The 72089-nt window shown below is 36.8% G+C and overlaps 2 protein-coding genes across 3 annotated transcripts; both read left to right on the forward strand.

The window, feature by feature from the left end:
- The first annotated feature begins 5163 nt into the window (after positions 1–5163).
- Positions 5164–8487, forward strand: LOC113281562 (two-component response regulator ARR11-like). 2 transcript variants are annotated; one of them, XM_026530348.1, is made up of 5 exons: positions 5164–5680; positions 6087–6239; positions 6375–6746; positions 6902–6978; positions 7194–8487. In XM_026530348.1, the coding sequence occupies exons 1-5, from the start codon at positions 5506–5508 to the stop codon at positions 8259–8261; spliced, it is 1845 nt and encodes a 614-aa protein (XP_026386133.1). In that variant the 5' UTR covers positions 5164–5505; the 3' UTR covers positions 8262–8487. The 2 variants fall into 2 exon arrangements, with proteins under 2 accessions (XP_026386133.1, XP_026386135.1); XM_026530350.1 differs by lacking the exon at positions 5164–5680 and adding an exon at positions 5727–5921.
- Positions 8488–22137: 13650 nt separating this feature from the next.
- Positions 22138–26550, forward strand: LOC113281563 (serine/threonine protein phosphatase 2A 57 kDa regulatory subunit B' theta isoform-like). Its single transcript, XM_026530351.1, has 3 exons — positions 22138–22428; positions 22615–24218; positions 25746–26550. The coding sequence occupies exons 2-3, from the start codon at positions 23010–23012 to the stop codon at positions 26055–26057; spliced, it is 1521 nt and encodes a 506-aa protein (XP_026386136.1). The 5' UTR covers positions 22138–22428; positions 22615–23009; the 3' UTR covers positions 26058–26550.
- Positions 26551–72089: the final 45539 nt, after the last annotated feature.

A 72089-nucleotide genomic window follows, 5' to 3' on the forward strand; every position in this document is an offset into this window, starting at 1 on the left:
ATATGGGTTTGTGAGAGGAAATTCTCAAAACAAGTTATACAAGCAAACTTGTGATAAAAGAGTTTCTTAGAGAAGGAAAAAGGAATGTAGGGTTACGGAACCTTTATACACTTAAAGGATTCACGTACGCACAACTCTTACCTTAAAAAAGGAAGAATTGTCTATTTTAACCCTCTTTTATTGATAGGACAGAGAAGAGTCCTTCCAATATCAATTAGATATGAAAAGATGGAAGAATTCCAAAACTGTAAAAACAAATCAACAACAAAACCAAGAAGGAACACCTTTTCTAAAGCCTGTGAAGTGCCAACTGTTGTATCTTTTTACCCAGGCACGTGAGACAAGACACTTTACCAACACAATTACGTTGTGCAGGGGTAGACAACAATCTGTCCACCATACCTTTCTTAAAAGGAATTCCTAGTTATCTGTTTCTCACACTGTTCAGACCAAATCTTTTTCTTAATGGTCTAGACACATCCTTGGAAATTAACTTCTTTGAAGAGGGTTTAAGAAAACATACCTCAGTCGATTCCTGAACAAGTTTGAGCTTGTTAGCTAATCGATTTGCTCTTCGTTGAAGTTTGTTGACATATCTTATCTTATGTTTGTACTTGAAACATTTCGATAACTCATGTCCTCTGAGAGTACAATAAGAACATGTCAAAATGGAGGAAGGTTTATACATCACATCTGTGCAGGATGCTAGTCATATGGTGGAACCTGCAACATCAGGAAAAAAATTTCAGAGAGCAAAGATAAATCCATTTTATCCTCCAATGTGGTTGAAGTTTCTGATAGAAGAATATCGAGGTTGATGAACGTATTGCTACAGTTATCAAAATCGGTATTTTCACAGAAGAGTGCAACATTTGATTTTTCGTCTTCATTAGAATCATAATGGTCAGACATTTCATCAAGAGTTACAACAAGACCTTTGTTTCCAGTGTACTTTCTACGATTTGGACATTCATTTGCAAAATGACCAAAACCTTTACACCTGAAGCATTGTGGCATATCCTCGTCATCAGTATCATCAGTATCCTTGTTTTTAAGAGGAACATGATTATGGGGTTTAACTGATGACTTAGGTTTGTCTCTAGTGAACCGTTTACTTCTCTTCAAAAGAAGATCTCTAAACTGTCTTGTGATCAATGAGACTGACTTGTCAATATGTTCATCTGAAGAATCAGTCTCAGAAAGATCATCATCAGAGATGCCAACACTTTTGCTTTTATCAAGCAATTTAGTGTTCTTTTGTGCCTTGAAAGCAATATCCTTTCCCAATTTGGATATATGCTCATAATCAATGATCTTTAACTTCCCAACAAGAGTATTTCTGGAAAGCACATCAAGGTTATTTCCTTCAACGATGGCGTGTTTCTTAGAATCGTATCTAGATGGCAGAGATCTGAGAATCTTCATCACAATGTCCTTTTCAGGAATAGTCTTATCCAATGCAAAAGATGCATTAACAATTTCAGACACTTTGTGATTAAACTCATCAAATGAATCTTCATCTGCCATACGAAGGTTTTCCCAATCAAAATTTAGGTTTTGAAACCTAACTTCTTTTTCACAGGTATTCCCTTCAAATACGGTTTCTAAGAAATACCAAGCTTCTTTAGACCGAGTGCACATAGTCACATGGTGCTGAAGATCCGGCGTAATGGCATGGATGATTGCACTCAATCAGTCAGAATTTTGCTTCGCAGAAAGAATCTCGGCAGCATCATAATCACCAATATCCTTTGGAACAATTACAGTGCCTATTGTAACAACCGGAGGACTATATCCATTAACAACGTAAACCCATGATTGAAAATCACGCGCTTGAAGAAAGGCACGCATCGCAATTTTCCACCATAAGTAATTCGAGCCATCGAAGACTAGTGATACGTTTATTGAGATATCACTTTTGTCCATAGAGTCAGATCGCTACAAACACAGACTTATCAGGTCTTAAACGTGTTTGCCTGCTCTGATACCAATTGAAAAAGCGGGGGTCTAACAACCTCACCCAATATTTAGCTTAGCAATCTGTGTGGACTAACTCCAATATACTTTCAAGAGAATCAACTAGACAGTCAGACTCAATCTTAATAAAAAGTATATCAAAGAGTTATATCTCAATCTCTCGATTCAATCCGCAATCAAAAAAATAGGAATTGCGAGCCTAATTGAATACAAGAGAAATAACTTGAACAGTACCAACGACCAATGTTCAAGGATCAATCAATTTCAATCAACAACCAAAGGTTAGATTTACCAATAGATCGATTCAACGCACAACCTGTGATATCTCAATTATATAACAAAATATAATGCAGAAAAGAAATAACACAGAAACTAGAAGTTTTGTTAACGAGGAAACCGCAAATGTAGAAAATTCCTGGGACCTAGTCCAGATTTGAACACCACACTGTATTAAGCCGCTACAGACACTAGCCTACTACAAAGATAACTTCGGTCTGGAATGTAGTTGAACCCTAATCAATCTCACAATGATTCAAGGTACAGTCGCGTTCCTTACGTCTCTGATCCCAGCAGGATATTACACACTTGATTCCCTTAGCTTATCTCACCCACAACTAAGAGTTGCTACTATCCAAAGTCGAAGACTTGATAAACAAATCTGTATCACATAGAAAAAAGTCTATTGAATAGATAAATTTGTCTCCCACAGATATACCTACGAGTTTTTGTTCAGTGTTTTGCCAAATCAAGGTGAACAAGAACCAATTGATAACCCAGACTTATATACACGAACAACTTAGTATTATCAATCACCTCACAATAATCTTAATCGATTAACGAAACAAGATATTGTGGAATCACAAACGATGAGACGAAGGTGTTTGTGACTAATTTTCTATCTTGCCTATCGGAGATATAAATCTCAAGCCAATCTTACGATTGTATTCAATCACGATAGAAAACAACAAGATCAGATCACGCAACTACAGAGAAAATAGTTGGGCCTGGCTACACAATCCCAATGAAGTCTTTAAGTCGTTAACCTACAGGGTTTCGTGAAAAATCTAAGGTTAAAGGAGAATCGACTCTAGCTTATGCAACTAGTATCACACAGAAGGTGTGGGGATTAGGTTTCCCAGTTGCTAGAGTTCTCCTTTATATAGATTTCAAATGAGGGTTTGCAATCTAAGTTACCTTGGTAACAAAGCATTCAATATTCACCGTCAGATGAAAACTTGATTAGATTCAAGCTAATATCTTTCAACCGTTAGATCGAACTTGGCATGTTATACACAAATGAAATGTACCTTCATTTAGGTTTGAGTAACCGTACCTAAACGTGTACACCTAGTCAGTTCAACAATAGTTAACCAATGGTTAGCCATATGAGCACTTTCATATCAACCTTATTCATCTTCGCCATAACTAGTTCAAATGACTCAAATGAACTAGTTAGAGAGTTGTTCAATTTCTTAGATCTTATAAAAGTATACAAGACACAATTGAAGCAAAATCAATTTTGATTCACTCGAATCAATTCATGAACATTATAGCCACAGTTTGCAAAGATTACATTCCTTAATATATAAATGTTTAGTTCATGAACAAACCGATTTTAGAAAGTAACCTGCTTAGGTATGAAAACGGGTACGCATACTTAAGTGACCGGATTGAGATTGTTTTTAACTCCAAACTCCAGCAGAAATTCATGGACGTGAAACTTCCGCCAGTATGCGTACGGGTATGCATACTCACCTGGATTTCCAACAACCGCCGGTACGCGTACGAGTACGCATACTTTAGGTTCCCGGTTTTGGACTTTTACACAAATGTGAGAACACACTATGTTTATATCCAAACATGGTTACTTGTTCTAAACTCTCATTTCAATCATTGAAACTTTCTTAGTGGATGTTAAAGTAGTTGTTGTTCACAAACTATTTTCATCAAAGCGATTTTCAAGTTATTGAAATAATCAACATGACTTTCGTCACGAGTAAAGATGAACTTGGCCAAAGCGAAAGCTTACCAACACATATTTCGAGAAATAGATAAGCCAGATAAACTCGGCTCGAAATAACAAATGTGTATAATTGAAGTCTATATAACAATACGACTTTTGTCTCAAAATATGAGATATAATATATAGACTTTCGAGTGACAGATAATTTCAAGTCTCCACATATCTTTTGTTGTTGAAGTTCCACAAGTTACCTTGAGTAGTTCTTCGTTTTCATTCGATGAACGCCGTGGAGTCTAAAGCTCAACTACACTTACTATCCTATTCCGAGACTTAGCTATAAGTAGACTAGAAATCAAGACTTATAGTTTTGGAAACTAAACTTGACAAACAAGCTTGAGATAACAACGCTTGCGAGTTCGACCGAGCAATGCTCTAACACCCAATCTGGGATCGACTAAAACATTATTTATTTTAGGGCAAAAAAATAATAATTTACCTGGCATTTTTATCAGAATTATCTTAATCAATCAATTGTTTGGATGAAAAATATCTAAGATTTTCATAGCTACAAGTTCTCAGGGGTCGAAATAAGTCTTATCATAGTTGCTACCATTTATTCAAATCATGCATTATGACCAATCCTCTCATGCCTTGACGTTGCTGCACGAGTTATTTCTAGTAAAATTACAAAACCAAAAGGATATATTTTTTTTTGATGGTAACCAAAGGGACGTTAATTAGACTATTACACGATTAAAAAAATAGGGAGTGTCATTGGGGCAACTCCTACGATGTGGATATTAAAACATCCACATCTCAAGGAGAATCCTTATAAATAGGGATGATTTGAATTTTATGGAGGTTTATTCCACTATGGAGATCTAGATAGATATGCACGAATCAGGACCCTCTTTTTCTTATTTTTATTATTATATTAAAATACTAAATAAGATGAAAATTCTATCCCGTTAGTCAATGATCAGATAAGGAAGAAAAAAAATAAAATAGAAATTCTGCTATTTAGTAACCGGATGAGAAAAACAGAAACAGAAAAAATACATCCGATCATCCTATGACCCAGTGGACTATAGCTATCTCCACATATTTGAAGAGTCCCATCTAGATTTCAGTAACGTATGGATGTCATCCTATGATTGGATGGACCATATCTACCTAAGAGTTTCCATCTAGACTTCCCAAACACATGGATGTTATAATCATTCATGGTAACACTGTTTGGTTCATAAGACGTGGATGATCACTCACAAAGACAAGACAGGGATGATTTTTGGCTTCATGAGTTGCTCTTAAAAGGAGGATGCTGCCTGCAAGTGGGCGAAAGAGACTAACGTGCGCCGTAAGGACCGTTGACTAGTCTGCGCCAGTATTCTTTGCTCCCTCCACTTCACTCTCTGCTCTGTGTGTCCCTCTCAGTTATTCACAGAGTCTCTCTCTCTCTCTGCACCATAGTTCATGTATAACACTAACTGAAAGCAAACCCCTTGGTTTCCTTCCTCTTCTACTTACTCCCAACAACAACAACAACAAAAGACCCTGATTTTGGGATGGTTATGGATCAATATCATCATCACCACAGATCAATGGAGATTAACAACAATGGTTATGTTAGTTCCCCTCGATCAGATTCGTTTCCAATTGGTCTACGTGTTCTTGTTGTTGATGATGATCCTACTTGGTTAAAAATCCTTGAGAAGATGTTAAAAAGATGCTCTTACGAAGGTCGGTCTGTCCATTTCTCACACTATAAATCTCTAAATTTCTCCCTCACCCTTTTTTTTACTTAACTTAATTGAATACATTGATTTTACTTATTTTGTTGATTTCAGCAGTGATTGCTGCTAAATTAATGTTCTTGGTGAGTTTTAATTGTAGATTTTAGTATAACAAATTGGCAAGCAAGAATGAGGATTTTATGTTTCTACCCAATATATGTACACGCTCTTATTCTCTACTACATTTGGTATGATTAAAAACTGGCATATTGTAATTAGATGTGTATTTTAGCTTCTTTTAATGGTCTGGAAATGGTGAATTCCGGAATTTTATAGCTACTGTGTTGCTCTTAGAAGGATATTGTAGCATGATTGTGACCTTGTTTTGTATTTTGTTGCTTGGCGTGTTGCAGTGACGACTTGCTGTTTAGCAAGGGATGCGTTAGACTTGCTTCGTGAAAGGAAAGATGGATTCGATATTGTCATCAGCGATGTTAATATGCCTGACATGGATGGTTTCAAGCTCCTTGAACATGTTGGACTTGAGATGGATCTGCCTGTCATAAGTCAGTTCTCTATCATTTTTTAGCTTATTTAAAAGAAAATTTGTTCAGTGTTATTAAAATTCATTTTTTCTCTTTTTATCGAATGGATTGTTTACTTTAAAAGTTTTGACAAGAATCATCTTATGAATATCACAGTGATGTCTGTTGATGGGGAAACAAGCAGGGTAATGAAAGGTGTTCAACATGGAGCGTGTGATTATCTTCTTAAGCCTGTGCGAATGAAAGAACTTAAGAATATATGGCAGCATGTCCTCAGGAAGAAGATACATGAGGTCAGAGACATCGAAAGTTACGAAGGAAATGAGGAGATTCTGTTCCGAAACGGATCCGAAAGATTTGAAGAGGGGAACTTCCTGAGTTCAGGGAAGAAAAGGAAAGAGACGGAAAATAAAGAATGCGATGACCAAGAATACAGTGACTTTTCTTCTGTTAAGAAAGCTAGAGTTGTTTGGTCTGTAGATCTTCATCAGAAGTTTGTCAATGCCGTAAATCAGATTGGATTTGATAGTGAGTAGTACCTAACTTTTCTTTTGGCATTCTATGAACGGTATTACATTATCTTTAAAACTGGCCATTCTTGCTTCTGTTACTGTCATTTACTTTTATTACATGTCATCCCATAAGTTGGTGAAATCCATGGTTTGCTATTTTGTTTTCTGCAGAAGTGGGGCCGAAGAAAATACTTGACTTAATGAATGTTCCTTGGTTGACAAGAGAAAATGTTGCTAGCCATCTACAGGTAAATGTTTCTGCAACCATTCGGACTCGATAACATCAAATTATTACCTGTTAGCAAATTGCTTGGCCAAACTACGAGACTTTTCCTTATTTATTTGACTTATTCTGGCAGAATTTCCTCTCTATAAAATTCTCTTAGTTAATCATGAAAGCTTAAAACTGGCTTATGATCAGAGCATCTTGTAGTTGATCACTGACATAAAATTGGTTGTGTAGAAATATCGCCTCTACCTGAGCAGGTTGCAGAAGCCAAATGACCCAAAATCATCTTTTTGTGGGATAAAGCAGCCTGACTTTTCCCAGAAAGATCCTCCTACGACCTTTGCTCATAAGAGCTCGAGTCCTGTGCTCCAAAACACTGCAGCCAACGGCAGTTTCGGATACACTAGCAGCAATTTACTGGTCGAAGGTGCTGCCCTGGAAACCCATGAAGGCGATCTCAACGGTATTATTTCGTTCAAATCGGTAACAGAACCTATAAGCAGAAAAACTTTGAATGGTGATGTCCCTTCTCCCAGGAAGGCCAATAATTCTCAGATAGGCTTCACTCACTCTCTTGTGTTACCAGAGCAGCTAGATGTTAATAACATATCGTTTAAGGCCAATATTTCTCAGAAGCACTCCTGGAACAGGGAGGTTCCAATTATGCAAATGAAGCAACTCCCTAAACAAGAGCAAAAACTGTATGGTTACACACATCTTGCATTGCCTAGTCAGCCGAACAAGATCCAGTCTGAATCTCTACAGCCAAGTCCTTCCTCCATTAATCTTGGAACATCGGTTGGCGAAAGAGATAAAGCATGTCATTTGGAAATCAAGCCTTTGCATCTTGAAGATAAAAATGACGACTTCAAGCACGGATTTCCAACAGCACCACATATAAGTAACCCATTACAGGCTGATGCAGAGAATACAAGTCCTCAAGAATTTCGACCCATCCTCAGAATTAATACTGATTTGCCGTGCATGAAACTTCAAGGATACAATCAGCACTGCACAAACACGAATGCAAGCACATGGAAACCGGACCAAAGAAACCAGATTCAAGGAAACGAGTCGACTTCGTATTGTTCTCAGCATGAATCACATCTTGGCCTTCTTCAAGATTATTTATTTATTGAGGATGTTGAGCTAAACAACATTGTGTTTATGAACTACCATGATCCTGATATGTTTGCGGACGTTCCAGCTCACTTATTAGACAAAGTCAGGTTTACTAATGATTACCTCTGCGAATCGACATTAGAATATCCTATTATGGATCAAGGTTTATTTATAGCATGACAGAGGACAAGCATTTTTCTTGATACAGAGATTAGTAGTAATGAAAGAAAGGACATCTTCCTCACTGTGCTAGGTAAACTTCTTACTGATGAACCTCGTGCTGTTTCCATTAATGTTTGGGATATCATCTCTATAGAGAAAACGTGAGAACATGTACAATTGTCGAAAGCAGTGTACTATTTTTTGGTTTTGGTGATTATAAACATATCATAAGTACATATATACACGTCTACTGCTGCTCGATTCATAAACTTAAGCTAGAATTCTGAATTTCACATTGTGCTACATTAACTTGCATCATTAGTAGTTCACACGAATGTTGCTCAGAAGTCTCTCTAGCGTCCTGTAGTATTTGTCCATCTTTCCATCGTTGGTATAACGGAGTTCATCATACAGGTAAGATAAAAACACCCTACAAAAATCTAACTTGTATCAGAATCTGACTCTTCCCCCCACCTTATGATTGTGCAATAACAATTGCTTGCCTCTCTGCTTCCCCACTCACGGAAAACTAAGCGTGTTGCATCTACAGGAAAACTAAGCATGTTGCATCTACAATATCAAATGATAATAGTAATGATGTGCTATTAAATTAAAAACAAGTACAAGATCAATCGCAACCAATTCTTATATTGAGAGGAAGGAAGGTGAGACCTGCAATAAATTAGACGACCAGAGGCTTAAGAATATACTTGTTGAGTATACCTGGAGACCGCCTAGGTGTGAACATTGTTCTGTTTTTAGTGATACTAGTGGTGCTTGTGCCAACAAAACATCTATTCCTAAAGACATTGTTCTGCCTCAGCATACAGATAGAGAGTCTGAGCCTAAGAAGAAGATGAATGTTGGTTCTCAGAAGAAGGTACGTGAGAAGTGTTGTTGACAAGGAGGGTTGGGTGACATACTTCAAAAAGGACTAGAAATCCTCTTCTTGAGGATGCATGTAGCTCTAGTTCCGATTCTGGAGATAAGAATGTTTCTCATGACATTCTTTAGGATGATGTGGTTATATGCAGAGTGATGGGGGTGGTGGTGGTGTCAGAGAGGTTCTCAAGCCTGTTCTGAACCCTAAGCTTCATACAAAATAATATGTATGGAGTATGGTACTTCGGAAAACGTCTCTAACTCATAATTTAGACCTTAATGTGGATAATCTAATGAACTCTTCCGCTGGCCTATATATTGTTGTAATGTTACCTACAAGTGCATTACTAAAATCATTTCTATGAGAATGAAGTATATTCTTTAAAATTTTATTAGTCCTTGTCCATCTGCCTTCAATTCTGGAAGGTCTGGAGAATTCCGTATAATATCATGCTTGCTCATGAAATTGTCAGAAACTATCGTAGAAGTAATGGCAGTCTTAAATGCTCCATGGAGATTGACTTGCAGAAAGCTTGTGATACTAATTTTCTTGGGCGTGTATCATTCTGGAATTTGGTAGACCGATGTAGTTGCAGGAAATCCTACAACACACCCCTTGTATTATCATGACTATGATTTCTAGATCTAAACTTATTTGATATGAAAATAAAGATAAAGATAATGAAAATAGAAAATAAGACACAAGATTTACGTGGTTCGATCAATTTGATCTACATCCACGGGGTTAGGTTTCACTATGATCATTGAATTACATATGAATTACATTGAGACTCCATTAATAAGTATTTGGAGCTCTCTCTCTCTGGTTTTTGAGGAAGAATAAGAAGATAATAATAATAGTTACTTTTCTCTCTCCTACCTTTCTCTTTATATAGGATGCTACCTAGTGGATGACAACTCATATTTCCTTTTATTTCATATTTCCTTTTATTTCCTTTTATTTCCTATTCTCCGTGCGACATTATCGCACAGCCTTTTATGAATCTCGCACACTTACAAATACTTGTGCGATATTTGGATCCTACATCTTGCCTCTTTTTTCTTGAATATTGCTTGAAGAGCGATCTTCAGGAAAAAATTCGTTGTTGTAGTTGTTGGAGCGAGATACGTGTTGTTGGAGTAGTCTTTGATCTTTGTTGATGAAGGAACGAGCGAAAGAATACTGGATTTGAAAAGTACGTACTTGCCTCTATTCTTTTGTGAAGTTCCGGAATGTTGCGAAGTAAATAAGAAGTATCATCTTTTGAAGTATGCGAAGTATGAAGTATCCTTGAAGAAGTATAAGAAGCATGAAGTATCCTTAATGAAGTATAAGAAATATTCAATTCTCGAAATGTAAGAAGTATCCGTCCTTGAATGAGAATAATAAGTATTGCCTCTATTCATGCGAAATTATTACTCCATTTTTGGTGATTCTTGCCGAGAAGATAAAGAACATAAAATGTTTTCTTGGTATCCATAGTTGCCTCTGTTCTTTATCTATGAGGGTAGAATCTTTGAGAAAATGTTGAATGTGCGAATTGTTTCTTCATTCTCATCTTTCCTCTGTCTCATGTTTTGTGCTCATGCGATAGTATAATCTCTTCAAGTTGCTTATAATTGTGCGAAATAATTGAGTGAAATGATCATATCGTTCGGAATAATCACATTCTGCGAAATAATCACATTCTGCAAAATTCTGACACATTCTGAATAATCCTACGAAGTTCTGACACATTCTGCGAAATTCTGAATAATCCTGCGAAATTCTGACACATTCTGCGAAATTCTGAATAATCCTGCGAAATTCTGAAAAATTCTGCGAAATTCTGAATAATTCTGCGAAATTCTGAATAATTCTGCGAAATTCTGAGATATTATTGCGAAGTTCTGCAATATTATTCCGTACAGTTTTGTAAAGTACTTGTGCGAATATAATGCTTATGTGATGATTATGTTATGAAATGTGTATGCGATGTTTATGCTATGAAATGCTTATGCAATGCTATTATGATGCGAGTATGATGTTTGTATGATGAGAATGCTTATCTATTGCAATGTATAGCTAATGTTTGCGTTACTTAGCTCATTTTGCACGCTAAAATTGATGTAGCTTTAAATTGCCTCCATTCTCCATTTCTCTGGCTTTTTCTTTAGTGTATGCATTCCTCTTCATGTAGTTATTGTTCCTCACAAGTTCTTACTTGTGTTTCATCTTTCCTTTTTCCTGCACTATTAGTATCTCATAACAGTATGATCATAATATCAAGTCTGCGGCATTTTCACTGCCTCAGTTTCATTTCCATGTACATATTCGCAAGCTTGTTTGCTTACATATAATCATTCTCGCAAGCTTACTTGCTTACTCATTTTCTTATGTGGTCTTATTTTTCCTTCCTAGTTAAAGGTCTTATTTTGCCACCTCTTGTCATTGTGACAAAATCGCAGGACGTCTTTGCACTTTCATGCAAAAACCCATTGATCTTGCCTTAACTTTTTCTTTTGTATTATTGCCTCTTCAGGATTGTTGCGACAATATGACAAGCCTTAATACCCTTGCGAGTAAAAAGCCTCATGAAATTTGCGTCTTAAGACACTTATCAGCTCCCTAATGGAGGGTGCCGCCCTTATCTCCCCCCTGGTTGTCCCTTCAAGGAGACGTACTTCTACCATACAAGGTTAGCTCCTCCCATCCGGTCTTAACAACAACCAGTTGTTTTCGCAACCTCTTATCCCTTTTACCTATAGGGCTTATGGTTACGAGACTGCACCCTAAGTGGGGTTTTCTTCGGGTCGAGTGCAATATAAGCCAAGACTTGTCAAGAATGGAAAGGACGCTTCAAACGCCCCTGGCACTCTTGACTCAACCGTGTACCTCAGCGCCTTGATCAGATTCTGCACTCCTTGGGAGAGTCCTTATTACCTTAGTCGCCCAACCTAAGTCATATGCTTAGGCTGAGAATCCAAGGTGCCTCTCCCAGATGGGCTTCATTGACCCCAAATCTCCGTGACTCAGGTTCCAGGGGCAGTGTAACCTTTTCCCTGAGTCATGCTACAGGTACCCCCTTCTATGACGTACTTTAGGTCTTACATTTGCCTCTTGCGAAATTTTATTTGCGAACTAGGGTGTACGCCATAAAGGTTCGCTCCATTATAATCTTAGATTTTTATGGATCTTAGATTGTCTCTTGCGCGCGTTTCTTTGTTCTTTTATTCTTTCATTCATTCTTTCATTCTCATAATATCATATCATTTGAAACAAAGTAAATATTCAAGAGAAGTTCTAATACATTATAATTCTGAAATCTTTGTAATTGTGAAATCTTTGTAATTCTGCGATTGTTTCGCATTTTGTAAATCAAATCAAAAATCTTTTTATTCTCTGTAAAAGAAATATTCTAGAGAAACACATAAATTAAATTTCCTCAGTTTTCTGTAATTTTGAAATCTCGCAATCTTTGTAATTTTGAATTCTTTGTAATCTTGAAATCTTAGTAATCTTTATAATCTTTGAAATCTTTGTAATCGTGCGATTAAATCGCTTTTTTGTAAATCAAATCAAAAATCTTTTCATTCGTTCTTAGTATAAAGTAAAATGTTCAAGGAAGTGGTACTTATCTTTCATGTGAGTCGTTGCTGTTGTCAAAGAAGTGAATAAATGCCTTGAAATGTATGAATTTCGCGCATCAAAAAGAAGTGTGAGAAGTGAGACTTGAACCCTTGATCTGCTTCTTGGATTTTCTCACACAATACCAACAATTCTGTATAAATTTCGCATAATAAAAATAAACATGCGAGAAGCAAGAATTTATCCCGCGACCTGCTGCTTTCTTTCGTGCCTCCTGACCAACTGTGCTAACCCTCTCTTGCGAAATAATCAAAGACTGTGCGAAGTAATCAAATATCAACTCTGCGAAATGAACATTTGCGAAGCAAAAATTATTTGGTCGCAGGGAGAATCGAACCCATGTCCTTTAGTTTGCATACTCCTTCTCTAACCATCTGCGCTACTTGTTGCTTGCGAAAGAAACACACAACGTCGTACTTTATTCCATTTATTCGCCTTTAGGATTTCAAAAATGTGCGAAAAATTAAGCTTGATGAGGGATTCGAACTCGAGTCTTACAACTCACTCTAGCGAAGCTTGACCAACTGTGCTACCTCTTGTTAGCAAACTAATGAAACAATATTGCGAAATTATTCATTTCTTCGCTATCTGCAAAAAGAAGAAAACTATGCTCGCAGGGAAGTTCGAACTTGCGACCACGAACGTACATATTGTTATCTTGACCAACTGTTCAAGAATCTCTTTGCTAAATAAACGCACAATGTTTTTCTCTTATTCTTTTATTCTCCCATGCAAATCAGAAGAAAATGAAAAATATGTGTCTCTGCGAAATTCGAACCCGTGACCTATCGCTTACTCGCTCCAGCTCAAACCATCTGTGCAAATTTCTGTTTGTGATAGAAATTGCAGCATCTGCCTCTTATCTTTTCTTCGTCCTTCCTTAACTTCTTTCACATTTGCCTTCTTCTCCTGAACATGAAAATCTTCCACTGAAACTTCCATTTTCTCCTTAAATTTCACCACAACAACTAATTTTTTTCTCTCACTCTTTTCATGTCTTTGAATTGTTGATGATGTTTACTCCCTGAAAGTGTGATTTTTTCCAAAAAAAATTCCATTTTTGAACCTAAATTTTGTAGATCTAGAAAAATATGAACAGTAGCTAATCTTCATGAAAATTTCTTGAATCAACAAGTTACAGGAAGGATAAATCCTTTACTCGTCCCTGTTTCTAGCGCCATTATGTAGGTGCAGGAAATCCTACAACACACACCTTGTATTATCATGACTATGATTTCTAGATCTAAACTTATTTGATATGAAAATAAAGATAAAGATAATGAAAATAGAAAATAAGACACAAGATTTACGTGGTTCGATCAATTTGATCTACATCCACGGGGTTAGGTTTCACTATGATCATTGAATTACATATGAATTACATTGAGACTCCATTAATAAGTATTTGGAGCTCTCTCTCTCTCCCTCTGGTTTTTGAGGAAGAATAAGAAGATAATAATAATAGTTACTTTTCTCTCTCATACCTTTCTCTTTATATAGGATGCTACCTAGTGGATGACAGCTCATATTTCCTTTTATTTCCTATTCTCCGTGCGACATTATCGCACAGCCTTTTATGAATCTCGCACACTTACAAATACTTGTGCGATATTTGGATCCTACAACCGAGACTAACCCTAGGGTCAAAAGTTTCAAACATGTCAAAAATAAGAAGAAGGAAAATGTGAAATGAAGAAGAGCATGCATACCTTTAGCCACTCGTTATTCACTTATTCTCCATTCTGGAAGTAGAAACCAAGATCTTTGTCACATTCATAGCAGCAACATATTTAGAATGATCGCATTTCATTCTAGTCTCATAAGAATAACTCTTATACGTACTAAGCGTTTCATCCTAACCTCCAATTTCGTCTAGCCTGTCCAGGAAATATATAAGTGGAGATTCATAAGGGTCATCCTTAACGATCCTGACATTAAACGTAAACATGTTTTCACTCCAAGTTCTCCACGTTCGAAAAGTTTGTAAAGGAGTGCACAACTCCTTTGCAGATACACGTTCGTAAACATGTATCTGCACAGTATATCCCCATGAAACTGATACCGACCAATTCCGGTTCCAGTCGTAGCATACACTTTGTTGCAATGTTCTAGATGGATCCATGTTATATACTTATATGCATCCATCAACATCTTAATCGAATCCAACCATGTCTTGTCAGAAATAACGGTTCCACAAAATCATTTGATGTTGTGGATTTTGATGTGTATTTGACGACCCTAAGTTAACATGTCGAACTTACGAGCATGTGGTAAGGATCAATCCGACTCATAGAACATACCGGTTAGTTAAGTTACACTAAAGAGCTTATTCAAAGTGGCTTGATTGACTAGAAACGAGTAGAGAATTTATTCTACGAAGTGATTTTGGAGTTTAAGTGATTTTGAACTTATCTAGTTTAATATGGACTTGTTGAAACGTATTTTGAAGAAGATTCATGTTCACTAGTGAAGAAAGACCCCCTAATCATTCTCATCCTCATTGTACATTCATATTTTTCTTGTAGTTTTTGCATTATTCATATTTTCAGAAATTGAATCGACAACTTTGACTCAACTCTCCCTTAGGAACAAACCTGCTTATCATTGTGCTATTTATTAGTGGAAGAGAAGCAAGGAATATATCTTTTGTGAATTTGACACCTCATCCAGGAACTTCGTCGACAAGAGGTATGCGGAGACTAAAACTTATCTATCACTCAGAAGTCTATTCAATTTTATCTACTAATGAGACTAAGTCGTATAGCTATGTAAACTTTGTGTTATACACATTTGAAATTTCGAGTCGAGTTTATCTCGTTTATATATTTCTCGAAATACAAGTTTAAAGCTTAGAAAGCTTCATTATCCACTGGAAAAGTTTAGTAGTAAACAATTTATTTGTTGGAAGCTAAATAGTAAGTCAAGATGATCATGTGAAAATTACCTTGAACATTTACATGATTTGTGTGAGACAATCATTTGATGTTAACTTGGGAAGTTTCATATTGATTAATTAATCACTTGAAAATTACTTAAAGCTAGTGGTATGTGTAAGATTACCATTGTTGTCTTCTAAGGATGTTTCAATGATTGATTGAGAGTTTTAGAACTAGTACCAATGTATGGATACAACACAGTATGCGTACCTAGTATGCGAACTGTGAAGTATTAGTTCAAGTCTGGAACTCTTGTTTGCGAACGGGTTTACCTGTGATAGGTACGGAACTGTGGTTTGCGAACAATGTTTGCGAACAACAAGACTAGGTAAGTCTGGAACTGTGGTTCGCATACTCAGTTTGCGAACATAGTGGTTACGTTTTAAAATCGGTAAGTATGACAACTCATACTCATGAACTCAGGTTCTTTTGCGAACTAAAGTACCTGAAACTTTAATGAATTAAGGTATGCGAACTTTCTTTGCAAACCGTGGCATTGTGTTCATGAATTGGTTCTTGTATAAGTACTTTGTACAATTACAAACCAAACCGAATATGGTTCAAATTGTTCATGGATATTTCTATGAGATAGTGAACATTTGAACAACTCTCTCAAATCACATTTATATTCATTTGATTATCTCTCATGATTGATTGATCATCATATTTGATCTAGAAGTGTTAGATGAATATGGCTAAGCTAAAAGTGTTCATATGGATAACTTCGGTTAACTGATATTGAGCTAACTTGTTATACACGTTTAGGTACGGTTCACCCATATCTAAATATAGGTATACTCATTTGTGTGTGTCAGTCTAATACCATCTAACGGTGGAGATTGGTTTCTTACTAAGCACAGATTGAATCTTAAATCATGAGTTCATCTAACGGTGAATATTAATTGCTTTGTTACTAAGCTATCTTAGCTTTTATTGTAAGCAAACCTGATTTAAAAGGCTATATAAGGGAAAACTCTAGCATCATGGAAACCTAATCCCGACATTCTCGTGTGTCCTAGTTGCAAACTAGAGTCGATTCTCGATTAACCTAGGTTTACAGTTCTTTTGAAAACCATTATTAGGGTTAACAGCTTGAAGAATTCATTTGGGATTCGTGAAGCCAGGTCCAACTATTTTCTCTGTAGTTACGTATCCTGATCTTATTTTTTCTAACGTATTGAGTTTAATCTTCTCTGTGATTTTCTCGAGATTTATCTCCGATAGGTAAGATATAAAAAGTAATCACAACAGTTTCTTCGTCTCAGACTCTTGTGATTCTGCAATAACTTCTTTTGTTAATCAATTAGGTTATTGTGAGGTGACTAACATTTCTAGGTCGCTCTTCGGGAGTATAAGACCGGATTATTAGTTATCTTTCATGTTCACCTTGATCTGTATCTTAAGATGGAAACAATAAATATAATAGACTTATCTGTGGGAGACATATTTGTTTATAAGTCTTCGAATTTGAGTCGTAGAAACTTCTAGGCTGTAAAGGACGTCGGGCGTAAGGTCTTGCGAGATTCAAGAGGTGTAAGGAACGCGACTGTACCTTAATCAGTGAGAGACTTGGTTAGGGCTCAACTACATTCCAGTCCCAAGTTAAATTGTAGTAGGCTAGAGTCTGTAGCGGCTTAATACAATGTGGTGTTCAAGTCTAGACTAGGTCCCGAGGTTTTTCTGCATTTGTTGTTCCCTCGTTAACAAAATTTGTGGTGTCTGTGTTATTTATTTTCCGCATTATATTTCGTTATATAATTGAAATATTACAGGTTGTGCGTAGTTCAATCACAGTTGATAAATCGGACCTTGTTTGTTGGATTAGACTTGATTGACACTCATCCATTGGTCTTTAGTACCATCCAAGTTATTCTCATAACAATCAGGTTCACGGATTTCTATCTGTTTGATTTACTGATTGTGTTGAGAAAGAGATAAAAGCTCTTTAATATATATCCTGATTGAGATTCAGCAACTTGGTGCTCTCAGAATTATATTGGAGTTTAGTCCATACAAATTGCCAGACGAAATAGTTGGGTGTGGTTGTTGTACGCCCGCATTTTCAATAAGGGATCACCATGTCTTATGGTGTAACAACTAAAGAGTATATTGATCGCTTAAATGTTACACGATCGAGCTGCTGGTTAACAATCGACAAACTGTTTAACGAGAATCATTTCCTCCAATATTTAATTATGTAGTGTTTTTATTTTTTTGTAGCGTTTTCTTTATATCGTTTTAGTAGAGAATCCATAACAATTAGTTTTGTAACGACGCGAGTAGTGTGTTTTGGTATTATACTAGTTTGGGAAGTGTGTTTTGGTCTTCCCAATTTAAAACTTCGTTTTTTAGATCGTCTAAATGCGAAACTTGGAAATGAAGTTCTGTTTGGTTTCATTTTTTTTATTTTTATTTTGGCTTGAAACTCAAATTCTTGTTTTGTTGTAATAGACGATTAAAATGACAGGAAAACTAAAATATCGATTAAATAGACGACATAACGCGAAATAAAATAACTTAAAAATCCCGACATAACCCGAAACAACACAAAACATTTCGACTGTATTTATTTCATTTATCGGTGGAATATTTACCGATCAGGTGAAAGTTGATGGGGCCCAGACGTTTGACTGATTACCGGTCGCTGAAGGATCGGTGAAAAAAATACCTGTCTTTGTTCAGCTCTCTTATTTCTATTCAGTTCCCTTATCGGTGTACATTTATGATCCCTTTCCATATTCCCTTATTCCCCAATCAAATTCCCTATATATGGGGTAGGGAAAATCGGTTTTGGAGAAACCAACCCATAAAGAATTCCCAACTCCATAAGAGCAGTTCTTGTGGAATGAACAAACTCAGAGTTTGTTCATTTTACTCCCACTATGGAATGAACAAACATGAAAAATGGATGTTCAAATCAACAAATATGTTGCTTTGAACATTAAGTCGGAACATCCAGCGCGCGTTTGTGTTAAAGACGGGCGTCCTTGCTACCAACGCTGGCGTCTGAAGAAATAACGTCAGCGTGTGTACTTCCAACGCGTGTATTTAATTATAACTCCCGCATCCGTATCAAGAACGCCAGAGTCTGACCCAATGGCACTAACGACTCAATCTGAACGGCTGCAAAAACCTTTGATCCAACGACTACATTTTTTGAAATCTATAAATACTCCTCATTTCAACTCTAAATTCACACATTCTACACATTCTTCCCTCTCAAATCATCTACAAAAATGCCTCCCAGAGTTCGTTTTGTTAGATTCACTCAACAAGAGGATTTAGCTATTTGCAGAGCCTACGTTTTTCAAACACAAGATGTTTCCGCTGATGTTGCTATCGGTAGGAATGTATCACAAACGACGTTCTGGCAGAAAGCTTTTGAAATGTTCGCTGCTAAAACGATGAACATTAATAGGCGTGATTGTCACGGATTGACGCATCGTTTTAGTGTAATTAGTTGTAATGTATCGGAGCTCATCTCTCAGCTAATGGAGAATCACAAAAATAATCTCAACGGTGAAGCCGAACATGAAGTGGAACCCACAACTCAAGCGATGTGGAAAGCATCTCACCGCGGTCGTCCTTTCGACTTCCATGCGTGTTTCAACATTCTTAGGGTGCTCAACAAATACGATCCCTACATCGCCCTAGGAATTCCACCACCCGCCGAGAACTGACGCCGCCTATGTAATAGTTGTTTTAATCTGATGTATTTCTTTTATTCTCATGCATGGTGTGGTTGTTCAATACAATATGTTTTTATTTATGAAATTGATGGTGTAATGTTTAATCGAGGAAAAATTTAAATTACTTGATATTGATGGTTTTAGATAATCGTAATAACACAAAATAAACAACAAATTAAATAACATAATACCATAGTGAATCGATTTGTCCTACAACTTCAATCAGCTCACTCCACCAAAAAACACATGGGACATTCCCAGAAATGCCTTTCATATGTGTCTTCTTCAGAAAAAGTCCGCAAATGCATAAAAGTCCTGCAACCGGGCTTGAGCATGAACTGATTCTCTGTGGACAATGTTTGTATTCATGATCTCTTCATCCACAATGCTTGCAGTGTAGTAACTCCTTCTTCAAATTGGCTTTAAGTTTGAAGTTTTTGCAGAGTGTTGCAATCTTTTCTTCTTCTTCTTTTTTAATCCTCATAGCATCATCTAGCATATGTGGTTCCTCTAGACAATTGAGATCTTGACATTGCAAATACTTGAGCTTTTCCGGTTGTGATTCAATCACCATTCTGAGGCGTGAACAACCTTCCCTTTGAATACATCCAAGGACATTGCATAATAGTGTGGTTATCCATGAAACATAATGGACAAACCTCTTTTGCTTCGACACATAATATTTGCTTCGTTTTGCCTTTAGAAAACATGGTGGATGATGACAAAGAAATCAGTTGGTTTGGTTTAGAATAAAACCTAGTGATGTATTTATAATAAAAAATAGACGTTGGTAATTCAAACGGGCGCTCAAAGGAAAGTCGCGGGCGGTTTTACTACAAACGCCAACGGCTAAATTTCCATTTACAACGTCAAACTTTTCTTTCTCGACCTATAAATTGCATTCCTCCCATCTCCAAAATCACATCTTCTTCTTCTTCTTCCTAAATCTCTCCCCCTTTGCAGAAATGTCTGTTAGAAATCGTGGTTCCAAGTTTACTCAAGAAGAGGATATAACTCTATGAAAAGCATATTTCTTTCATAAGGTAATCACTGGTGTTGTTATTTCTCATGACAGTTCTTTTTAGGAGAACGTTTTTTCAATGTTCGTCTCACTTACGGGAAATCCAGGAAACCGAGATGCTCGTCGATTGCGTGCTCGTTTTCAATCTATTAGGCTTGCTGTCCAGCCATTTGTGGTTCTAGTAATGGAAATTGATCGAGAAAAGTTCAGCGGTGTAACTGAAGATGAAGTGATCCAAACAGTTCTTGATAATTGTGAGGAAGCTCACGGTAAACCTTTTCATTACGAAGCGTGTTTCAGAATTCTAAAAGATGGTCCATCTCAAGTACATCGTTGCTGCACTCGAATGCCGCCGTCGGAATTTACAATGGAAGAAGATGTTGCTCTTGTTCGATGTTGGTTACATCGTATGGTGAGACTAATGAACAATGACAATTTCTGGGAAAGAGTATTGGGACATTTTGTAGCATCGCGGAACCAAGCCATAAGAAACAGTAAGAGCCTAGAACTAAGAATTGCATGCATCACTAATGAAGTCAAATATTATACGAAGGTATTGTGGATGGTTCATCGTAGCAATTCTGGATTATCCAACGAAGAACTGGAAACCATCGCTCAGACCAAGTTTATCGAAGAAAGCGGGAGAGAGTTTAGACATTTTGAATGCTATGAATTTTACAGAGAGAATGTTGCTGGATTTGATGTAGTTTGGTGTTTTTGTTGTGGTTTATTAAAATGTAGTTTGATGTTATTTGCAAGTTTAAATTGTAATAAATTTCACTTAATCTGAAGTGGAAATCTATTTTAAAACATAAACATTTTCATTCATTGATATTACTGCCAATTCTTTTACAAGATATAAACTTAGACAATAATAAAAGTTTCAATAAAAATCAAGTACAAGTTTTGGCCTCCTGTTTATCATCATTTGACGTATTTTCCACTCAACGCGCTCTTTGACAGTTTCACCTTTGTTTTTGAATTTTTTGTTGTTAACTTTCAAAACTGGAGCTCTTCTTTGCCTTTTAGCGGAACATTTTCTTGGAGCAACTTCTAAAACTTGCACTTCCCTTTTACAATTTTCAATCTTTTTAAAACTCCCACATATCTTAGAAACAACATCTTCAAGTTTTGCATCGCAAAAAAAGTGTGATCGCCTTTTCAGCCATTTTAGAAGAGAAAATTCAAGTGAATTTTGGTGTGAGTGAATTGTTTGAAGATGGTGGTAATTTATAGAGGTAAAAAGTGAAATTCAAATTTTAAAAAAATACCCGTTGGTGTTAGAAGCAAAAACGCCGGCATTATATCTTAAGACGCCGCGTTGGTTCTTCTGACGCAAGCGTTTTTCTTTCCAACACCAGCGTTCGATCTACGGACGCTAGCGCTTATACCTGGATCACATGCCTATTAATCTAACACTCAATACTTTATCATAGTGGAAAACCTAGTTTGACCATTCATCTGGCTCAACAAACGAATGAGTTTGTTCATCCCCATATGAATTGCCGTAAGAAATGACGATTTCCCGATTTAAGGGTACAAATCCCTTATTGGAGATGGTCTAAGGATATCCTCTTCACTTCTATTAGCGTGGTGTGACGGTGTCAATTACGTTCGTTTCATTATATCTCCACGGACAACTAGTTTATAGAATAAATAAATTCCTAGCAAATGTACAATAATATCCATCTTTTCAGAGGTCCAGTTGTGGGTGTTGTTGTAATTCATCCATTTTTCTTTCTCTCTCCGAAGACCAAACCCCAGAGTAAGAGAGAGACATACAGAGGAGAGGACACTGATTTGTATCAGAAAAGAAATTCCAGAAGAAGAAATCCCCCCGAAACAAAAAAAACCTTTTCTTTTAATTACATGAATTCAAACCCAATTCAGAAGAAAAATATCTAATAAATTTGTTAGTAATTTAGTGTCAACTTAATTTTAGGCATATTTAGAAAAATAAATCAACAGAAAATTATTCATTTCAGCTGCTACTCAAGAATCTGTAATTGTTGATGAGCTTCATTCTTGTGTAAGTATTATACACTAATCTAAATCTTGGGGTTGAATTTAATTTAATATAATGAATTAATGTCTGTATAAATCTTAGAGGGTTCTTTCATTTATCTTTATTTAATGATTGGTTCTCAAAGTTTCAATTTTTATGAGTCTGTCTTTGGTAATTGTATACTACTGATCTGTTTATGTTTTGATCCAGCTTGGGTTTAATTTTTTGAGGAGGAGATTGGAAATTTTATACCTTTTGGTAAAAAGAAGACTAGAGTTTGGATTTGAGTTAGGGTTTTTGTTTATCTCTAAGTGCTGCTTTCTACATTGATTATTTAACTAAGAAAGTATAATATGGGTTACGGTTGTTGATGTTGGGTAAGGATCTTATTTGATGGAAGAGCAACCGAGGGGAAGTTTTTGGGGTGGACCAAAACTTCCTCACAATGCAATCATTGGTCTAAAATAACTCTTTTGATCCTCTGAGATAGATGATCAATCTGCGAATGTGTTTTCTTTGGGTTTGAAGGTGATTTCTTTGTATCGCTGAATTGTAAATTATACTAATAGAGGGGGAGGAAAATTGTTTCTTTCATCATCTTAGTTATGTTCAAACAGATACTAGGTAAGATACCAAGGAAGCCGTCCTCCAAGGCGGGTCAACCTGGTGGAACTTCTGTTCCATCTTCTAATGTGTCCACTAAAAGCAGTAGTGGTGGTGATATAGCAAGTGCTGCAAAATCAGGAAACCCTGCTGATTCAACTTTGGAACAAGGATTGAATCAAGGGAATACGGTGATGTCACAGATGGCTAATACAAGGAGTAATGGTAGTACTGGTGATTCGCCATCTGCTTCTCCTTTTGAAGCATTGCCTGGTTTAAGAGATGTGCCTAGCTCTGAGAGGCAAAATTTGTTCACACGGAAGCTGAAACCGTGCTGTGTTGTTTTTGATTTTATTGATCCGACAAAGAATTTGAAGGAAAAGGATATCAAGCGACAGACATTGCTGGAGCTTGTGGATTATGTCACTTCAGCAAATGGAAAGTTCGGTGAAACTGTTATGCAGGAGATTATGACGATGGTATCAATAAATTTGTTTAGAGTACCTACGACTCCACCTCGTGAAAATAAAATTGAAGCTTTTGATGTGGATGAAGAAGAGCCTCTAATGGATCCAGCTTGGCCACATTTGCAAATTGTGTATGAGTTCTTTCTAAGATTTGTTGCATCCCCGGAAACGGATGCAAAGTTGGCTAAAAGATATATTGATCACTATTTTATTCTTAGATTGCTAGACCTTTTCGATTCTGAAGATCCTAGGGAGAGGGAATACTTGAAAACAATTCTTCACCGCATTTATGGCAAATTTATGGTACATCGCCCGTTCATTAGGAAAGCTATCAACAACATCTTCTACCGGTTTATATTCGAAACAGAAAAGCACAATGGGATAGCTGAGCTCTTAGAGATATTGGGCAGCATAATTAATGGGTTCGCTTTGCCATTAAAAGAGGAACACAAATTCTTTCTTGTTAGGGTTCTAATTCCTCTGCACAAACCGAAATGTATACCTATGTACCATCAGCAGTTATCCTACTGCATCACTCAATTTGTAGAGAAGGACTGTAAGCTTGCCGATACTGTTATTCGGGGTTTATTAAAGTACTGGCCAGTAACGAATAGTTCGAAAGAGGTCATGTTTTTAGGAGAGCTGGAGGAGGTTTTGGAAGCGACTCAGCCCCCAGAATTCCAACGCTGTATGGTGCCTTTATTCTCCCAGGTTGCTCGTTGCTTGAGCAGTTTACACTTTCAGGTATAAATTTTTATCTAGCATTCACTCGCTGCTATCCCCATTTGTATGTTGTTCCCACGCCGAAAAGTATAATGTGTTATCTCAAAAATTCGTCCAATTTTATTAAGACTGAGACTCCTGTCATAGTGATGCTTATATGTTGGAAACACTAATTGACTGTGATCTAGTGCATATTGAGTATTTATAATGAAGTTATCACATGATTACATTTCCACTATTGTTTGATAGGATGCTTTCACATGTAGCTGTTTCTCTAGTGGAAAATATCTAGATTTGATTGGTTAATAGCGAAAGAAGGCTAGAAATAAGATTTATGGTACATATTAACTAGATATATGTCATCTAGAGTAGATTAAGAAATTACTTACAGTTGAAGATGAGTTACACTTACATTTCAGTTGTTATACGGTTGACAGTTGTGCTAATTTCAAATATTTGTTATTTTGCACTCTGACTTATGCTGGGGATAGAATATATGTCTTTTATTTTATTTATTTAATGAACGAATATGTCTTCATACTAAATGAAACGTAAGCGAAATTATATTTTTACTCCTGATGAGGCATAACATGTGTAGTATATTGATGAGTGCCATATTGTTTCTTCCCATCTTCAGTGTTGTACTTCCCAAGTCGGTTCATTTTTAATTTTGTTTTAGCTAATATATGTTGTTAATTAAGTAGAGTCAAGATCTACTGACTGTAAAAGGCAGTCTAGTACATATTGTTGGAAAAGGAAAACTCCCAGTAACTCTACTCAAGAGAGACAAAAGGAAAACTCCCAGTAAACTCTACTCAAGAGAGACGATTACCACGACTAAGAAAGTAGTGAAGTTTCAACAAACTAAATAAACTAAACAACATTCATAATCCTTAAATGGTAAGTGCTTCTTGATTTTTTTCATGTCAACACCTGCTGAAGCTTCTTCGGTCACCATAGACGTGTTCTTTGCTACAAGCTACTTGTTGTAAATAAGTGACAGCACTCGCGTAGTATCATGAGAATCTGATCCGTTCTAGTAATCAGGTTAATAGAAGTGTCACTTTGGCTTATATGGATCCAAGGGGTCTTATCGAATGAAGATTAATGAATAAGGTGATGTAACTTGGGATAGTTAAAGAGTTGCATGTTTTTGTCCTAGAATTCAGACAAAAGATGATGCATTAGTAGGCATTGAAACACCTGCAGACAATTTTGTAGGGGAATTCTTTTTTCCGTGAAAGAGAATAATGAATGTGGTAACTAAATAAAACTGACTATTACACTATGGCTTAATAACATGAGTGTAAATTGGGAAAAAATAGCAAATTATAACATACACGAAATTTTGAGTAGGTCTGCTTTGTATGATGCTTAATTGCTTATATGTCGTCTGTATTGTGTGCGTCTTTCTCATTTGGATTTCACATAAATGCTTCTGTACATATTATGTTTCACATCGTCTGCTGTATTTTAAGACTTGAATTCAATGCCTACAACTCACCAGTTGGCTAATCATAATCCATTATTCTGTTATCTTGTGCGCAGGTAGCAGAAAGGGCTTTGTTCTTATGGAACAATGGTCACATTGAGAACTTGATCAAACAAAACCTGAAAGTTGTACTGCCCATCATCTTCCCAGCCTTGGAGAGAAATGCTAGAAATCATTGGAATCAGGCAGTCCGAAGCCTGACCATAAATGTCCGCAAAATCTTCTCCGATGTTGATCACGAACTATTTGGCGAATGCTTGCGTAAATTTCAAGAAGATGAAGCAAAAGAGGTGGAGACTAGAACAAAGCGAGAAGGTGTGTGGAAGCACTTAGAAGAGATTGCCACATCAAAAACCGGAAGTAACTAGTTTATGCTTTCATTGCATAGAATTGTTCTTCTGTTATCTTTGGGCTAGAGACAGACGGATGCATCTTTTTTCTGTCTCAGCAGACTCAGTTTTGCAAACGCGTAAGGGTAACATTGCTTAGGTGGTGGAATACACATTGTCTGTTGTTCACTTGTTTGTGGGGATTTCTCGATTGTTATCGATTGTTTTGGGGTGTCAGGTCCTTAGTGTCACGAACACCATTCTACATGGAGAACACTGGACCTCGCCTCTGATTTTATACGAAGATTGTATATATGGAAGATCAAATGGAGTTTACAAGCTACCACACTTCACATTCATAAAGGAAGAGAGTTTAGTGGTTGTGGGTTACAAAGGAGCTTTGAACGAGACAGCTATGTATTTCCCTGATAACATAATTCACTTGTGGTTCAAATTTTGTTAAACTCCTCATTCTTCCATAAATTTATATGTGGACCTTCATTGTGATCAATCTTTGTTCCTCTGGGCAAAACCGTTGCTTTGGATGAATCTCCTGTTACTTGAAATTGTACTTCTTATTTTCATCAAAATGTTAATGCAAACAATTGATGCATTAAAGTCGATACTTGACTGAATGAATGCATGTTACACCAATTGCATTGCTGACTTGTACAACAAAAAAGCAGTGAAAAATCATCTCTTTCCACTCCTTTGGGAACGGTCAGTAGCATTCTCAGGCACAAAGCAAGCTGTGTTTTACCGTCCCAGTCACTATTCATGACCGTTTGAAGGATTTGAGATTGTTTGATATGATTTCCATCCCAAGCACCTGAATACAGTCATTTAATGTTCTTCCAAGGTTCATCCATGCTTCTATTCCGTCACTAGTTCTGGTATCCCATAACATAGTCCCATTTTTCACCAACAAATTAGCAGGACGTATCCAAATGGTTCTGCTTCACAGAAAGGAAATCTACACCCAACTAGTAATTTTATACGAGGGAGGATTCATGGACAATCTTATTTGTACACCATCCGTATAAGATTGTATCAATTTTTTCTTTAGAGTCTAAATGGCAAGGAATTTGAGCTAAATATTTGATGATATGTTCCTATTATTAAACTTTAAGTTCCTACAAAAAAATGAGCATAATTTTAATTTCGACCGTTAATTTTCAACGGTTGATATTCAAAGTGGTAGGTGGTGGTGTTATACGTTTCGGGTTGTGCTCATTTTTTATAGGAATCTAGAGTTTATTAACAGGAACGTATCTAAAGACTTAAAGGCCTAGACAAATAAAGCTCCCACATTGGACGGTGAGGAAACCCTCCTTTCTTATTGGCCGAAATAGGTCTTTTTTGAGCTTTGTGAAACGAGCGTTTTAGTGAGGACACTTGTCAATGTATGATTGTTTTAAAAGTTACAAACTTAAAAGGAAAACCTAACTTACCGTGTTTGGAATTTTATAGAAGTCCAAATTCAGTTTGGAAATCGGGTAACTACTATATTAGGACTCTTTTTTCCAAATTATATATATATATTTTGTAGGAAATACCATTAGGTCCTAGAAATAATATATTAGAGAGAGTTTGGTCCAGTTGACCTAGTCAACTGTCTGTTTGGTCCTTTTTCAAAATATATTTTATAGTTTGGTCCTAGAAATTATGGTTTGGTCCTACGATGACATCATGGATGATGTAATTGTCATTGTGTGGTGACAGAAATATCCTTTTGGGGACCACATATATAGAAAAAAACCTAGAAAATATCTTGTTTTCAGATTTACTTTCTCTCTCTTCCTGTTTTCAGATCTAGTTTCTCTCATTTCTCCATTTTTTTTCCTGCTAGTGATGAAGATGATGATGAACAATTCTCTCTTCTCTCTATTTTTTGCTCTGCTAGTGATGAAGAAGATGAACAATGATGATGATGATGAATACGATGAAGTTTTGAGTTTTTTTTTTTTTGATGTTTGCTTCTGTTTTGATGATGAAGACGGTGAGGTTGAAGATTCTGCTGCTATTTATGATGATGATGAACCTTTATCATCTTCACATGCTTGGGTAAGTTTCGAGTCTACAAAAGAAGATGAAGATGACGGAGTTCATTTCTGGAATGAACTCTGGTTTGTGATGAAGATTTTGATTTTTTTCGTCTATTGTTGCTGCTGATGATGGAGACGATGAAGATGATGAAGATGAGTTGCTGCTGCTGATGGAGAAGATGAAGATGACGGAGTTCATTTCTGGAATGAACTCTGGTTTGTGATGAAGATTTTGATGTTTTTTCGTCTGTTGTTGCTGTTGATGATGGAGACGATGAATATGAGTTGTTGCTGCTGATGAAGAAGATGAAGATGACAGAGTTCATTTATGGAATGAACTTTGTTTGTGATGAAGATTTTTGATGTTTTTTCGTCTGTTGTTGCTGCTGATGATGGAGACGATGAAGATGAGTTGCTGCTGCTGATGAAGAAGATGAAGATGACGGAGTTCATTTCTGGAATGAACTCTGGTTTGTGATGAAGATGACGGAGTTCATTTCTGGAATGAACTCTGTTTCTTCTTTCGCTGCTGTTGTTGAAGATTTAGGTTCATGTAAAGAATGGATTCTGTTTTTAGATTTTGAATTACTAGGTGTTCATGTAAAAAATGAACTCGTGTTGAAGATGAACTCTGTTTTTTTAGTAGGTGTTCGTGTAAAGAATGAACTCGTGTTGAAGATGAACTCGTGTGTGAATTACTAGGTGTTCATTTGAAGGAATGAACTCTGGAGTTCATCAGACAGAATGAACTCCGTACAAAAAATAAGTAGGAAATTTAGTTTAGTTTAATTAGGAGTTCATTTGAAGGAATGAACTCCGGAGTTCATCAGACAAAATGAACTGCTACAAAAAATAAGTAGGAATTAACACGGAAGGGTACTTTGGTCCATTTAATACTTTTAAATAATTATGGACCAAATGGAAAAGGTGATTTCTGAAAGGACCAAACTGACTTGGGACCACCTAAAAAGGGACCAAACGATATTTTTCCCATTTTTTTTTGATAAACATAAATTTTATAAAACTAACTTAAAGAACATACATTGTTTTGATTACATAGAATACCTAACCAGTTTTCCTTTCTATATTTCTCCCAACACCTAGAATCAACATGCACATCCGCATGTCTATTAAGGAATTTTGCTAAATTATCCGCTAGACTATTACATGATTTCCGTATATATACGAAAGAAGAACTAGTAAGAAATTTCTTGAGTTCTAAAACTTGAAACAAAAAATCTTTTGACCTCCAGTTTACCGCAAAAACGTTCTTCTTTAAGCTGCGTATCACATTCTGATTATCATTGAGGAAGACTGGTCTTTCCTTTCTACTGCTTTGTCCCTATCTTATTGCTTCCTAACATGCTCTGGATTCTGCCTCTTCAGCTTTTGAACACCAACCTATCCCTCCTGTGAACTCAACAATTAAACCTTTGTTATTCACTTCCACAATACCGTAAGAAAACTTGTTTGATTTGCTTTGGAAAGCAGTGTCAAAATAGACGTAAGAGACATCCTGCAAGCTGTCACAACTTTCATGGACACAACCTGGGTGAGATATATCACACACATAGGGAGTGCTTGATAGACGCATTTATGTGTCTAATATAGCTCATTTGTATATATTGTTAGTACTCGATATTGTACTTATTCGGTTATTTTATGTATTTGTAGGTGTTTTTGGAAGAATAAAGCTTTTGCGGCGAAATTGGCTAAAAAATGGTTTTTGCGCCCGTGGGAGAAAATTACTATACGGACTCTCATTTTGGATAAGGGGTAACCTAATTACTAAGGGGTGACCCATTTCCAGGCATCTACTAAAGGGAGACCGGAACTGGATAGGGGGAGGTCATCTTCAAAGTTTCAAAACTGGATTTTGGCGGGAAAAAAGGCAGCAGCGTCAACAGTTTTGGATCAAGGATTTGAGCGACCTAGCAGGCGATTCAATGGGAAAATTTGGTACCCACGGACTCTACAAGACATAAGGGACCTGTTAGAAGCGATTAGACCCATCTAATTGGGCTGGATAAGTCAGAAAATCCACACAAAGTCAAGACAGTGCACACGGTCCCTGTTTAGGGTTTTGAATTGGTTTGAAAGATTTGGGAGAGATTCTTGCGTGGGATATACTTCAAAACAGTTGAGTTCAAGTCAGAGAAGATTTTGGGAGCAATAGAATAGCTAACAGACGCATACAAAGATCGACAGATGGAATTATTGTTAAAACTGCACGTGAAGAATAAGAGATTTATTCTCGAATTTGATCGAGTTTCTAGGGAATCTGAAGGCTATATATAGTTGGGTTTTTGTCATAGAAGGGTTAGAAACCCTGAGGAGAGAATTAGGAGAGAGTTCAGAGCCGAGACGAAGAACAGAAATCATACCTGCTGCTGCTGCTGCTGCTCGAGGAGGAAGACGAAGAAGGAAGAACGGACTCGCAGAGTCAGTCGTTTTTCCACAGTGCTTACAACGAAATCAAACTGTCGTTTCTCTACATCATATCATTATTATCGTATATAAACATCATCATCTGTTTTGTAACAGCGACGCTGTAACACTTCTACAGCGTTGCGAATTTCTGTTTCATCTTATTTCTTCAATAAAAACACATATTCAGCCATGAGTGATTATTTTGTGTGTGTTTTTACCATGAAGAGCTAAACCCATTAGCCAAGGCGACAGAGGAAGCCATTGTTCCACATTAATTGGTATAATTCTAATTTTATTATTTATTTGCAATATTATTATTTGATTATTTGCATGGGATTGAATTGAAATATTAGTTCTTATTGAATAGTTGTGAATTAATTTGATGAAGCATGCTGGGTTTTAAATACTTTTGATGTTTTATACTCTTTGATTACAACTATTACTTCAAGAATATACTTGAGGCAAATATTAGAATTATTTTTAAAGATAAAATTGCATGAATATTATTTAGAGTTTACTATTTATTTGGTCAATGGTGGAATCCTAGTCTTGGTATTTTTCTCCAAAACTTTGAATTATTTTATTTAGTTGCCTGTTTAATTTAAATCTATAAAAATTGTTTTCTTCACAAGTCTGAAAAGACCCAGTTTTTACCACTACTACAATCACATTTGAAAACCATCAAATTTTTGGCGCCGCCGACGCGGACCTGTGTTTAGTTAGCATTTTTTTTTATTATTTTTGTTCTTCTTTACGTTTTTGGTTTTTTTTGTTTCCTTGCAGATTTTTGAAGATTGGAGCGAAAGACAATTTTGCCAAAGCTTGTGGTGATTTACTTAAAGTTTGGGAGCGAAAAGCAAAGCTAAGGACGAAAGAAGAAGAATTTTTTTTTTTTTTGATAAAAAAGAGAGACATTTTTATTTTTGTAATTTTTTTTTAGACTTTCTTTTCTTTTGTATTTTTTTTTATGGACTTTGGACATTAATTTTGGACATTTTTATTTTTATTTTTAAACCCTACGGAAGGGTATCCTTAAATATAAACTGTGCAGGGAAGGACGACGATTACGATATCGTCTCGGCCCCTCGGGTTCGCACACGCATAGGAGTCGTGGCCCGAGTCGACTTCAGCGGTTCTTCGCCCGTCTGGTACGGGAGGTAAAATTCTAAACACCCGCGAATCTCCTGCAAGCGGGTTACTGGACTCCTTAAGGTGAATATATGCTGAGGACTTGAATATGGACTGTTTTTAATTCCTAGTAAAGGGCAAGGACTGGACCATATAAGATAAGGGTTCGGATTTCATCACCGCTCCCTTCTTGCCCGCCTTAGGAAAACGAAACCTAAAGCGAACCTAAGCCTAAAATTTGGACTAGAAAGAGACCTATAGGGTATCGAGCTTAACAGGACAATCATTCGAAAAATATTGGTTACTCTTTTAAGCACACCTCGAAGTTCTTGACGGTTTCTGCGAGTTGAATGCGTGACTGCGCCGCATTGGATCGGTGAGGTTTTGGGTATCAAAGCTCCACTGAGCTTCCCTCGCCTCGATTCAACTTGCTTTAACTCGGATTGATTCCAGAGGGGTTTGCTCAAATTGTAACGAATTCCCTTTCGAAGGATTAGAAGCTGGTCTAGAAACAATCTAAGTGGAGCCATCATGCTTGTTGTTTGCTAGAAATCTTTAGGTTTGCTGTGGTAAAGTCGAGTCAGCCTGCTGTGTGATTGCTAGAACCTTCCTGTTAGGATTTTTATTTCTTTTTGAATTCTTTTTAGTGTATGCCCGATTTTGTTAATAGGGCTTGGAAAAGAGATACTCTAGGTCGATTGATTAGCGAAAAACCTAGTAGTTCTTCTGATTTAAGCAGGGAGCTCGAAGACTCTTCTTTGGAGAGCCCTGTTTTTGGAAACTTGTTTTGAGAATCTGTCTCTTGTGAGGAAGTACCCCTAGTACTTCTGTTGTGCCAGCGATGGCAACTTTGAAAGATTACATGTTCCCAACTAGGACCAACCGAGCTTCATGCATTAAATTGCCAGCCACTACGGCTAATTTCGAGATAAAACCTAGTATTCTTCAGATGATCCCTATATTCTTAGGAAAGATGATGAGAACCCTTATTTTCATATTAGGGACTTTGAGGAAATTTGTGGGACAATTAGAATAAAGACCTTACTGATGAAGTCTTGAAACTTAAAATGTTTCCTTTTCCTTGAGAGATAAAGCCAAGACCTGGCTGAACAACCTACCATCTGAATCCATTGAAACATGGCAGGAACTTATTGCTGCTTCTATATGAAATTCTACCCTAAGCATAAAACTGCAGCTGTTAGGCAGAAAATTAGTGCTAGTGTGCAACAAGAGGGAGAGTCTCTTTATAGGTTTTTAGAGCGATTCAATGATCTCCTATCACAGTGTCCTCACCATGGATTTGATAATATGAAACTCGTACAAATTATTTATGATGGTTTAGACTATTCGACCAAAGCCATGGTTGAGTCTATGTGCGCTGGTGAGTTCACTAGTAAAAATGCTGATGATGCTTTTACCTTCTTAGGAGCTATCGCTGAAAAATCCCAACAGTGGGAATCTTGTATTGAACCCCCTAAAAGACTCTTAGTCAATAGAAGAGCACCAATGTGGTAGATACAAGTTTTGGTTCAGATGCTAAGTTTGCTGCTTTATCTAGAGGTTAGAAGCTTTGGAAATGGGCCAGTCTAAAAATAGGTCCCTTGTTGAACCTAATAGAGCCTCTCAAGTCTCTAGTTGTGGAATAGAGCCCGATAATTCATTTTGGGAAGGTCAGGTTAGTGAAGAGCAAGCCCATGCTGTCTATAACAATGCTAGGTTTGAGAACCGTCAGAAGTTTGACCCATACTCAGAAACCTACAACCCTGGTTGGAGAAACCATCCTAATTTCTCTTGGTCTAAGGGCCAGAGTCAAGGCCAGTCTAGCAATTCTCAGCCTCCCCCAGGTTTTGGTTTTAAGAACTCTTCAGGTCAAACCCAGTTTCAGAACACTTCCGAGAAAAAGATCTCTACCTTAGAGGATACTCTCACTATGTTAGCAAATAACCATGAAATGCTAACAAAGAACCACATGAGCTTTCAACAAGAAACTAGGCAAGAATTGAAGAATAATTCCCAGAGTCTTGCCAAATTAGAACTTCAAGTAGGACAAATAGCTAAGTTCATAAGTGAGAGAGAAGATGGAAGGTTCCCTAGTCGTACTGATCCAACCCAAAAGGAGAAAATCGTACAATCATGTGAATGCTGTCACAACCCTTAGGAGTGGAAAGAAAGTTGACAACAAGGTTGCCATGCCTGATAGTGAACATGCTGTAGTTCACCCTGCTGAGCCAGAAAATGAGGAGACTGATAGAGTCTCCAAGGAGACCAATGAGGGTCCTGTTGAGCCCGGCTTTGTTCCCAGAGCCCCATTCCCAGCTGCTAGTTCCGACTAAGAGGGAGTCCAACTTTAATGATATATTGGAGGTTTTTAAGCAGGTTAATATCAACCTTCCATTATTAGATGCAATTAGGCAGATTCCCTCTTATGCCAAGTTCCTTAAGGACTTGTGTACGCGAAAGCGTAAGCTCAGTGTCCAGAAGAAAGCCTTCATAGCTAGTCATGTGAGTTCTATTATTCAGAATACCACTACTCCTAAGTATAAAGACCCAGGGTCCCCTACCATTGCTTGTACAATAGGTAAGTACCGTGTTGAGAAAGCTTTGCTTGACTTAGGAGCCAGTGTGAATTTACTTCCATATCATGTGTACCTTAAGCTAGGACTTGGTGAGATGAAACCTACCCAGATGACACTTCAGTTAGCTGATAGGTCCGTTAAAATTCCTCGTGGTGTGATCGAGGATGTTCTCATAGAGGTTGACAAGTTTATTTATCCAGTGGATTTTGTTATCCTAGATACCCAACCTGTCCCTGACCCAGAGAACCAAATACCAGTGATTTTAGGTCGCCCGTTTTTAGCTACATCCAATGCGATCATTAACTGTCGAAATGGTATTATGAATTTGTCTTTTGGTAATATGACTATTGAGCTGAATATTTTTAATATTAGTAAGCTACCCTCTGAACTAGATGACTCGAATATAGAAGAGGTGAACATGATAGGAACATTAGTCGAGGAGTCATTACCAAACACTTTGTTAGAAGATCCATTAGAAAAATGCCTAGCTCACTTTGGGATTGATTTTGATGATGATAATGTAATTAATGAGGTGAATGCTTTGTTAGATTCAACCCCTTTGTTAGATACTAGTAATGGATGGAAACCTAAGTTCGAACCACTACCAGTTTCTAAGTCTACCCTAGTTCCTTCTTTAGAAGAGCCTCCTAAGTTGGACCTAAAACCATTGCCAGATACCCTGAAGTATGTGTTTTTAGGCCCGTCTGAGACTTTACCTGTGATTGTTTCTTCCGACTTGGATATAGATCAGGAAAGTAGGCTAGTAACCGTCATTCAAAACAACAAGGAAGCTTTAGGGTGGACCATAGCAGACATTAAGGGTATAAGTCCTACTGTTTGTATGCATCAGATCTATTTAGAGGAAGACACCAAACCTTCTAGGGAGATGCAACGTCGACTAAACCCCAATATGAAAGAAGTAGTTCGAACTGAGGTTCTTAAGCTATTAGATGCAGGAATTATCTACCCTATTTCAGACAGTAAGTGGGTCAGCCCCGTTCAGGTTGTTCCCAAGAAATCTGGTATTACTGTAGTCCAGAATAATAACAATGAGTTAATCCCGACCCGAATGACCACGGGTTGGCGTGTTTGTATTGACTATAGGAAATTGAACAAGGTCACTAGGAAGGACCACTTTCCCCTTCCCTTCATCGACCAGATGCTAGAGAGATTAGCTGGACATAGTCACTACTGTTTTTAGATGGCTACTCTGGATATAATCAGATCGTTATTGCCCCAGAAGACCAGGAGAAAACCACTTTTACCTGTCCCTTTGGTACCTTTGCGTATAGACGCATGCCTTTCGGGCTATGTAATGCCCCTGCGACTTTTCAGCGTTGCATGATGAGCATATTTTCTGACATGGTAGAACGGTTCTTAGAGGTCTTTATGGATGATTTTTCAGTGTTTGGTTCGTCTTTCGATGAGTGCTTGCATCATTTGTCATTAGTTTTGACTAGGTGTAAGGAAAAGAATTTAGTGCTTAATTGGGAGAAATGTCACTTTATGGTTCGTTCAGGAATTGTTCTAGGGCATATTGTATCTTCAAAGGGTATAGAGGTGGATAAGCAAAAGTTGACCTTATTAAAACTTTACCGGTTCCAAAAACCGTAAGAGATATTAGGTCATTCTTAGGACATGCTGGTTTTTATCGTCGTTTCATTAAGGATTTTAGCTTGATGTCTAGACCTCTTTGCAATTTGCTTGCAAAAGATGTTAAGTTTGTTTTTGATGATGCTTGTTTAGAGGCTTTTGAGAAGCTTAAGTCATTACTCACTACCGCCCCCATAGTCCAGGCACCCAACTGGAACCTACCCTTTGAGATCATGTGTGATGCTTCAGATTATGCTATTGGTGTTGTGCTAGGTCAGCGAGAAAATAAGTTACTTCATGTGATTTACTATGCTAGCAAAACTCTGAATGATGCCCAGTTGAACTATACCACTACCGAGAAAGAACTATTAGCCATTGTGTTTGCCTTAGACAAGTTTAGACCCTATCTCTTAGGTTCTAAGATCATCATATATACTGATCATGCTGCTTTAAAATATCTTTTGTCTAAGAAGGATACTAAACCTAGATTGATTAGGTGGATTCTGTTGTTGCAAGAGTTTTCTCCAGACATTAGAGACAAAAAGGGTGCCGAAAATGTTGTAGCAGATCACTTGTCTAGGCTAGTTGTTAGTTCCCCAGATGATTCCCTTCCTATAAGGGATAGCTTTCCTGATGAACAATTGTTCTTTGTTACCCAATTACCTTGGTATGCGAATATAGTAAACTATCTTGTTACTGGTCGAATGCCCCAACATTGGGGTAAACAAGATCGTTCTAGATTTTTAGCTGAGGTTAAGCACTATTTTTGGGATGATCCTTATTTGTTTAAGTATTGCCCAGACCAGATTATTAGGAGATGTATACCTGAGAGTGACCAGTCCAGTATTATTTCCTTTTGTCATGATCATGCTTGTGTGGGTCACTTTAGTGCTAAGAAAACTGCTGCTAAGATATTGCAGTGTGGATTCTATTGGCCTTCGTTGTTTAAAGACTCCCACAGTTACTGCGTTACTTGTGAACGATGCCAGAAATTAGGAACCATTTCCCGTAGGAACATGATGCCCTTGAACCCTATTTTAATTGTTGAGGTCTTTGATGTGTGGGGTATTGACTTTATGGGTCCGTTTCCTAATTCTTTTGGTAACCTATACATCCTTGTCGCCGTAGACTATGTCTCTAAGTGGATTGAGGCGGTTGCGTGTAAAACCAATGACCATAGGGTTGTGATTGAGTTCTTGAAAAATAATATACTTACACGTTTTGGTACACCGCGAGCTATAATTAGTGATGGAGGGTCGCACTTTTGTAATGGGACTTTTAGACTTCTGATGAAGAAATATGGTATTACACATAAGGTAGCTACCCCGTATCATCCACAGTCTAGTGGTCAGGTAGAGGTTTCCAATAGGGAGATAAAACGTATATTAGAGAAAACAGTTAATCCTAATCGGAAAGACTGGTCGTCTAGGCTTACTGATGCCTTATGGGCTTACCGTACTGCGTTTAAGACCCCCATTGGAATGTCGCCTTATCGGCTTGTTTATGGCAAGGCATGTCACTTACCTGTTGAGTTAGAACACAGAGCTTATTGGGCTGTTAAGCAGCTAAATTTTTCACTTGACAAGGCAGGAGCCCATAGGAAACTCCAGCTCAATGAGTTGGACGAGATTCGTATAGATGCTTACGATAGCGCGAAGGAGTATAAGAACAAAATGAAACTTGTGCATGATAGAAACATATTACGGAAGTCATTTTCTCCAGGTCAAAAAGTTCTTCTGTATGACACACGTTTGCATCTATTCCCCGGGAAACTGCGCTTTCGGTGGACCAGTCCTTTTGTGGTCCGTACTGTTTTTCCTCATGGAGCTGTTAAGATCGAGGCACTGGATGGTAGTAGTTCTTCAAAGGTTAACGGTCAGCGATTGAAGCCCTTTTTAGAGCCTTTTCCTACAGGTGATGTTGAGGAGGTCCCTCTGGAGGACCCTGTTTACCCTTGATTGACCATCGAGGCGATTTGTATGTTGTATAATTTTTGTATTCAGTTTTTGGTTTCACTTCACTCAGGTACTATCTTTCCGAACTCTCTCTTTACTATTTCCTCATGTTACTTATATTCTTGGTACTGTTCTTTCATGAGAAACATTGAGGACAATGTTAGATTTAAGTTTGGGGGTGGGGAAGAAACTTTTTGTTAGCTTTTACTTGCAATAAATAAACTCCAGAGCCTAGAAATTTATGCCTATTGAGGATTGCACTAACTAATCTAAGTGGATGGAAGCATTTTGGTTGTAGGAGTTGAAGAACCAATCTGATTAGATGGAAACATCTAAAGAGTCTATTCATAAAAGCACAGAGCTCAGGTGTTAGAAATAACATGATAGTTTCACCATATCTCGTTGAGTCCTTTTCACTTCTATTTTTATTTTATTTTGCTTTTAAACTATGTTTCTCTAAGTGATAGGTGGAGCCCACGATTCAAGTTGTTACCAATGCTAGGGTGAATTAGAGTGATTGAGATACCATAAAAAAAAAAAAAAAAAAAAAAAGGTTGAAAAAGATAAAAGAGAAAAAAAAAAAAATATTGAGACCAGACCATTTGACCAAAAGGAATAAATTCAATAAAGTCGACCACTGGTACCCTTGTATATGCCAGTTGTGTTGACCTAGAGTTAGGTTATCGACCACTGGTACCCTTGTATATGCCAGTGTGTTGATATTAGTCAGACTGGTATCTCAATCCATTAGGATAGGTTCATTTTAGCGGAGGCCTTCAGACAGATATGGGAAACGCCGTTCACTTAGTAAACATCAAAACCATACATGTTTTTCTATATCCATCTTCTTGATCTATCCATGTGATTAGTTTTGACTCCGAATATGATGTCCATAGTGCAACTATCTGAGTAGAGCTCTGTCACTTTATATGAATTTTAGTATGCTTGAGTGCAAACTCGTGTACAACAATTGGAATTTCGCATCAGGGACTTCTTCCTGTAGTCAATAAGTATGCCAACCAAGGAGATTCTTTAGTGCCTTCCAAGGTTCTGCGTAGATAGCTAATGTCTGGAGTACAGGTTTTGTGGGTATATCTCTAGTAAGCCCTCCCGAGACTATAACTCGGCCACTAGGGCCACCTAGGGGTTTAAAGGCTTATTGCATACGCTAAATGCAATCGACGATGCCTGCGACAGTGAGTTAGGATTTTATTTTGTAGTTTTGATTTGCTCGGGACTAGCAAATAATAAGTTTGGGGGTATTTGATAGACGCATTTATGTGTCTAATATAGCTCATTTGTATATATTGTTAGTACTCGATATTGTACTTATTCGGTTATTTTATGTATTTGTAGGTGTTTTTGGAAGAATAAAGCTTTTGCGGCGAAATTGGCTAAAAAATGGTTTTGCGTCCGTGGGAGAAAATTACTATACGGACTCTCATTTTGGATAAGGGGTAACCTAATTACTAAGGGGTGACCCATTTCCAGGCATCTGCTAAAGGGAGACCGGAACTGGATAGGGGGAGGTCATCTTCAAAGTTTCAAAACTGGATTTTGGCGGGAAAAAAGGCAGCAACGTCAACAGTTTTGGATCAAGGATTTGAGCGACCTAGCAGGCGATTCAATGGGAAAATTTGGTACCCACGGACTCTACAAGACATAAGGGACCTGTTAGAAGCGATTAGACCCATCTAATTGGGCTGGATAAGTCAGAAAATCCACACAAAGTCAAGACAGTGCACACGGTCCCTGTTTAGGGTTTTGAATTGGTTTGAAAGATTTGGGAGAGATTCTTGCGTGGGATATACTTCAAAACAGTTGAGTTCAAGTCAGAGAAGATTTTGGGAGCAATAAAATAGCTAACAGACGCATACAAAGATCGACAGATGGAATTATTGTTAAAACTGCACGTGAAGAATAAGAGATTTATTCTCGAATTTGATCGAGTTTCTAGGGAATCTGAAGGCTATATATAGTTGGGTTTTTGTCATAGAAGGGTTAGAAACCCTGAGGAGAGAATTAGGAGAGAGTTCAGAGCCGAGACGAAGAACAGAAATCATACCTGCTGCTGCTGCTGCTGCTCGAGGAGGAAGACGAAGAAGGAAGAACGGACTCGCAGAGTCAGTCGTTTTTCCACAGTGCTTACAGCGAAATCAAACTGTCGTTTCTCTACAGCATATCATTATTATCGTATATAAACAACATCATCTGTTTTGTAACAGCGACGCTGTAACACTTCTACAGCGTTGCGAATTTCTGTTTCATCTTATTTCTTCAATAAAAACACCTATTCAGCCATGAGTGATTATTTTGTGTGTGTTTTTACCATGAAGAGCTAAACCCATTAGCCAAGGCGACGGAGGAAGCCATTGTTCCACATTAATTGGTATAATTCTAATTTTATTATTTATTTGTAATATTATTATTTGCATGGGATTGAATTGAAATATTAGTTCTTATTGAATAGTTGTGAATTAATTTGATGAAGCATGCTGGGTTTTAAATACTTTTGATGTTTTATACTCTTTGATTACAACTATTACTTCAAGAATATACTTGAGGCAAATATTAGAATTATTTTTAAAGATAAAATTGCATGAATATTATTTAGAGTTTACTATTTATTTGGTCAATGGTGGAATCCTAGTCTTGGTATTTTTCTCCAAAACTTTGAATTATTTTATTTAGTTGCCTGTTTAATTTAAATCTATAAAAATTGTTTTCTTCACAAGTCTGAAAAGACCCAGTTTTTACCACTACTACAATCACCATTTGAAAATACATCAGTGCTCAATCTTACAACACTACCCAAACTTTTTTCGCAGATATTGAGGGTTGTCACTCTTAATAAATTCTATCAGATCATTAGGATTAGGCTTAACATTATCAAAAACAACTTTACACCTATATTTCCAAATATACTAAAGAACATAAGCGAAAAAATTTCTGTTAGCACAATCTTTTAACCACATAAGACACCAATCTTTGTATGATATATTAGCAGCAGAATAAAAGTTATGAGGGAAAGATATCCCTCTCCAGATTGCTTCAGAAAATACACATTTAGTAAATAGATGATCAATTGTTTCCATAACATAGTTGTTGCATAAGGGACAATGGACATCAATAGGGGTATATTTACCTAAGACTTCCCTAACATGCAGGCAACCGCTTAAAGTTTTCCAAAGAAAATTTTTAACCCTAGGCAAAATATTGAGATTCCACATTCCTTTCCTATCTACATGTATGTTAACACGGTTTCTATCACATAAAAAGTTATAGGCAGACTTCACTGAAACTGAGTCGTCCTTAGTGCCTATCCACATCATGGTATCTTTCTTTGCAAATTAATATCAAAGTTAGGTTGCTTGAACCTGATTGTGACCCTCCAAATTAATATATAAAGGGAAAAAAATCTACATATTTTCTGCGAAAATAAAAGGAAAAAATAAATAAAATCTGCACAACCTATTTGGTGTATTTGTCCACTCACACCAAATCAAAAATACATCGACATGCACACAAAATCGAAAAATATATCGCTACGGGGCCAGGCGAAGCGCGCACCAAATCAAATATGTATTGCCACGGGGCGGGGCGAAGCCCTGCGCACACCAAGTTAAAAGGTAAAATAAATAAAATATGACGCATATTCTCCACCTATTTAATGTATTTGTCCCGCCACACCAATTCAAAAATACATCCCCACGGGGCGCCGCAGACCAAAACCCCACGCACACCAAATAAAAAGTGCATCGTCACGGGACGGAGCGAACCCACTAAAAAAATGGTTCAATCACGGATATGTTGTTCCATTTTCCGAGACTATTAGAGCTTCTCAATGGAATGTTTGTGAACCAAAAAGTCTTCGTCCACGTAGGATCCACTACCATTTTTCCTAAATTCTTTCTCTCCAACCCTAACCTCTTTAATAAACTTGCAGATGACATGACATACTTTTAAGTAGACATCTTCTTCCTCAACCCCTTGTTTCAGAGGTTCACCAAGAGGACTTGTTGCCATCCTAGTCAGCTTTTAAAAAACTAAAATAGATTTAATTTATTTAAAATGATTTTTATCCGAAATAAATAATGATTTAACGATTGTTTTCTTTTTTCTTCGGTATAGGACAAACCTTTTTTTCTTCCGTTCATTTTATCTTTGGCGATCATCCTATATCGAGACTGCTATAAATCAACCATACTGTGGTTACAGAGGCTTAAGCTAGACGGTAAACTATACGATTAAAAAATATAAAGTTACAGAAAATCTAATAGCTATGGAGGGTTTGAATAATAACCTAAATCTTGTGTCATTGGAATTTGCAATATCAGGGAGCAGTCTTTGCAGTTAGCATGATGAGTTTTAAGTAAAGAGGAAGATGAATTCTATACATTGTCGGCCAACTCATCAAATACTATGAACAATAACATGTTACCATTGCCGAACATCTGCTCTTGAAGTTTCAATAAAACATGGCGAATGATTGTACGTCGTTGGTTTATATATTTTGCATAAACTTTGCATACAAAATCCTTACAGAGATCGGCAAAGAAAAAGAATTCCTTCCAGAGATACAACTATAATGGAGTTTCTGCGACAAAATTGTTAAAAGATTTTTTATTTTGCCGGTCAATAAATACCAAATAAACTATTTTATTCATTTTGGAAACAAAAGACACCTAGGTAAAAATATTTGTGGGTTGGAGAAAATTTGATTTTCTCCCTGATAGTTAGGAAAATTAGTTGCTAAACAAGATAAAGAATGTCTTCCCACAATGCCACGTACGAAGCTGATCACAACACCATTGGAGAAGCTCTTATGTGAACTCACCTCCAACTTTCATAATCACCATTGATTTTCTCTATCGCATTCCTCGGATTTCTCACCAAGTAATGCATGCAAGTCCATTTCACTCAGTTTTGTTGGTTCTGTCACTACTAGCACAATTAAGTTCCCAAAAGAATGTTGAGGCAAAGGTGGGACTATCCTTCCGGCAAGCAAATTCTTTACCAGATTTTAAGTGTGCACAATTTAATGTTTGAAAAAGGGTCACATGTTAGCCATAGGCCACGAGCGTTATAACGTGTTTTGACGGGTGTGGACATGTTTCGGACAAAAAACACATTGTCCAGGAAAAAATGTATTTTTTATTTTTATTTTTAAAATAACGGGTGTGATGATGGTTAAATAGAAAAAACAAATAAATTATGACCAAAATTTCTTATCTAACAGTTTTAACATGTGTGCATGAAAACGGATTCAACATGTCTAAATAACGTTGTTATTACTTTTTTGATTTTATTTATGTAATTAATTATTCTGTTTTTTTTTAATTATAATTTTTAATCTTTAACTTTAAAATAAAAAATTGGGTAAAAAAGATATTTTTATTCTATTGGTCTGAAAAACGGGTATAACGGGTGTGAGAACAAAAAAAAAGAAACGGTCTAAAAATGTTATATAGAAGAGAAAACCTAAAAATCAATTTTAGGAAAACGTTAATCACATGTATGAAAACGGTTACAAAGGGTCTAAATAATGCCGTTTTTTCTTATTTATCGGTGCTATTTTTAACACGCGTATCGATGACCCTCACGGGCATGCTACATAGGCGCGACTATTTTAACGACCGTTTTCTCGGAATAAAACAGTCCTTTTTCAAACCTTGGCACAATTTTATACATGTGCAAACACTGCCTCCACTCGTGTTGGATTCTCTACATGCTCGTGATGGGTGGCTTTGGCTCAGAGAGCAGCTATTTTTGAACTATCAAACACAAACCTTTTAGCAACAATCTGTGATGGACCTATGGTGTCCCTTATCGAGTATTTGGGTTTGGGAATCCTGTCTAAGTATAGGATTAGTAGTTAAATTCGTTTTAGTGGTTAAATGGCTGTTAGAATGGAGCGTGGTGATCAACCCACGTGTAGGAATAAGATGCACCTTAGGGTTTCCCAATTGGGTAGTCTTCTCTTTTAATGCGTCTGTACTGAGTTGAAAGCTTATCATGAAAATAGAAAAGAAAGAGGCAGTACAGTGGTACTGAGGTTACTTATTACATTATTATCTTATATCTATCCCATTTATATGTGAGATCATTACATTTGGTATCATCCGGACGATCTTGGCGTACTCTGCAATGGAAGAACTCTTGGAAAAATTGAATTTAACTCAGAAATTAAGTGATTATAGATTACAAAAATTAAGGCTGTTGCTGGATGTAAACTTCCCAAATCGAGATATTCATCTTAAATTAACGGAGTCTCTTATTTCTATCACAGAGAAAGAGTTAGAGTCGTTCAACCAACCTACTGCAACAACTCAGCTACTGACATCAGAAAAACAATTAGTTATGGAGTTACAGATGTTGCTGAAAAGGAAGAAGAAGATGAGTTCGAATTGATTATTCCTTCTTATTTATTTGAGGAACTAGATGATTCTCTAGACCTAGAATGGATTCCTTCTTTTTTCTTCAAAGAACAAGAAGAATCAGTCAATCTTGACCCTCAAGAGGAAAAACCCATTCCTAATTCGAGTAATTCAATTTGTATTAAGGGTTCTCTCACTGCAGTTTTTTTCAGTAATCGGATAAGCTTCTTCAACAACCATAACCAACAAACACTGTGGGGAAGCTGGGAGAATCATGAACTCTTCAGGGAGCTGATGCTAAGTCACAACAAGCTCAGTGGTACGATTTGTTTCCCTCTTCTCCTTGATTATTCTCGACTACTTTTTGATCGTGGTAAAGGGTTTTTACTTATGGGAAAGCATCCTTGTTGGGTTAGAAGCTGTTCTAAGTTCTGTATTGATTTACTTACTTCTGGTTTCGTCATTTTTAATGGGTCAATTATTTTACTGGTTCTTTGCAATAAAAAAATTGCTTCTAAGATGGTTAGTATACATGGCTATGAATCTAATTCACTGTTTAATGATTCATTTGTTCTGGTGTTTGTGAAAACTGATAATATTGGTGATGGTAGTACACTGTTTGTTAAAATGACTCAGAGAAATAAATTTTTGTTCCTCTTGTTGGCTAGAATAGTCGCATTCATAAGGCTTATGAGTTGTTTGATCAAATGCCTGATAACGAGAGGAGAGCAAAATTTCATTTGCAGATGAGGAATGAGTTGCTTGATGAGATTGTAGTCCTACACATTGGCTCATTAGATATTCTTCAAATTCAATTGGGGAGTTTTAAATTTGTCATTGAATTTCCTCCATTAGATACTTTAATTAAGCTTCATCAAGGGTTCTTCATATGGCAACCTGGGGTTCTCTCTAATAATGTGTTTTCTTATTCTGTGAGTGCTTATGAATGGTGTTTTGAGATAACTACTTTTGATTCAGTTATACTCAATATTTGTTCCATTTTAATGGCTTACTACAAGGATAATTTTGTATTGGTTGCTAATGGTAATACTGGTGATGGGGATAACCTATTTGGTAAGATGTTTCAACTGGATATTGTGAGATTCAAGAGTAAGGATATTAGTAGTCAAAATTTGGCTGGTGATAAAGCTTCTTACCTTTATTTTAACTTTACTGGTGGAGTCTTTAATCGTGGGAGATATATTGAACTTCTGGACAGAGGTTCATGTTTTGATAGTGATTATATATTCTATGTTGATACAATTATTTTTTCTGAGCCTGTTCTAGAAGATAAGCACCGGTTAGCTTTGTTCCTTGCCAATTTGATTGGGATTATACTTACCAAGGAGGGTGAAAACTGTGGCACTTGCAAGAGGTTGGCTCAAAATCTACAACAAGGTAAGGTTCTCTGTACCAATTTGCCACTTCCAATGCCAAATGAAAGTCATTATGGAAATTATGGAAACGTTCAGGAACTATTTTATGCATTGCATCATACTGGAAGTTGGAATTGTGATGGTGAAACACAGTCTCTACTCTTGCTGCTGAATTATAGGTTGCCGCAAGGGATTGCAGTATCATATCTGGGCTCAGGGAATATTTTTCTGCTTAAATTTAAGAGTTTTCTGTGTGTTCCTTATGGGTTCCTTGATTCGCAACACTGTGTTGCTGAGTGGCGTAATGGTTATTTTTTACTACAAGAACTACTCAACGAATGATATGCTAGTGTTATGGGAGATTGGAATGGTGGTGTTTTTCTTCAGCTTCACTTTGGTTCTACTTGTTCCGTATTCGATCAAGGAAAGAAGATTGATGGGTCAGTTTTATGGGATTCTTACACCGGTAAGTCAGTTTATGAGCTTCTTACAAGGGTCCCTTGTGATGACTTATTGCTGGCTATTGTGGGAAAACATGCACATGGAGATGTCTCACAACATGCTTTACTGAAATTTCCATCTGTTCTTGCGTCTCTTGCCAACTCTCATAAGTATGAGAAGAATTGTTTATAATTGGAGATGGGATTATCCAAGTCCTTCACATGATTTTTACAAATCCAATCCAGCTCAAGTTCGCCAAGAGAGTGCTAAGGTAATTCTATCTATGCGTTGGATTAAATTTCCCACCTCTCTATATTTTCTAGCATATTGTTGTCTATTTTCGGGGGTTTCTAGTGAATCTACATACTGGTGGTGGTGGGGGAGGAAGAGAATTCAGGTTGACTCTGCCGTAGTTCACTTCACACCTTTATTGTTTTGGACATTTTTATTGATGTGGAAATTTAGAACAAATAGTGATGCTCATCTTGATGTACTTATGGGAATTCCTAGTCAGATCTATAGCAGAACTCCGGTGCAGTTCAAAGACACGTCTCATATTTCTAAAATTCTTATTCCTAAGAGCAACGGAGTCTTGAACATTACTGAAGTTTCAAGGGATGTTGTTATGATTATATACCAAGCTGGAAGTTTTGAATATGGTCGACATAATTGCCTTAAAGGAATACCTGGACCTATGTATGAGCATTGCAGTTCACATGGAAAGGGTATGTTTATTACTGACCGTGACATTAAAGCATACAAGTGTCTTACAATGGTACTCAATGACATGGTGATTCACAATCCAAATGCCCTGATGTTGACGGTGTCATTGAGGTTGACTATTGCAGCAAATTCTGCGACTCAAGTATATTGTGTACAGCTGGGTATTCATTGCGATGGTTGGAAGTTAAGTGAGTGTGCAACAATAGCATTTATCAAGGGACTTTCTGCTTCCACTTTTCTTATACTCCTTATATGTGCAGTGATGATTTATATTGCTGAGTGTGAGCAGCCACATGTTAGTAGCTTGGGGTTTACAGTCACATGTTTTAATCCATGTCGGTTTCTAATCGCTCACGAGAAGGTGGAGAAGCTACACCGTTCCATTGTAGGTAAAGACAAGACGGCCGTCGAAAGGGGTGTCTGTTTGAGTGCATATCAAACCAGGGGCAAGGAAGATACTAAACATCTTTACCTTGCGGGAATGAGCACAAGGAGGTATCCATGGTTTCCCTTTAAGGGGAGGGCTACAATCATCTATGCCCATTATATTAGACTGGCAAATAGTCAATTGATGGCTGGACTGGGAGTTGGGGTTCTTACAGGCCTTAAAATGGGACTTCTTAACCTTGCCGCTAAATGCTTGCGAAGGACTATTCACATTGTAAAGGTGTTGCTGTGGGTTGATTACTGGAAGTCAAAATTCAGTTGTTTCATATGGTCTTGTAGCGTGCAGGGAGTTTGGCGGCTTTCTTAAAACTCATCCTTGAGGACAAGGATATGGTGAAGAGGGGAGTATTGTCATGGACCTATGGTGTCCCTTATCGAGTATTTGGGTTTGGGAATCCTGTCTAAGTATATGATTGTAGGAATTACTGGCTAGTCCAGTTCTAGCAGACCCAGTTAATGGCTAGTCCACCCGTGGAAAAGATTTACTCTCTAGTCCAAAAACTACTGAGTTGAAAGCTTATCATGAAAATAGAAAAGAAAGAGGCAGTACAGTGGTACTGAGGTTACTTATTATCTATTATATCTCCATTATTATCTTATATCTATCCCATTTATATGTGAGATCATTACACAATCTTCCCATTTGGGTTCGGTTTTGTCGGCAGAAAACCTGAGAATTCTCTGAAAGTGGAGAGAGCAACTGAGTCAAAACTTGCTTGACCCTGTCCTACTGGTTTCACGACAAGTTCTAGCTCAGAAATTTGCATCTGCGATCTTGTGTGGAGTAACCAGGCCGATCACAATGCCACCACAATCAAACTTATTAATTGAGAATTTCAGCTCTAGAGTCCTTACTGGTTGATGAGCTAAAACGGTTGCATATTAAAGATGGAGTCCCATCTTTTAAATCTGTATACAGAGTCCTTATTTTTGATTTAGGGAGTCCTAATCCTATTTGGAACAAGATATGGAGTTTAAATTTCCAACCTAGGATTCAATGGTTTCTATGGAAGCTTTACTCTAGCGCTCTTCCTTGGGTAGCATTATGTCTAAATGTACTAATAAGGCCTCACCCTTTTGTTGTCTGTGTAATAACAACCAGGTGGAAGATCTGTTACATTTGTTCCTAAACCGTGCCTTTTCTTCTGCAATCTGGTTTGGATTTGGGCCTCAACCACATGAATGCCTGCTTTAATTTTAATTCAATTCAAAGTTGGATTGAGAGTCTCTTTCTATCTAATGTTACTGATTGGTCTAAAAATGCAGCTACAGTAGCATGGTTCTTGTGGAAGCATAAATGCAATCTTGTCTTTAAAATCAACACAACCTTATCCTATGTAACTTATAAGAGATATCAAGTTCCATGTATCTTATCATTCCAGACATAGTAATAGGAGAGACTTGACAACATTTGAGAATTCAATATATCCTGACTTGAATAGTTTACAGGGAAAGAATATGAAAATTATGATAATGGACGCTTTCTTTGATTACTTAACAGGAAAATATGGAGTAGGAGCTGTCCTCTTGGACTAAAATGGAGAATGCATCGAAGGCATGCTCAGGTCTAACTACTAGACCGGAGGATGCAGAATGCATTAATTGTTGTTAAAGAGGATGTTTTGTGGGCTTTGAAACTTAAAGAAACACCCAACATCTTTGCTGGAGATTGCAAGAATGTTATGGAGTCTTTTACATCTTTTGAAAATGCATTAGGTCGGAGAGCTAAGAAAATTACGAGACAATGTCCGTCATTTTATGGTTGTTCTACAAATAGTTTTTCAGTGTGGCTTGGTTGTTCTACAAATAGTTTTTCAGTGTGGCTTGGCGGACAACATATTGATATTGTTGATATCCTTGCCAAAAGTATCAGGAAAGAGTGAGTAGTTTATTTTGATACTTGTAATTTGTCACTTGGTGACAGAAAGAACTTCTTCCCTCAAATTTGTACTAGGCACTGCCCAAAATTTATTTAAGTTAATGAATGTTTTTTAAAATAATAAAAAAAAAATCAGCTTTAGGAAGAGTAAGAGCTTCCAGAGGTTTCCGACTAATCAACCACCAAATTCGACAGTGAGATTGTCTTTGTCCCTTCCCATTAAAGGTAACAAATGGGCAACCCTTCAGGAACACCATCTTACCTTTATGGAATACCGGAACTCCATTGATCTGAATTTTAATTAGCGAAAATACTCGATTAACTATTTAAGCCTAGTATTCTAAATATTGTTCTATCATTTTGTAGAAGGTATTTTCTCGCATAAGATCTATGTTGACGGCTAAGGCTACGATAGCAAGTACGCGGTCCCTCTTCTCCAGATGTAGCAGACGGTAATCCAATATCATAATTGGTTACATGATCTAAAGACGAATTGTATTTTTTTTCTTCTGGGGCGTCTGAGTTCGTAGGAGTTATTGTTGCGACTCTACTAATCCGTTACTACCGGACATGTAGAAGCGAATTCACGAAGCTCTTGATGAGTTTAAAATTCCGGCATTTGATGTTTATCTAATGTCACCCATGCTTCTACTCCATTTCCATCTCTTGTGTCGTTTAAAATACATACATTCTTGTCACTTGCATTAACCGTAGATACTCGTATATTGGTTTTCGCATCCAAAATTAGTCTCATAGAAAGGAAATTTACACAAACTAGTAATTTTGTAGTGTTGACTCACCTTTGTTGAACCTTTCATGGATATGTCCCACAGAACTTAGTAGTCCATAATTATCTTGGTACTTGTCTTTGATGTAATCACCATCGATTTTCCTAATTGCAGCCCTCATACTCCCCACACCAATTTAGATATTTCATTTTCACTTGGGTTATTCATCGCCTTTACCACTACCGGGGCAAAGAGATTGCCCAAAGAATGTTTAGCCAATTACAGAATTATCTTACCACGCATATTCATAGATAATAAAAACATGAAAGGATTCGCCAGTTCTGCCTTACCGGTGATCTTTGAAACACACTTCCACAATAGAGCCGGTACTATGTCCACTTCGGTTGGGTTCTGTACATGTAGGTGATATGCATCTTTAGATTTAAAAAGAGTAAATTTAGAAGTATTATATTTTAAGCGAAAGCGGCTATGGATCATACCTTGTTCTTGAGCTCCGAAAAAAAGAGAACCAAGAATCAGCTGTGTTAAACGTTTTCAACGACGATCCATAGGTGATTTGTAACTTGAGATTTAAGAAGAGCAATTTTTAGAAGAATAAAAGACAAACTTCTTGCTAACTATATCATTGTCTTCCTGATACGCCTGGGATGACAGACCAATAATGGTTACTTGTTTTGGAGAGAAAAGAAAAGCTGAATCAAAACTAGGCGTGACGTCAAGCATTAGTTCTTCCCCAAGCACCAAAGAACGTTCTTGTAGTTGCAGTATCAGCAATCTTATGCAACACAAAAACACCAATCACCATTCCACCACAATAAAAAAATGTATTATTACCTAATTCATTACTGTAATATAGATTGCTTGAGACAGAACGATTCAAAGTACAACCTTTAGTGGGATACTTGAGAACATCCGAGAGATGACTATCCACTCGACTTTCCAAATGCTCAACACCATAGTCATCACATTGGATACTCTGATTATCTCTTGTAATCGTTCCTGCTAATGGGTAGAAGTGTGTTAGTGTCTCTGGTAACGATTTCTTTAGGTTATCCATTCATTCATATGCATTTTCGCTAATGTTTTCCGGATAAAAGAGAAGGATAGGAACAGATCCTGGAAAAGTAATTTGATCCAAGCATAAAAGCTTAAGTATTTTCGGTTTTGAGGTGTTAGAGAAGATAGTTTGATGGTTTCCCTTGATCAGATAACTTTAACATTCATGTTCATAATTTCAATTGGATATAATATTTGTGTGGGTTTTTATTAAAAGGATTTGCTTTGATCAATCTTGAATCCAATAGTTTTCTTAGAATGAAAATCTCTTATCGGTATTTTTGCATCTAATATCATTCATGTGTTATAGACCAATTTGGTACATAGTTGGTATATCTTTAATGGTATCTAGTGGCATGATCTTCTTGTAATACAACTCATATGACTATATTTTTGTTCTAATTCTTTCTTTTAAAATATTGTACTTTCCGGTTGTATACAAACATTTATCATAAGAAATTAAATGTTCTTTAATATATCTTTCCCGCATGCATGTCTAATTATCTAATCATGTATATGACATTCAGTACCGCGTAGTCATAATCCTTGCAAAAAATGTATAGGAGTTCACATGCGCTATGCCCACTCTTTGATGTAACATAGACGACCCTGAAATATGATGCACGTACATATCTATCTAAAGACTTAAAGGCCTAGACAAATAAAACTCACACGTTGAACGGTGAGGAAATCCTATTTTTCTATTGGCCGAAATAGACCTTTTTTGAGTTTTGTGAAACAATGTTTTCGTGAGGACACTTGGCAACGTATGATTGGTTTAAGAAGAATAGAATAAAGATTAAAAAAAGGAAACCAAATTAAATTTGGAATTCATGAGTATGATTGGTTTAAAAATTACAAACTTAAAAGGAAAACCTAACTTAATGTGTTTGGATTTTTATGGAAGTCCAAATTCAATTTGGAAATCGAGTAATTACTATATTATGACTATTCTTTCCAAATTAATGTATAAAGAGGAAAAAAATCTGCATATTTTATATGAAAATAAAAGGAAATAAATAAATAAAATTTGTACATATCCTCCACGTATTTAATATATTTGCCCCGCCACACCAAATCAAAAATACATCTCCAAGGGGCGGGGCGAAGCCCTGGATACACCAAATCAAAAATGCATTGCCACGGGGTCAGGGCGAAGGCCTGCGCACACCGACTTAAAAGCAAAAAAATAAATAAAATCTGCACATATTTTCCACCTATTTAATTATGTGAAAAATACTAGAACCCCCCCTACTATATGGGTTCAATATATAGAAGCCCCACTAAATGGATCCTCCCTATCAACTCCATACTTTCACTTTTTAATATTTCTAGGCCCAGAACTTTAGATTTCAGGTCTTCGTAATAAAGTTTAAGGTTTGGGGGAAATTAGTAATTCCAAGAATGCCCTTTACTATATATACCTAATGAAATAGGCTATAGGTTTCATTTCCAAATTCATTTCCTTTTTCACTTTCTCTCTCTCGGCAAAAGATTTCAAGGGTTTTCAGAGCTCCATCGATCTATGGTTCCATAGCTATTGATGATGTTTATGGATCTTTACTCGAATTTGAGTAAGATTTGGTTTCTTTGTATCATTTCCAATCAAATGAAACAGTGAAGAGCAAATCTGAAGCAGAATCATATCAATTATATTGTTTTCATCAATGGCGACAATAGAGATCACAAATCCACCACCAGGAGAAGGAAGAGCATCAGTTTCAGCAGAAAAAATGAATCCGAGAAACAGATTTGAATTAATAGATCCGCAGATTCAACATGAATTCATCAGCAAGCTAAGTATAAGTATCATCTTCTATTAAAAATGATGATTCGATTGAATTTTTAAGCTTGTAAGTTATAAATCTGGCTTGATTTGTTAGGATTTGTTGATTTAATTTCAGATTCGTAATACAATTTTGATCTTTATTTCTGATTCCATATTTGTGAACATCTTTGATTAGAAAATTTTCTACGATTTTAACTAATATTCCTTGATGAACTCGTAATCGGAGTTTAGATCTATTATAGTCTCCTCTTTGCATTGGTTTTTAAATGAAAATCTAGAAAAAAAAATGTTACAAAAATTTGCTAGGTTTCTTTATTGAGAATCAATCAATCTCTTTATCTAAAATCTCGATTGAAATTATGTTTTCAGATTCGATATCAACGAATCATCATCTCTATTACCCATCTACTTTTTACGGATTTCATATACTTTGACTGAATTGCTCAATTTTGTGTACTTTGCTTCTGGCACTATGTAGTTTGATATATCTTTGTCAATAAAATCGAGTTTAATTGTTACATAGTATTTTTTATTGGAAATTAGTGGTGGTGATATGGTTGGTTGTGGATTTAAATTGCAGGTTGATTTTTAAACTAAATCGTTGGAGCTAAAACAAGGAAATGTGATGTTGTTGATGGAATTTTCAAAAGAAAGGAGTGGAGATGTGGTGGTGACTGAGATGTAAATGCAGGCTAGTATTGGACGTGAATGGCTATGTTAGTATGAGTTACAGATGGAGATGTAGTGGTCCTATTGTGGATTGCAAGTAATGTTGCAGGGGAAGAGGAGAATGCTGCAATTGATTTTTTGAGTTAATGAGTTGCAGTTGATTGAATGAAAGCTTGAACCTGAAATTACACATTGCAGCTAAGCTTTTTTCCCTCATACTTCAGGTTTAGGTTTGATATGTGTAACTCTTAGTTGTTCAGTTTTAGGTTTAAGTTCTCGTACTTCAACTGAGGTATTTTGTTGTTTAATTTTGATGTTTAGGTAACTTTCATGTTAAAATTGATAAAACAAATAGTAGTGCAAGGTGGTAGGTTCCAGTAACTGCAGTACAATTGTGGGAGGTAAAAACTAAACTACAAAAACTTTGATTTTCTCAATTCTCAACATTCTGTGAGCATATGTAACTCTTAGTTACATCAGGAAAATGCATGTGTAACTCTTTGTTACATTAGAGAAATGCATGTGTAACTACCAGTTACACTAGGAAGATTCACAACCAAGCGACACATGCATGTGTAACTCTTAGTTACAATTGTCATATGCATGGTTATTCTCTTGATTTCTTGCTATTTGTATTGGGTATTTATTGAATTTTATTGCGTAATTTTGTATGTGAATCTACAGACTATGAAATGCTGCCGATGTTTTGGTCTTGAGGTAAAATCCGTTGTTGTTTCTTAGTAGTTGTGACCGAGTTATTTGTTTATGGTTTAGGAACTTCATTTTCAATGTCCTGCATCCAATATTTGTTTGCTCTGCAAGCGCATGAATCTTAGAATTTTTATGTTTGTGTGAGTGAAATTCTTAATATGAAGAATCTCAGTGGGCGTTGGTGGTGTAGGTGCAGGTTATGGAGGAGGATTTGGAGATGGTGCTGAGTGTGCCGAGTGTTAAATCTACTTTGTTGAGTATGTAACTCTGTATATCATTTATTAACGTATATGGGAATGTAGGTGAGGACATAGGTTTTGAATGGTTTGTTTTCTTAACTCATTTCCCTCTTTACATCTGTTTAAAGTGTATTTATTGCTTAACCAACCCGGCAAGGATGTGACAGTTCATAAATTGACCTCATCGTTTTATGTTCGCTGCAGCCATGACTTTGACGCAATCCATCATTTTCAAGGTAGTTTCAAAGACAACACATTCATTAGGAACAAGGAACGTGATCACACCCTCCAGCATGTTACCCAATACAAGAAGCGTTAGGACAGTATCGCTGCACAAGGATAGCGATGTTATGACCGTAAAAAATCAAGTTATAGAGGACAGAACAAGCATCGTTTCACAAGGAGGTAAACTATATGTCATGTCTCACTTATACTACTTGAAGTTATTTCACATGAATATTTGAAGTTATTAATTTTTTAGTTATTGATATTTTTTGCTAGAGCTACACAAGTGGACTTCGCAATTGCTGAGTACATAAGTCATATATATGTGTAACTAGGAGTTACATAACTCAGATGCATGTGTTACTTTCAATTACACATGCCATATGCATGTGTAACTTCTAGTTACACTTTTCATATGCATGTGTAACTCGTAATTACACATGCTAAAACGAAAAAAATCGTGCAATTTTTTGTTCACAATACTATGATTCAACTATTATATGATGCTTGCAGTCCTCTTGCTGTAATATATGGTGTACTATGATTCAACTTATTTTCTTACTATGAAACTGACTGACTGGTAAATCTGGCACCGTAGATGGTCAATCTGATAGCATCGTTGCGGACATTGAGAAAATGGTTCGCTTATTTATTGAGAAGGTATATCCTATAACCCATAAACTCATCTTTATTACAGTGTTGAAGTTCTTTTGTCTATATTATTATGTTTATATGAACTTTATAAGATATTGTGCTCCATGTTCGTCTTTTATTAGCTCTAGGCATTCGATATAGCGATATAAGGTGATTCCTGCTAGTATAACTAGATGAATGGATATTGTGCTCTAGGAATTGGATTTGTTCCGCTACTATAATTTTCACCATGGGTACACAAGCTTTTATGGATGTGTAACTGCTGAGTACACGTCCTATATTATTAGAAGATGCATGCGTAACTCCCAGTTATACTACACATATATATGTGTAACTCATAATTACACTTGCTTAGATAAGTCATTAAGTGTCTTTATGTGATTTTTGTTATTCGCCTTGCAATTATTCTGTCGTTTTCCTTCTTTTTTTTTCCATCCAACCTAACCCGTGAATGTGTCTTTTTTCGCAGATACATAAGCATTTTGGAATCGAGGAAGATAAGAAGGGTAGTGAACATTTTGATTAGAAGATGTCGTAACTTATTCTAGGATTTCATTTTATGTACCTAGTGTTTTTAACACGTTTATTGTGTTCAATAACAACCGACTACTATAATTGATAAATGGAGAATTTGTTATAAATGAATACTAAAGCAATACATGTATATTTTTTATGTTTTTTTTCGGATGTGTAACTTCTAGATACACATGTCATATGGATGTGTAAGTTCTAGATACACATGTCATATGCATGTGTAATTTCTGGATACACATGTGTAACTTCTGCGTACACATGTGTAACTACTAAGTACACAACTATATACAAGTGTAACTTTGCATTACACATGTCATATGAATGTGTAACTTCTGGATACACATGCCATATGCATGTGTAACTTCTGTATACACATCCATATGTTGGTGACGGTGGTGGTCGTCGGTGGTTGGCAGTGGCAGGTGGCAGCGGCGGTTGTCAGTAGCGGTGGGCGGTGGTTGGCGGAGGTGGAGGTGGTCGGAGGTGGCTGGCGGTGGTGGTCGGAGGTGGTTTGACTGGCGGTGGTGGTTGGTGGCGGTGGCGGTCGGAGGTGGTTGACGGTGACTGTGGTGGTCGGAGGTGGTTGGAACATCATCACATAATATTTTAATAATTTTGGACCTAAATTTAAATTTTATTTAATTATGGACTTGACAATATGCATAAGGGTATCAAGGTCTTTTAATAATTTTGGGGCATAGATTTAAACTTTTTTAATTAAGGGTCTCATATTATAAGTTATCCATGGGTTGAATCTTAACCCTTTAATTATTAGTCCCGCCATACCAAATCCAAAATATATCTCCATGGACGGGGCGAAGCCCACGCAATTTGAAAATGCATTGCCACGGAGCGTGGCGAAGTGGACGCCAAATCAAAAATACATGCCACAGGAGGGGAGAATCCCCACACACACCAGAAAAATATGCCCGGTGGGAACAAATCTAGTACTTGTTTAAGTCTATACCACCTAGTTATTTGGGAGTTAATTAGAGTGTGATTATACTAATAAGCTAAGCAATTACCTGACTATTAAACAAACACTAATGTATTTTTTTTGTTTTATATGACACGTGCAAAGTCTTTGCCGATGGAAACCAAATAAAATTTACGTGAAAGAAATGGTGAATGATATTTTTTATTAATTTTTCATTAAAGAACAAATACAGACAGACTCTGTATAGATGTAGAAAAGACTCTTTTTGACAGGCTGTCATACAACAGAGTTGTTATTGACAGTTACATGACTTGTGTGTACTACACACTTACAAGAGCTGACTCAAACTAAAGCTAACTCTGCTGACTCTGCTGATTCAGTAGCTGAATTCTTACAATCCCCTCAAGCTGATACTGGTGTAAGCATAGAAGCTTGCTTATCAATGATAGAAAAACAACCCTTGGTGAACAAATCAGCTAGCTGTTGTGAACCCTCAAAAAAAAACCAGAAGCAACAAGCTCTCTCATGCAGTGATAAGCTATTTCTATATGTTGAAAGAAATGGTGAATGAGATTTTTTATTAATTTTTGAACAAATGCAGACAGACTCTGTATATATGTAGACAAGACTCTTTATGACAGGTTGTTATACAGCGGAGTTGTTATTGACAGTTACAAGACTTGTGTGTACTACACACTTACAAGAGCTGACTCAAACTAAAGCTAACTCTGCTGACTCTGCTGATTCAGTAGCTGAATCCTTACATTACGTTTAGTTTTCTCTATACTGTTTAATTAAAAAGGGGCTAGTATATAGTGCTTGCAATACGTTCTTCAAATAGCCTATTGGAGTGAAGCCGACGACACCCAACATATGGTCCAGGAACGAAATGCAAATATGGACAAATTTAAGTACCAAACCCATCTCTCACAAACATAGATATGTTAGAAGGAATTCACGAAGCTCATCCATTAATAAGCACACATTCTTAGCAATGACATTGAGAGTACATATCCATGTTGATTTACCCCGTCCAAAAGGAAATCTACACCAACTAGTAATTGTGTGCAAGTGTAATTCTAATTCTTCTTTGTTGAGCATTTTGTTGAGCATTTCATGAACATCTTGCAAAGAGCTAAGCATTCCATAATTAACTTGAAATTTGTATCTAATATAATCACCATCAATTTTCCTAACGAGGATCTTAGGATTTTAACCAATTTATGCAACTCAATTTCACATGGCTTGTTCGATGGTCCTACATGCAGGCACAAAGGAATTCCCTAAAGAATGGTTAGGTAGTGGAGGAACCATCTTTTGGCGTATGTTCATAGCCAAATTTAACATGAATCGTTTTGAATCTTTTGATGATGACTCTAATAGTTTTCCTTACCCTTGACCTACGAAGCACACTTCCATAACAACGTCGTTACTGATTCCAATTTCGTCCGGTTTGACAGCTTTGCCTTTAAGAGAAACAATTTTGGAAGAATCAAAGATAAACCTCTTGCTAACGACATCACTATCTCCCTTGATTCGTTTCGAATGGCAGCATACTAGGTATGGTATCAGTTTTTTGGTTAATTAGCCCTTGAATTTGAATTCCTGAATTCAAAAGACAAGCAAAATATGACTACCGGTCTAATAGATACTGTTTAAATATCCTAAGATTGTTATTTAACCCAAGATTCTTTTTCTAATAAGTTTAACTGACTACACTACCCTTTGAGTTTTTCCCCGTCTTCTTCTTCATTACCACGGCGTCCTCTTCTTCGTTACTATCACTGTGATTACCGCCGACACAAACCACACATGTAATCACCCACCTCCCTCACTAATACAACTTCACCAACTTCGATTTCCTCGGGGTTTATCGGATAAAAAAGCCCAATCAAACTCAACCTATCTATTAGTAAGGGAAACTTAGGGGCAGGCCCAAAAAAAATATTATTCTCATTGTCAAGCCCACAATTAATTTTAGATACTGTGACACCCATAATTATTTCCGTGACACCCATAATTATATGAAATTATTAAAAATGTATGCATGACGGATTATGCATCCGCATGACAGGTTATGCATCAGGGGTATAATTGACAACGTAACTTGGATATAACATATTCAAAAAATCCGCGCCTTGGAATTTTACAAAATTTATATCGTTGGAAATCTTTTTAAGAGAGCTGCGCAACGAGTACAAATAATATCAAATTTTTGTTTTTCACAAAAAAATCGGAGGTGATCATCATTTTAGGCAAAATTTTCGAAAACTTGATACATAACCATTATGTAGTCACCAAAAAAGATGCATAATACATTCTGCAGACGCATAACGAATTATGCAACCATTTTCTCCACTGCATAACAAATTATGTTTTTGGATAACGAAGTGATGCATCTATAACAAGTTATGTAACCATTATTTCGGTTGATTTTAGTGCGTGCATAAAAAAAATTGATGCATAATGCAGTATGCATCCATATTTACGGATGTATATCAGGTTATGGATCTATTTTCTCGATGCATAAAAGATTGTGCAACAATTTTCTCGATGCATAACGCATTATGTAGTCATATTTTCGGATGCATAACAGGTTATGGATCCATTTTCTCGACTGCATAACATGTTATGCAGATATTATTATAGGTACATAACGTGTTATGCAACCTTTTTTTTGTTGGTTTTAATACTAACAAAAAGTAGCTGCATAACGTGTTACACAACCATTCTTTGTACTGCATAACAAGTTATGCAAAAAAAAGGCTGCATAACTTGTCATCCACCTACAATAATAGCTGCATCACGTGTTATGCAACCATTTTCGGGACTGCATAACAAATTATGCAACAAATTTTTTTAGATGCATAACACCTGCAACACAACTTTTTTGTCGATCTCCAACCACTGTTAACAGCATCTCAACTTCCTTCCCAACATCTTCCAGCATCACCATCAATGGGTCGATGGTAAGCCATTCTTATTTATCTCCTCCATCACCAATCCCATTGCTGTCTCATTCTATCACATGTTGTCAATGGCAGCAGCCAAAACAGCTCCTTTCCCTGACTTTATCAACACCAAAACACCGAATACCACCTAAATGTAGAAATTCTTTGTCTGTACTCGGTAATTTCCATTGCTCGTCTGCTTTCCCATCTCTAAATTGATCATGTAATTTCAAGATCTTAGCTGTAAATGGGTGAGCTCCCACATTTTATACATTTGCCAAATTGTTGAGATCTTTTGATCTCATTGAGTACTCCTTTATGAGTTTTAAGAAGAACGAATCCTCACGTTCGAGTAGCTTAGCTGGTGTATCGTATTCCACAACCCTTCCTTCCCAAGACGTCAGCAATGATTTCTTATCCATAAATCCAATTAACTTAAACCTACAGATAACTAGTTTTTAAATCCTTAAAAAATCTAGCTAGTTTCGTACCTTCACTAAGGACGAGAACAAGATCACTGTCTATGACCACATGAATTATGTGAGATACAATGACAACGGAACAATTCTCAAACTCCTGAGCTATGATTTTCCGCACAATTCATCTTGGCATCAAAACCAAAATCAATTAGATTCAAGGTTTTACAGTACTCCTCAATTAGGTCCATCTTCAAACACTTTCAGTACAAATACTGTAAATACTACTAGTGTTAACCAGGCAAAGAAAAAACATACAGATTCAGTATTTTATCGAATCTATTTCGTTCTTCTACCAATAGATTTGTTGTAGCCGATGAACAACCACCACCGGAGCAACGACAACAAATTAATCCCAATTCTGATTCCAATTCCAGATCCTCATACCAGATTTGTTGAGAACTCAATAATTTACAAGGCATCAGTATTAACACCAACCCAATTTCATCAACTTGGTACTCATCGTTAATCCCTAATCGCCGGAAAACAACACAAGAATCACCGTCTCGATCTAATTCAAACCTATATGTTCTTCTTAATCTTAAATTCGAAATAGTGGAGAGGAAGAAGAAAAGGAATAGAAAATGAAGAAGAAGAAGAAAAAAAAGACTGAAACAGAATTTTATAAACTATGGATTTGAGAATAATTTTTTCCTAAAAAATGGGTGCGCGCCTGTAGTTTTCTAAGCGTGGGTTTCACAGTGGGGGAAATCTGAAAAATGGGTCTCCCTGTAGTTTTCACAGGGAGACCCATTTACAGAGAAAGATTTCATTCTCCTGTTTTGGGAAAAACCTAAAGGTGCTTTGCCCAAATCACTTTTTGGTAATGATGAAGAAGAACAAGATCACAAGGACCAGGTACACCAATTTGATCTAGGGAAGGATTTTTTTTTTTGGTGATTTTAGTAGAAATACACAAAATTGTAATGAAGATTTACCGAATTCTGGATCTAGGTATCTTATTAAAGATGTTATTGTTAATTTCTATACTCGTCTGATTAGATCAATATGGACGAAAATTTGAAAATGGATCAAATTGATTATCAAAAAGGATGTTTACAAAATGATAATTATGATGATGAAGATGGTTGAAAATTTAAAGATGCTTATGTTGATAACATACCCGAAATTAGTTTTAGGAGCTGCTAATGTTTTTAATAATTTTTCTGACTTAAATTTTAATTTTGCTGGTGTCGTGCAATGAGCTTATATGGGAATTGAAGGCAGAGGTTAAATCAAGTAAAAATACTGTTGGAACTGCAACAATGAAATACTTGCAACAATGAAATACTGAAAAATGATGTTAAAATTAAATTTCTCAAAATGAAATAAAACACTCAAATATTCAACCGCACACTGAGGACAGAATCACTTTATCATCAAGTTGTCTTTAACACGATAGTTCACCGGTACGCCTCAAAACGAGTGATGCTTATACCCTGTGGTGAAGTCGTATCCAAGATAAAATTGCCGTTGCAAGTACAATAAGCAATACAACACTTGCCCACTTACGAACTCAACAACAAGGATTAGGAGGAGAAATAAACGCACAAGCGCACAACAAAGGTACAAGTGGGGGAAATAGCTAGGGATAATAGCCTGCTCTGGTTCATCTTCAAATGAAGAAATCCTTTTCTTTTATAGGAAGTGAAAATGAATTTGACATAAATTACTTTTGGTAACTTCCTTCATAAACATAAAAGCATTTAAGGAATTAAAACATTTTAATTTTAATAACATAGTAACAATAGGAATTAAAATCTTATTTTGGTTACTCTGTTAAGGAATTAAAGACTCCTTTAAATAATCCCTTGATAAATTAAAAGCTTGTTTTAATTTTAATCTTGGTTAACTTATGCATGTGCATACATGCACTGTGCATGGCAAGTGTCTCATGCCCACCCATATTGCATTTCATTCACTCATAGAAAATGAGTAAGCATCCTTAGACCTTTAGGTCGTTAGATCAATTGCATTTCATTCACTCATAGAAAATGAGTAAGCATCCTTAGACCTTTAGGTCATTAGATCAATTCTAACCAAGACCAAAAACTAAAACATATTTAAAAAAACTCATTTTGTCCCCCACATGAATGAAATACCGATAAAAATAAAAAAACGGAAAGCGATAAATACCACTATAGGCAAGAGGTATCCACGAGGTCTTGAACCTTTGCTTAGTGAGAAATTGTCGGAACTACTTAATGGACAGTGAACGCGATGTCTTGAACTGCCATCGTTTGGTGTAATCCGCGATAATAACCACACGTGATATCTCTCTAGGTGCTGTCAAGTTCGTGCCGTTGTGTCCTTTTTGTCCCTGGACAAATCCCGTTTCTCAGAATGCTCTAGAGAATCAGCTCTATTCTCATAGGAAACAACCCACTTCCACATTCAGATAGGTGAGTTCCATCAAGAGTATTTACTGCTACACCCCACTTCAATCTTAAATTGAAACTATAGAACCCATTAAGACTTAGTTAAAAGTCATCCTTCACATGCAGTCACACTATCACGTTTACACCATAGGGAAGGGGCTGAAAATCAAATTCTCTGATAGTGTTTACATTTACCCACCATAAATTAGTTGTCTCATTCAAAACCTTGATCTTTGGATCTCCAGTCAGCAAGGTTGAGTATCCTTCATGGCAAGTTTAATTGATGAGCTTAAGCTCCATCCCCCTCGATGCATTTCTAACTATCTCTTTGGATAAACCTTTCGTCAAATGATCAATGATATTCTCCTTGTACTTTATCCAATCAATGGAAATAACGCATGTTGAGATTAGTTGTTGTTAGCTTTAGCTATTACAACTTGGCTAACACATTGTATAGATATAGCTGGCACAAGCCTATGCCAGAGAGGAATGTCTTCTAAAAAGCATCTTAGGCATTCGACCCCCTCTCGTGCTTTATCTAACGCAATACTCTCATATTCCATAATGAATTGAGCAATATATGTTTTTTTGGAAATCATCCAAAAATAAACCCTCCTGCTAGAGTGAAAACATATTCAATCGTAGACTTAGACCCCTCTGAGTCATCTATCCAGTTTGCATCATAAAATCCCTCAAACATAGCAGGATACCTTTCATACATCAAATAAAAGGTCAAAGAGTATTTTAGGTACCGTAATACTCTACTAAGTGCATCTAAATGCTCCTGATCTGGATTACAAGTATACCTACTTGACTTACTCACACTATAGGTAATGTTTGGACTCTTACAGTTCTATAAATTCATTAGACCTCCTATAACCCTTGAGTATTAAATTTATGATACTCCATTACCCTTATTATTCTTGAGTCTACAAGAAGAATCGTACGTAGTACAAGCATGCTTACAATCAAATTGAATGTATCTCTTAAGCACAAATTCAACATAATGAGAATGACTAATACTATAACCATTAGAATATCTTCTAATACTCATCCCTAAGATCACATCAACAGGGGCTAAGTCTTTTATATGTCAACGTTCTCATTCAGCACATTGTCTTAGTGGAATTAATCACAACTATGTTTGTATCAAGTATAAGCATATCATGAACATACAAGAATACAATCAAATAGACATCCTTAACAAGTTTAGTGTAAATACACTTGTCAGATTCATTAACTTAAATCCACTACTCATAATCACATGATCAGATTTTTCATGTCACTGCTTATGTGCTTATTTCAAATCATACAAAGATTTGTTCACTTTACAAACTTTGTATTCACAACCTTTCACCACAAAGTCCTCAGACTGGTCTAGGTAAATTTCCTTATCTAATTCACGATTTGGAAAAGCTGTCTTAACATCCATATGATGTATCTCTAAGTTATGTATGGCAGCAATAGAAATTAGCATCCTGACTGAAGTAATTCTCTTCAAAGGTGAATAAGAATCAAGGAAATATATAGCTTCTTTTAGTTTGTAGCCTTTAGCTACCGACCCAGCTTTATATTCTCCTACGGTTCCATGCACCTTATGTTTCTTCTTAAAGACTCATTTACATCCTATGGTCTTACTTCCTGGAGGTAAACTAGCAAGTTCCCAAGTCTGGTACCGACGGACTGAGTCCATTTCACTAAATGAAGCTTCTTACCAGAATGAGGTTTCAGTAGATGTCAAGGCTTCTTTACAAGTCTGGGGCTCAGACTAAGCTAGGTATGTTATGAAGTCGATTTCATAAGAGGTCTCAAGTCTAATAGTTTTACTTCTTTAGGCTCAACCTCAACTTCATCTTTCTTTAAGATAAGTTCTGACTATTTGAAAATTAATTTAGGGGATAACAACACATCTCTAATGAGTTACAAGTTTAAGAATAAACATGTTCAAAGAACTCAGTATCCCTAGTTTCCGTAATAATATTCACACCAAAGTCTGAAAAATCACACCAAAGTCTGAAAAATCAGAACACACAACCAAAAAAGTATATGTAGAAGTATACTCAGCATACCCTATATGAAGACACAACCAACATTCTTGGTTTCTATCTATATTCTCTTAAACAAAGGAATTTTAATCTTATCCAAACATCCCCACACTTTGACGTATGCTTAAGAAGGTTGTCTACCTTTCTATAACTCATACAGAGTCTTATCTGATCCTTTAAAGGGTACTCTATTCAGGATATATCAGTAGAGGACGGCCTCCCCCCACAAGTTGGAGGTTAATCCTGAATTAATCAACATGGCATGTATCATCTCCTTAATAATTCTATTTTGACGTTTAACTATACCATTAGACTATGGTGAATAAGGAGGTGCGATCTCATGAATAATACCATTTAACAAGTAAAATTCTCCAATAGAAATTTCATACTTGCCACCGCGTTCGGACCTAACCCTTGTAACAGTAACATGTAACTGGCTTTCAACTTCAAGTTTATACATCTTAAGGCTTCTAAGGCATCATCCTTACCCCTAAGCAAGTATACAAGATGGTACCTCGTACAATCATCTACGAAAGTTATAAACCACTTTTTACCACCTTAGTTTGGGTTGATTTCATGTCAACTGGTCTGAAGTAATTAATTCTAAGGGATTTTAGAACTTCTCTAAACATTTTCGCTAAAAGATTTTCTAGCATATTTTGATTCTACACAGATTTCACAATTGTGTTCATTATCCAAATTAATTTTTGGTACGTAGCCTACGCTAGCCAGTTTTATGCATTGACTTATAAGTTTACGGTTCTAATTCTACCATGCGACACATGCAATGACATACAAAGCACAAGAATCAAATATGTTCACTTTATCAGATTTTCCATTAAGCTTGTAAAGACCCTAAGTCTTATAACTTTTTCCTAGAATCACTGCCCTTAGTTACAACGAGTTTTCCAGATCTAATTATTATCTTAATTAAATCTTTTACCATATACAACAGAATAAGATACAAGATTCTTGCATAGGTCCGGAACATGAAGAACTTCATTCAACGTGAGAGTCTTTTACTGATATGAGCTTCTGCTCGACCTTTCCCTTTCATGCAACCTCTATTGTAGATAAGCTACCCATATAGAGTTTCTCAACATCCCCTATCCTCTAATAGGAGGTGAACAGGTCTCTGCTACTACATACATGCTAGGTGGCTCCAAAGTCCACCCGCTGGTCTCTCACATTGGTTATTAAAATAACTTCCGAAACCATTGCATAAAACTCATCCTAGTTTGTTTCAACTAAATTAGCATTAACTTTAAGGTTTTTATATTCTTTCGAATTTAATGCCAAAAGGCCAGGAATTTTACAAACATAACAATCATCCTTAGTTAAAGTGTTGGTATATTCAGGTTTAAGAAAAATACCTTTCTTGTGAGGACCTCAATCATAGTTGAGTTTGATATTCTCACATTTGTCAGCTTTCCAAAAATTTTGTTCAGCCGCATGCGCCTTGTTAGCCATGTCACTTGCAGACAACACATCTTTGTCCTCAGTGAAAAAAAATTCTTCGATCTTAATCGATTCAACCATACTGACTTCAGTAGTTTCATGTTACAATCTCCATTCTGTACTTTGACTAGGAATATGGTAATTTATCATCACCTAAACGCTTGAAACTCTGACTAGTAACCCACAAATCATACGTAGTAAAGTTCTTCTTGCATTGTATGAATGCATCCTCCAAACAATTCAATATATCATTTATAGTCATATAATTCAGCCTAACAGAAACATCCAATTGTTTCCGTACAAATTCATCTAGATTATGTTAACCCAGAAACATATCTTAAAGTCTTTCCCCTCTAAATTTTTCTGGTCTTTAAACATCATTTTCAATTGTTACAGAAAAGTCTATCGTGTTAAGATTGTTGGAACTGCAACAATGAAATACTTGCAACAATGAAATACTGAAAAATGATGTTAAAATTAAATTTCTCAAAATGAAATAAAACACTCAAATATTCAACCGCACACTGAGGACAGCGTCACTTGATCATCAAGCTGTCCTTAACACGATAGTTCGCCGGTACGCCTCAAAATGAGTGATGCTTATACCCTGTGGTGAAGTCGTATCCAGGATAAAACTGCCCGTTGCAAGTATAGTAAGCACTACAACAGTTGCCCACTTACTGGTGTGATTATCAAATGCACACAAAACACTTGCAAGTATACAAGGTCAAGATTTGTAATAAGATGGTGAGTAGGGGTTTGTCCACAGGGAGAGGAGCATATAAGAAGTTTTCCTAGGCTAACAAGAGTGGCAATGCACTATGGCAGTGAGCTAAAGGCAACCAAGGTTTCAGGCATACAAACAAGAACACAAGGTAAAGCAATAGAGAAACAGGCTAAGAACCACAGCAGGGAAAGATAAGCAAAGAACCAAAAATGCAGGGTAAAGCAATAAAGAAGCAGTTAAGAAAAGCAACAAACAACCAAGGCTTGGCAGCCAAGGGCAAGAGGCAGGATTGTGCACTGCCTTCAGTGCACAATAGCTACAAGGTGCAAGAAAATAAAAAGCAAGAAAATATAACTGAAATTGCAAACACACAGGTCTTGAAAATAAAAGTGACTGAAATTAAGATTGACTGAAAGAGAAGTGGTGGGTAAGCCAAGGCATATGATCCACCTTGTGTCCTAATCAAGTGACATGGTCTAGGTTATGTTCATTCCTAAGCATACAACTAGAAATGAAGAACACCAACTTGCTCACTAGTCTACCCCTAGCATTGGCTGTCTTTTGACAGTACAGCCAATCACAGGCTCTATGAGCATTGGCTCTCATTTGCACAATCAACACAGCAGGAAGAACTATCCTAGCTCATTACACTTGACAGTGCACAAGGCTTCACTGAGCCTTGGCCTGAAGTGATTAGCTCATGCTAACCATGTAGTGGCAACATCATACATAACATAGATAATTCATAATAACTAGCAACATATCAGATAATCACACATAAGCAATTGCAACTGTTAACTGAGAAAACTGAAATTTGAAGTTCATAAAATTTTAGCAATTCTCTACTGGCTAGTCCAGAGAGGTAAAGTGTCCTCTACACACTTCCAACACCATTTATACCCATACACATAATTTTTTTCCCCAATTTTCCCCAAAGTCAGTAGAACTAGGGTTTGGTGAAATTGATTTACCTACTGTTGAGATATTCGCTCCATCTCGTCGACCCATCTTCTGCTTCTTCTCTTCCTCTCGAGCTCCAATTGATGCTTAATCATCATTATATCCAATTTCTCACCTAGGGTTTCAGGCGAGAGATGAGAAATTGAGGATTAGTGATGTAAAAGATGGTAGTGATGGGTTAGGTAGAATGATTTGGGGAGAAATAGTGGAGTGATTTGGGGTGAGGTGGTGGTGATGGAGACGGACATGGTGGTGGTACGGGGCATGGCGGTTCTGCAGAGGGGGTGATGGAGGAGATGGTTCGATGGAGAAAGGGAAGGGTGCGTTTGTTTGAGGTGTAGGTGCTCGGTCGCTAGGGTGTGAGGCGAGTGTATCGAGTTTGATCTGCGACGCTGAGCCGTGGGATAGGGAGATGAAAGATCAATCGGACGGTGAGATGAAGTGAAGCTTGTAGCGACCGCTGGATTATATATACAACAAAATCAACGACGCCAGATGGAGTTAGGTGTTGTAGTGTAAGGCGGAGATATCAAACGTTGATGAACAGCAAGGGAGCGACCGTTGGATTCAACTACCATCTAATCTGAAGGCTTGGAATTTCAGCGCTGTGGTGCTTGGCAGAGACTTCAGATTTTGATGCTCTATGAAGGAGCGACCATCGGATGCTTCTGGAACTGATCTGACGGCTGAGAACGGAGGCGCTTTTGTGTGTAGAAAATGAGGTTGTGCGCACCATTCTTCGCGGCTTCCTTGCGTAATTTCTCCCGGCTTTTCACTACTTTTCTGCTCTTTTCGCTCCGCGACTCATCCGAACTTTATTTATTACCTAAAAATGCAAAATTAATTAATAAAAATATTTATTCTTGAAAACAATGAAAATACAGAATATGGGATAAAATGTAGAATTAATGCATAAAAGATGAGTTAAATGCCAACAAAAAGGGATAAATATATACAATATTTGGCACTCATCAAATACCCCCAAACCTGAATTTTACTTGTCCTCAAGTAAAACAAAACTAAGGAAATCCTAACTATACCACTGTCGCTGGTCTCTCGAATGCATTTAGCGTATGCACTAAGCCTTTTAAACCACTAAGTGTCCCTAGTGGACGAGTTGAAGTCTCGTGAAGGTTTGCTTAGAACGTCCTACAAACTAGGTCAAAATATAAGCTCATATTCCATCAAATGTGACATGTGCAAAACAGTTAAGCTCACAGCAAAATGGAGATGTCAATCTAGCTATCGAAGGCACAATCCTAGCACTGATAACAAAAAGACATGTGATAAGAGTGTAAAGTGTATCTACACATGTGTAAAGAAAGATCTGAAGTCATGACTACTAATCACCAAGAGATAGTTTCTCAGGCTAAGAACTGAGGTCGAAATCTAGCTAGCTGTCCGGACTTTACGAGAATTGTGAATGAGTTGGAGGTATTTCACAATTACTCGCGTTGTACATCAATGGCATACACCCTCCTTGCTTATTACAAAAACAACAAAAGATGACTATTTACATGACTCTTATTTACATTGACTATTCTCTTTTATTTTTGGAACAAGAGATGATGGAATTGATAAATACTTGATTTTTTTGTATTTTTCTGATATTTTTTTTTTTTTTTTTTTTTGAATATATACATCGTTTTTTTTTTTTTTTTTTTTTTTTTTTTTTTTTTTTTTTTTTTGAAGGAAACACTTTTGATACATATACAAAAGGAAACAAAAATTACATGACACTTTGCAAGAGGTAGCCCTTTTTGATGCACCCAGTTAAATTCGATGGTTGTCTTTCTTAATGTAACCTCCACCTTCTATCCCAACCAACCAAAGAACAAGCTAGTCAAGTTTCGTTCAGTATTCTAAAGTGATTGGCAATCGTAACTTCCTATCAAACACCTTGAAGATCGAGGCCATACATGTATTGGTAGATCGTGCGCGTGCAAATTTCTTATCACTATGTGAATTGTGCTAGAATCAGGGTGCCTAAATATCTAGACTAAGACTCCTAATAAAAATACATATTTGCACAAGAGTCAACATTTCAAGGTAAATGAGCTCCATTTTTATGATTTTTCATTTTTTAATTTTTTTGAATTTTTTGGAATTTTTCAATTTTTTTCAAAAAGAAGGAGTTCGTTTTCAATTATAGCAATTATCATGGTATCTACTCTATACCCCCAAACCTAAACTAAACATTGTCCTCAATGTTTCAAAATATGGAAAGAATTATAAAACAATATATGAAGAGGAACATGCTGAGTAGAGTAAAAGGAGAGAGAATACCCGATTGTACGGTGGTTCGATTAAAACTCCGTTATTCAAGGCAAAAATCCATCATATTAGCAGTCACAATGGATGAGCACAAAATATACAAAAGGAAATTTAACTAACACATTATCTACAAGAAAATTTGGTTTTTAATGGGATTGGACTTTTTGGAAAAATTTGGTTTTGTTGGGAACATTTGGTTTTGATGGGAAAACGAAAAATTTTGGTTTTTAGGGAAACATTTGGAAAACTGTTTGGTTATTTAGGGAAAGAGTGGACCAGTTTAGTCCACATAGACTGGGTCCTCCAGGTCGGTTGTTTCAATGTCGGGTGGAAATGGCTCAAGGAATGGCTTTAATCTCTGCCCGTTGACTTTGAAAACGTTCTTGTTGGAGACATCCTCCAACTCTACAGCTCCATGAGGAAAAACTGTGCGTACTAGGTACGGACCCTTCCATCTGGAACGCAGTTTTCCTGGAAAAAGATGTAATCGGGAGTCATACAGCAAGACTTTCTGACCAGGAGTGAAGGATTTGCGCAGAATACGCTTGTCATGAAATCTTCATCTTCTGCTTGTACAGCTTGGCACTGTCATAAGCCTCATTTCTCAATTCTTCCAACTCGTTGAGTTGAAGTTTCCTTTGAATTCCAGCTTCGTCCAGAGAGAAGTTCAGCTCTTTGATTGCCCAGTAGGCACGATGTTCTAATTCCACAGGTAGATGGCACGGCTTTCCATACACTAGACGATAGGGGGACATGCCAATTGGTGTCTTATAAGCTGTTCTATAGGCCCACAAAGCATCATTCAATCTCAATGACCAATCTTTCCTGGACGGGTTGACCGTCTTCTCCAGAATGTGCTTAATTTCCCTATTAGACACTTCCACTTGTCCACTAGTCTGAGGGTGGTACGGAGTAGCAACCTTGTGAGTTATGCCATACTTGCGTACTAAAGACTCAAAGTACTTGTTACGAAAATGTGAACCGCCGTCACTGATGATAGCTCTAGGGGTACCAAAACGTGAAAATATGTTCTCCTTTAGAAATGAAAGTACCACCTTGTGGTCATTTGTTCTGGTTGCTATGGCTTCTACCCACTTAGAAACGTAATCAACTGCGACTAGGATGTACAACTTGCTGTCAGACATGGGAAATGGACCCATGAAGTCTATCCCCCAAACATCAAAAATCTCCACAATCAAAATGGGGTTATAACCGGAAAAGCCATCTAGAAAACAGTAGTGACTGTGTCCAGACACACGTTCTAGCATTTGGTCAATGAAAGGGAGCGGGAAGTGATCCTTCCTTGTTACTGTGTTCAACTTCCTGTAGTCGATGCATACTCGCCATCCTGTGATTGTACGAGTAGGGACTAATTCATTCTTGTCGTTCTGAACAACAGTAATGCCTGACTTCTTAGGCACAACTTGAATGGGACTAACCCATTTGCTATCGGGAATTGGGTATATGATACCCGCATCAAGTAGTTTCAGGATCTCTCCTTTGACTACATCTCTCATGTTAGGATTAAGTCTCCTTTGCATTTCCCTCGATGGTTTGGCATTCTCTTCAAGGTTAATGTGGTGCATGCAAATGGTGGGACTAATTCCTTTGAGATCTGAGATGGTCCATCCTAAGGCCTCTTTGTGTTCCTTAAGTACTTCTAAAAGCTTACTTTCCTGTTCCGTGTCTAAACATGATGAAATAATGACAGGTAAAGTATCAGAAGAACCTAGGAATGCGTACTTCAACGTACTAGGCAATGTTTTCAATTCAAGCTTGGGTGGCTCAACAATGGATGGAATAAGCTTGGAATCAGAGAATAGGGGTTGTTCCACTTCATATTTCCTTTCAGTGACGTCCATTTGAGGTACAGATTCGAGCAGAGATAGGACGTCACTACAGTATGCATCATCATAGAAATCAGGGTTAAAGTTCTCCATACATGCTTGAAAGGGGTCAACGGATAGAATGTTAGTCAACGAATCTTGCATTAATCCTTCAATCATATTAACTTCATGCACATCATCATCATCAAGATTCACAGGTTGTTGACTAATATCGAACACATTCAATTCTACCGTCATGTTACCAAAAGACAGTTTTAACACTCCATTCCGACAGTTGATGATCGCGTTGGACGTAGCCAAGAAAGGACGTCCTAAGATGACAGGAATGTGACAGTCTGGGTTTTGTACAGGTTGAGTGTCTAAGACAATGAAGTCTACGGGAAAATAGAATTTGTCAACCTTGATCAAAACATCTTCCCCAC

This window comes from Papaver somniferum, chromosome 5 (assembly GCF_003573695.1).
Source record: "Papaver somniferum cultivar HN1 chromosome 5, ASM357369v1, whole genome shotgun sequence".
Classification (NCBI taxonomy): domain Eukaryota; kingdom Viridiplantae; phylum Streptophyta; class Magnoliopsida; order Ranunculales; family Papaveraceae; genus Papaver; species Papaver somniferum.

Excerpts from the sequence above, each read along its gene's own strand:
- LOC113281562 (XM_026530348.1), top strand. The coding sequence starts at position 5,506 with ATGGTTATGGATCAATATCATCATCACCACAGATCAATGGAGATTAAC. Across the intron at positions 6,747-6,901 it reads AAATCAGATTGGATTTGATA|AAGTGGGGCCGAAGAAAATA; the intron begins GTGAGTAGTACC and ends TGTTTTCTGCAG. Across the intron at positions 6,979-7,193 it reads ATGTTGCTAGCCATCTACAG|AAATATCGCCTCTACCTGAG; the intron begins GTAAATGTTTCT and ends TTGGTTGTGTAG.
- LOC113281563 (XM_026530351.1), top strand. The coding sequence starts at position 23,010 with ATGTTCAAACAGATACTAGGTAAGATACCAAGGAAGCCGTCCTCCAAG. Across the intron at positions 24,219-25,745 it reads TGAGCAGTTTACACTTTCAG|GTAGCAGAAAGGGCTTTGTT; the intron begins GTATAAATTTTT and ends TCTTGTGCGCAG.